We start from the raw sequence: 60,948 nt of genomic DNA on the forward strand, positions 1-60,948 counted from the left end.
TCGGTAAGCGCCTCCTTGAGGTGGTCAACACCCAGACAAGGGGGGCACAGGTCATGGCCATCCTCAGGATGCAAAGGGGCTAAACAAGTGGAACAACAAAGACGTTCCATCTCTGAGTGATGGAGCCCGTACTCAGGAGCCGCTTCACCCACTTGACCGAGCAGAAATCGCCACTAGTGAAATGGATGCTTCAATTTAGTTCACCAAAAAACACTCAGCGCGGGCAGAAAACGCCACTGGCGAGGTAATGTAAACAGAAACGACCTGTTTCGACCAGGTTCAACCAAAGAAAACTCAGCGCGGGCAGAAAACGCCACTGGCGAGGTAGTGTAAACAGTAACGACCTGTTTCGATCAGGTTCAACCAAAGAGACTCAGCGCGGGCAGAAAACGCCACTGGCGAGATAGTGTAAACAGTAACGACCTGTTTCGATCAGGTTCAACCAAAGAAAACTCAGCGCGGGCGGAAAACGCCACTGGCGAGGTAGTGTAAACAGTAACGACCTGTTTCGATCAGGTTCAACCAAAGAGACTCAGCGCGGGCAGAAAACGCCACTGGCGAGGTAATGTAAACAGTAACGACCTGTTTCGACCAGGTTCAACCAAAGGAACTCAACATGGGCAGAAAACGCCGCTGATGAGATAACTGTAAACAGTAACAAACTGTTTCAATCAGATTCGACCAAGAAACTCGGCGCGGACAGAAAACGCCACCGGCGAGGTAAAAACGAACGATAACCGACTTGTTTAAATCAGGTTAAACAAAAGGACTCAACGCGGGCGGAGGACGCCACCGGTGAGTAAACAAAATGAGCAGCTACTACCAGCTGCTAACTCAAGCAACACCGGCGGGTCAAGACGCTACCCGCGGGGTTCAGAAAAATGAAAGGAAACAGACTCACCCAATGAGGTCTGTAGGCACAATCGTCGCTCGCGCAGCCCCTGGAGGGCGAGCACGCCCGCAGCTCCGACCGCAAACGATCACGGGGCTACTGGCAGCGAGCTGACGGAGAAAGCGGTTATACAGAGAAAACTCACGTGTCTGTAGAAGGAACCGCTCACAACAAACCTGCGTGCGAGAAGATGAGAAGGGACTGAACTACCGGTGTCACGTGCCTATATAGGCTTCCGCTGATCACCGGTAGGTCACAGGTGACTTTGTTGATACTAATTCTCGACCTGCGCAAGCGCAAGAGTGATCATTCAGTGCTTGAAGCACCGCCTCTGGCGGTCAGTAGGGATGAAATAGAACCCGGAAGAGATCAACGCGGCTGCGCTGTTGAGGAAAAGGCGCATAAAACACGGCCGCCATCTTGGTGCGGTCATCCTACAAACAGCACCAGGATGCCAGAGGCGGATTCTCAGGATTTCTCATCAACTTGTTTGTAAAACGAAAGATAATTATGTCAAGGTTGCCTATTTGCTTTAATTTAAATGTTGTACTTAAAAATCTAATAAAATAAATAATTAAGCTTGGTTTTGTAGTGTTTTTGAGTCATTATATTAAAATGGGTGATATTATACACTGATATTTTCACGTTTTGCACCCAAAAGTATTGTTTTTGTGTATATCTTATTACATTAGGGATATATTTAACTTTCAGAAAAAAAACTTTCTTTCATATCAGGCATTAGTTTCCTTTTAGTTTTGATCATTATTTCCAGATGTTGTCTCTTTAATTCCCCAACCCCGTTATGGAAACTTGGAAGGCTCTCTGAATATTATCATAAAATAAATTGGGATAGAAATCAACATTTTCACATAGATAAAATGTCCCCCATACTAATTCAATCATTTTAAAATGAAAGATGACATAAAATCATAAATTTGTGTCCTCTTATTTCCTGAAATGTGATTAATCAGGGAAAGCACTCTTGTAATTTTTCATGAAGAATTTATTTTAACCTAAGAATTGTAATCAAACTTAATTTCACATAATAGCTCTCAATATTTTAGATAAAAGTAAACAGACATTAAATTATTTTTTCAACACTTTTTTTAATGAAATTGTAGGTGTGACGGGGTTGAGACCAGCATAACAGGGTTGAAGATGGTAACGGGGTTAAAGGGACAAATACAATTTTACATATTTACTTCAATGTACAGCACTTTCCGTTGGCATTATACTGTATTTAATTTGGAACCATAAAAAGGACACCAGATATAAACTGCTGTTGAATTGAGCTTTATTACTCTAAAGTTAAAAAAACAGCATATTACCAACAGTAAAACATTAAGTGAAATGATTAAATGCAACATAATGTGAACTGTGTGTGTGTAGGTATAACAAAGCCTCATGGGAGATGTGCTAAAAGTAACCTCTTCCTAATTCCTAACATACAGTTACACTTGTAATTTGATATATTAATATTAATAACAACAATGATCAGACAGTGAAGGATTTTAATGTGTCTGTATCAGTGTTTGTGTTTGTGTCCATGTTAAAGTGATTTTGCATGTGTTCCTGTATCAGTGTGTGTGTCTGTATATGTGCATGAATGTGCCTTTTGTTTCAATAAGTTCATATTGTGAGTCGGTTCCACACCTCTTTAAAGACTTCCACATGGCGCTTTGTAATGTTTGTGGGGGTGGAATAAGTTCAAGGACTTCATCAAACAGGTACCAGTGAAGATCATCCTGATATGGCCAGAAGAACCGCTTTGACCCAATACCATGCATACATTTGACCTGGACACGTGTCTCTTGTATGTTTAGAATGATACCTGGATACAAATCATCATCATATCTGAGAATACAGCATTTACCAATCAGCTGTGAACTTTGCCACTGCTTTGTTTTCCTGTATTTCCCTCAGCAGCTGGCTGTGATGCAGCCATTTCCATCTTCTGTCTGAAACTGAAACACTGGCTGTTGAAGCACTTGCAGATAAACTGCTGACGTGTTGAACTCATGCAACTTGCATCCAGAAGCATCAGTTCTCCTGGAGCCAGAGTAATGAGCTGCTGGATTCTCATGGTTCCAGGAACAGCCGCTATCTTTGGCATTTCTCCATTGCTTCTTCAACATCTTTTCACAAAGAAGAGTTTAACTCTTGTGTTTGCTTCAGACAAGGTCCTGAATAACTCTTCTGCATCTGGGATGTCACGGCCTTTTGCCACCATCTTGTCAGCTGCTCTTTTTAAGGCTCCCCCAGCACCATCTGCTCCTTTTCCATTGACATTGTTAGGAAGATGTTCTGTTGTTAATACAAACAGGATTCAAACTTGGCATCAGTAAAAGGTCAGGCTGTCTTTTTCATAGCCTTAGTAAATCTGGAACTGTCCAATCTACCATAGCAGGTCTGAGATGGTACCATGTAGGGAGTGTTTGCTACCCTGTAGTCCTGCAGCTCGGTCCATTAGTGGCCTGGCTGGCCAGAACCACGCTGACCTCCACTTAAGGTAAAAAATTAACTGCTTTATTTTGTGCACAGGCTGCAGACACCATCATCCCAGCTCTGCTTCAGGAGAAGCTCTCCCAGCTGAATGTACCTGACTCCACCTGCAGGTGGATCACAGACTTCCTGTCTGACAGGAAGCAGCAGGTGAAGCTGGGAGAGACACTCATCTGCACTTTTGCCTCTTTTGGCAGAAAATGCCAATTGTCCATGTGGTCAGCTGTCTTTAGTCTGAAATGTAGAATCCTAAAACGCTGTAAACTGAATAGTGGAATGAAGTGAAAAAAGCCGAGGTAAAAAAGGAGGCAGTGGAACGAAGCACATCTAGCATAAAAATCGGAGTCACATCTAAATGACTGAGAGATTTAACAAGGACTCATCCAGGAGGTCCCAGAGGAAGCAGAACAACATGTGAAGCTCCGCAGGACTCACTGCCTCAGTTAAGGTCAGAGGTCAGCATTCAACAATTAGAGAGAAAGTGGAAAAATGGCCTCCATGGGAGAGGTCCAAGACCAGAACCACTGCTGAGCCACAAGCAGCCAAAGAGCCAAAAACATCTTGATGATCATCAAGACTTTTGGGGAAATATTCTGGGACTGATGAGACAAACTGGACCTTTCTGGAAGGTGTGGCTCCGTTCCATCTGCTGAAGAACTAGAACAGCGTTTCAGAAGCACAACATCAGGCCTACAGTCAAACACGGTGGTGGCAGTGTGATGGTCTGGGTGCTTCTGCTTCTTCTGGACCTGGAGGACTTGCTAGAACTGAAGGAAGCATGAATTCTGCTCTGTGACAGAAAATCCTGGAGAAGAAAGTCCTGCAAGCAGTTCTGGACCTTAGACTCAAGCTGACTGAGGTTCTGCAGCAGGACAATGATCCAAAGCTCAGCAGCAAAGCCAGGGATGAAGGTTGTGGAATGGCCTAGTCAAAGTCTGGAGCTAAAGCTGACTGAGATGCTGTGGCCTGACCTTAAACAGGCTGTTCATGCTAGAAAAGCCTCCAATGTGTCTGAATGAAAAAGTTCTGCAAAGCAGAACGGGTCCAAACTGGTCCAGCTGATGGAAAAGACTGATTAGCAGTTATCAGAACCACTTGATGGCAGCTGCTGCCGCCAAGGCTAGAAGCAGAAGAAATACAAGAATGACTTTAAAACGACTTTCTGGATCTACTCAGGATCTGTTTGTCTGACATTAAAATTCATTTAATGATCTGAAAAGTTTCCATGTGACAAAAACTAGAAGAAATCCATCAAATTCTTTAGATTTCTGTTGAAAACGTCTGAAGACTGAGAGCAAAGTGGAAGCAAAGTCAGATTGCTGGTTTGTTGCTCAAAGGTTGGCAGTAAAGCAGATGATTCTGATTAGTGCTGATGAAGCCTCCAGCCGTCTGCCCTTCATCCTGCTCCATGCTGCCATCACACAGGAACAAGACACCAAAGATCATGTGAATTCCTTGGCTGGAGGCAGAGACTCATCCCTAACCTGGAGGCAACAAAATACAGCAAGTCCTTTCTGTCAACTTTGAATTGACAGCTTGATGGATTCAAAATCTGGCCCAGATCAAATCCATCATTTCTGAGCCTAATTTATGACCTTCTGAGCCTTTTCTCCCTGATGCTCCCCCACATCTAACTGCCTTAGTGGCTTTTCTGGCCATTTTTGGAGACACATGGAGACAAAGTAGCTCATCATGGTGAAGTGGAGCAAAAGGAAACTAGTTGTTTGTTTCTACGTGGGAAAGTTTTGGAGAATCTCTTTCTGCAGCCGTTCTAAAGGCTTTACAGGAGGAATCTGATCTGATGGCTTTCAGTCCACAAACACATCAACTAACTTCTTGGTGATCTATTTAGTTTTCAGCTTTAAAGTTGATTCTAAGCTGTTAAAGCTGAAGAACATTTGCTCTGATGCAGCAATGGAGAAAATCCAAGCTTTTCTTTTTGGACTGTTTCAAACTAATGAGTCTTCAAAGAAATCTGCAGCACATTTCATCTTCACTTTTATTAGATGGAGTCATTGAGGGAGAAAAGTTTCCACTAATGAGCCTGGATGTGCTGCTTTGTGTTGATCTGCCAAATCAAATGGCAGTAAAATCAGCAGAGTTTGTGGTGGTCAGCTGCTAAAAGGACTTTAATGGGGTGTGAATACTTTAGCCTGTAGGGGCCTGTAGTGGAAGTCAGTTTGCTAGCAGGACTCTGCAGCAGCTGATGGATGTTGAGCAGCTGATGTGTGGATGAAAAGCCAGAGAAAATGAAGGTGCTCAGCTTTGAGGCTGTGAAAACTTTGCTAGCAGCAGAAGCTGCTGCTGTATTTTAGGAAGAGAAGAGCTGCAGCTCTAGCAGTCCTAATGTCAGAGAAAAGTCCATCTTTAATGCAGCAACTAGAAATCTCTGCTGGTGGGAGTCAGAGGAAGCTGCAAGCTGGCAGCTTGTAGAATGGCCAGCAAAGCAACATGGAGGGAGGCTCGGAGAAATGTTTCCATCCTTCAGCTTTTCTAGCCCACTTCCAGCAGCTCAACATGAAGCCAGATGGAGATTTGGCCAAAGAGCCGAGCGCTTGTCATTGTTGATCATTTAGAGATCAGACTGTGAGGACATGACAGAGCTGCAGTCATCAGAGCCCAGCAGAAAGCAGCAGAAGCCAGAGAAGAAGCAGCAGCCATGCTTGTGTTGTGGATCAAGGTAGCGTGCTCCATGTTTGGCTCATTAAAGCAGAAGCTTCACAAGCAGACAATGGACCACTACTGCACTTTACAAGTTTACAGTCCTAGCAGAGTTTCCTTTAAAGACCTTTGGCTTCCAGGCGCTTCTTTCTGGAGGAGTGGCACCCTGGAGCGGGTGGGCTCAGGAAGCCCACTGCAGCTTGGTGACTAGAAGCCACTTTCTAGCAGTGACTTCTGTGCTGCTGCTGGCTTGGCCTTTAACTTTTTCATCTGCAAAGCTGAACAAGGATCAGATGTGCGCTGAGTCTGGACTCACATCTTGACTGAGAACGCTGCAAATGCTGCGCTGAAAGCACAACTTTGGCTGATAAGGTGGATAATGCGCCACCATGAGAGACGAGGGGAAGCTTCTGCTTCTGCTGCTCACACGCTGCACTCTGGACTCCCCAGCAGAAGAGAAAACAGACTCTGCAATAGTTAGAAAAGCACTTCTCACTAACTTTGCAGCTGCACACCTTGCAGAGGGAAAAAGGTCTGAAAAAAGAGGCAAAGCAGCCAATTGTTCCATCCTCTGATGATTAGAAATGAAAGGAGGAAAAGCTGCAAAGTGCTTCTTTAGGATCCTGTTCTACGGCTGCAGCTTCTAGCTGCTAAATATCTGCAGACATTTTGGCTTCAGCAGCTCTAAAGGAAACTTTCTCACTATGGGGGCTTTATTTTCTGCTGGAACTTTGCTGCTTTTAGCAGCTTTCTGTCCTCCAACACTTGATGCTCAGACCAGAAGCTTAGCTCTGCTTGCTCCCAGCTCAGAGGATGAAGGACGTTTGAAGGTGAAGACATGACTTTATGGACATGTTGATGGAAATCAAGGACTATTGTGAATGAAGGAGGAGGAGATGGCTGGTCTTGATGACTCAGCATTTCTTGGATCCTTGCAGGGAGAACAGCAGCAGTCTGTGGAAGATGTTCAATGTGCTCTATGCAGACAGAGAAATGTTCTCTTCTAGATGTGGCTGACTAGAGGCAGCCTTCAAGAGCCACTCCCCGACTGAAGCCTGCAGCTTTCCTTTCTGCCTAGCGCTCTCTGTGCTACTCAGCCTTGGCTCTCTCTCTCAGACTAAACACAATCAGGAGGGATTGAAGACTTTTGGCAGGCTGGCAGCACAGAAACTTTTTGAACTTTTCTATCTGAGCAACACATGATTGATTTGCTCCTTTAAATAGTCATGTTGGGCTCTGGGAGGTCAAAGGTCATCTAGGTCCCAGCAGGGAAATCCTGATGGCCAAGTTGCTGAATCTTTGCAGCTTTTCCATCTTTTTCTTTTCTGCCTGCGTTCAGTTCAGATGATCTTTTAGTTGCTTCCTGCAGAGATGTGAACGTTCCTCCATGATTCCTGTCTGATTCCAGCAGAGCAGCAACACACATGATGCTTTAAAGCCAAACTGAAGAGGCAGATGCAGACAGGAAGGATTGCTGGCTGCAGTTAGTTGGTGTGGACAGCAGGTGGCGCTGCTGCATGGCCCACAGAGGGAGAGCAGCAGCGCCACCTGCAGGGACACATGAAGAGCAGCCTGAAGCTGAGCTGGGAGACATGAAGCTTTAACATCTGCTGAACTCTTCAGCTCCTCTTTCCCTCACATCTGGCCTGAAGCAGCTTTAAGGTGGAAAACTGCTGCAGCTGGAGGAGATTCAGCAAAACCAACATGTTGCTTTGCTTTCTGGGCCACAAGCTCCACAGGAGGCTTGGCAGCATCAAGGTGGATGCAAGAAGAAGAAGAAGAAGTGAGAGCAGCAGCAGCAGCAGTCACCTCCACACAGGCTCTGCTTCCTTGCTGAACATCTCCAAGCAACACGTTTCCTCAGCTGTGCTGTTAGGATGCTGCTCTGAAACATCTCAGGAGGACAGGACACTTGGAGACACTTTGGAGAGGAGATCTCCTGGAATCAGACTCACCTAAAGCTGCTGAGAGCCTCAACATCTCCAGATCCTCAGCAGACTGAGCTGAGCTGCTGACCAGTCTGCTGAGCAGAACTTTACTGGACCTGCAGCTCTGACTGGGATCTTCTTCCACTTTGGCTTTCAGCAGAAACATCAGCAGAAGATTGCCAGAAATCACACATGAAATCAATCTTTTCTGGGACTCCAAGCTGGGAGAAAGTGAAGCTGACTGTGGCAACATTTGCTGAACACTTGCAGATGATTTCAGGGAGAAAATGATCCCCGTAGAAGCAGGACTGAATGTTTTACAGCATACAAAGAAAGAAAGATTAGAGTCCAGCTAAACATGGATGGAGCCTTTTCATTAGCAATCTTTCACCTAGCATAAGCGCAGCTAAACAACTGCTAACACACTTCTATCACTGTTTAACAACCTTTAAATGCTCCACAGCAGATTAGTTTACAACAACAATCATCAAACTGTCACTTATTATGCTTCAAATCCACTTATTGAAGACAGAAAACCAAACTTCATAGCTTCTCCCACGGAATGCGAACAGAAAGAGCGATGGAGAGCGTGGGAAACCCTTCACAGACTATATGGTATGATCCGTTAATTTGTCTTTTTAAACTCCCAACTAACACTCACAACAACAATTCATCAACTCAATAGGTTCACCAGGAAAGATAATTATTTACATTTTCATTCGCAACACCTTAAATTTGAATAGAAATAATAATTTAGAAACAGGAAGTTACCCGCTGTTTTTCTATGGATCTGTCGTCTTTTCAAAATAAAAGCTGCCGGTGCTCATATAGTTTCCTACCGGAATAGCTTCTTACTGGACAATCTAGTGTAATATCATCACACTGCTACATTATTGATGTGGAGAACTGTTCAATAACGTTTAAGTAGTATAATAATATAGTTATTTCCTGGTGGTTTGAGTAAAAGCATTTTGGAGCTAGTAGAGTCACGTGTGACATAAACACAGAGACTCAGGTTCATGCCAGCTGACCAAATCTACCTTGTTATAGTGTTACTGTGAAGTTTAATTAATATTCACCGGTTGTGTCTTTCCTCGTGTGTGTAGGTGTCGGAACGTCTCTCTCAGAGACGCAAACCAATTTTTTCCCCCAAAGTAAAATCACAAAAAAAGTAACGTAACGTGAATTGCATAAGTAATTTTAATCTGATTACTAGTTTGTAAAAAGTAACGTGTTTGTTTGATCTTCATTAAAAAAGTAGACACAATAGAGTAAGCCCTACTAAGTAACGCGTTGCTGGCATCATTCTCCATCGCTTCTCCTGAATCAACCCGATCTTTCCCAAACACAATTAAATCAAACACAATTACAATAAACAATTTTCCAACAATTTTAAAACATATAAACGACCCCACCCCCCTTTTGTCATTAGCAAGAATCATTCACACCAGCAAGAAATCATCATAAACATTCCTAAGCACCTCACCATTCACCTCTGTCATGAGGTGAATTCTAAAATTCTTGAGAAAGTAGTTGCTAATCAACTATGTGAACATTTACAAAGTAATGACCTACTTGAGGAGTTTCAGTCAGGCTTCAGAGCTCATCATAGCACTGAAACAGCTCTGGTGAAGGTCACTAATGATATTCTCATGGCCTCAGATAATGGACTTGTGTCTATACTTGTCCTGTTAGATCTCAGTGCTGCATTTGATACAGTTGATCACAATATTCTCCTACAAAGACTTGAGCATACTGTAGGGATTAAGGGAAAAGCATTAGGCTGGTTTAAATCTTATCTGTCGGACAGATTCCAGTTTGTTCATGTTAATAATAAATCTTCCTCAAACTCTAGGGTCACTTGTGGAGTACCACAGGGTTCAGTCCTTGGACCAATTCTATTTACTATATATATGCTTCCGATTGGCAAAATTATCAGACAGCATGGGATTAATTTCCACTGTTATGCTGATGACACTCAGCTATATTTATCCATAAATCCTGATGAATCCAATCAGTTACTTCGACTGCAGTCATGTCTTGATGACATCAAAAGCTGGATGACTTTAAATTTCCTGCATTTAAATTCTGACAAGACAGAAGTTGTAATCTTTGGGCCAGAGTCTTCAAAAAATAAAGTTCTTAATCAATCCCTTAATCTGGATGGCATTAACTTGGCCTCTGGTAATAAAGTTAAAAATCTTGGTGTTGTTTTCGACCAAGACATGTCATTTAAATCCCATATTAAACAGGTTTCCAGAGTTTCCTTTTTTCACCTCCGGAATATCGCCAAAATTAGAAACATTCTGTCCAGGAGTGATGCTGAAAAACTAGTCCATGCATTTGTTACTTCAAGGCTGGACTATTGTAATTCTTTACTATCAGGAAGTCCACAAAATGCAGTTCGAAGTCTTCAGCTGATTCAAAATGCTGCGGCAAGAGTTCTGATGAAAATCAACAAGAGGGATCATATTTCTCCAATTTTAGCTTCCCTTCATTGGCTTCCTGTTAAATCAAGAATAGAATTTAAAATTCTCCTTCTAACGTATAAAGTCCTTAATAATCAAGCTCCACCATATATCAGAGCTCTGATTACCCCGTATGTTCCTAAAAGAGCACTTCGCTCTCAGACTGCAAGTCTGCTGCTGGTTCCTAGAGTCTCTAAAAGTAGAATGGGAGGCAGATCCTTTAGCTATCAGGCTCCTCTCCTGTGGAACCAACTCCCAGTTTTGGTCCGTGAGGCAGACACCCTATCTATTTTTAAGACTAATGTTAAAACTTTCCTTTTTGACAAAGCTTATAGTTAGAGTGGCTCATACCCTGAGCTATCTCTATAGTTGTGCTGTGATAGGCCTAGGCTGCTGGAGGACATCAGGGTCTAATTTTCTCACTCTACTGATTTCTACTGTTCTTCAGTCTACTGTTCTCCAGTTTTGCATTGTATTACATTGAAATGACTGTCGTCATTTCAGCTTTTAACTTTTTGCTCTCTCTCTTTTTCTTCATAGTAGGTACACCTGGTCTGGCGTTCTGTTAACTGTGACATCATCCAGAGAAGACGGCTCACCCGCTACTACCATCTAATGTAGAACAGATTACTAGATCAATGTGTGCTTCTGTGCTTGTTTGTCTGTCTTGTTGTGTCTCTGTTCTGTCTTCTGTAACCCCAGTCGGTCGAGGCAGATGACCGTTCATACTGAGCCCGGTTCTGCCGGAGGTTTTTCCTTCCCGTTAATGGGTGGTTTTTCTTCCCACTGTCGCTTCATGCTTGCTCAGTATGAGGGATTGCAGCAAAGCCATGTACAATGCAGACGACTCTCCCTGTGGCTCTACGGTTCCCCAGGAGTGAATGCTGCTTGTCGGGACTTTGATGCAATCAACTGGTTTCCTTATATAGGACATTTGACCAATCTGTATAATCTGACCCAATCTGTATAATATGATTGAACTTGACTTTGTAAAGTGCCTTGAGATGACATGTTTCATGATTTGGCGCTATATAAATAAAATTGAATTGAATTGAATTGAATTTGTCTTGGATGAACCCGGACACAGCAAACACACACACAGAGCTGGTTTCCAAAGTTTATTGAGACAGCAGGTAGTGGATGATGAAGCCAAAGTCATTTACCAGACGGAGGTTGCAGGGGTACAGGAAACTGGCAGGCGAGAACAGACCGGAGCAGACAGGAACAGAACCAGGAGACGAGCATGAACGAGACAGGCATGGTGTTCAGGAGACTGAGACGAACCGGCAACAAGGACAAACTGAAGGTGAGTGGTGAGAGCAGGTGGAGCGAGTCCGTGGCTGATTGCAGTCCTGTCAGGTGTTCCCAACCAGGGCTGCACCGAGGAAGGAACGAGGAAGTGTTCAGAATGCAGCCTTCAGGCTGCATCATGACAACCTCATCCTCATCATCTTCCCATTCATCTCACAGAACTTTGGTAAGCCTTCACTGCACTTCTCTTCTATTGCTTATCTTGCTGTTCTCTGTTCTTAGTTATCAATTCAGGTTTCTCTGCTTTCTGGGCATACAGATGCACTGGCCTCCACCTCGGCTAATTTTGGGGGAAAACATCCCTATTCTCATACGCCTGCTTATGCATATTGAAGTATAATTCAGCGTGAATGTTTCCTGCCGAGGTCTGAGCGCCAAAGTCTTAAAATATTGTATCAATAAATTCTTCTAATTATCTATTCTTTCCGTGTGAGTTTTTCAGATTGAAATAACTGCGCTCATTCTTAGTCTGTCATCATGGTCCAAAAGGCAGCTGCAATGTGCTGCAGCGCTGCACATCGATGGCAGGACGCTATGTGGAGAAATGCAGGCAGATGGAAAGAATAGCAATGAGCTTCTCTGTTCATGTGAACATATTTAAAATAATAGAAGAAAAATGGAAGCAGGACCTGTGGCAGCCTGGACAGGTTATCGTTTCATTTTCTGAACACAGTCTCAGTCAGAAACGGCTCCACATGATCTCTGCAGAGACCCAGGAAACTGTTTTAATGGAGAACTTCTGCTGTTTGACCCTTTCCTTTATTAAAGACATTATTTGGTATTATACAAATAAAAGAAACAACTATTTTGTCAACAGAAGTTTAACACAAACTGTTCAACAACATTTCAACAAAGCAGAAGAAAAACTCTTCATTTTATTTTTAATTTTCTGAGTTTAATAAGAAAATATTCCAGCTGCCAAATCCAATGAACAAAGGCAGTGAAAAGCCATTTTTCTCCTTATTCTAGCGGTTGGTGGATCAGTGACGGTCCTCATGTCAGACCAACAGCCTCCGTGGACTAAAGAGCTCCTCTGGTCTCCAAAGTCAAACCAGCGTCTTCATCAGCTCTTCATCCACAAACTGCTGCCTGACAGCCTGGAGCTGAACAAAGATCACCGCAGCTGCTGCTTTGCCTCAGAAGGAAAGAAGGGGAAGATTCTGAGCAGATGTGGACTTGGTAATAGTTCACAGCTTCATAGTCACTTCCCACATCAGTTCATAGGCCACATAGTTGCACACTTGAAGAAGTGGGACAGAGGCCTTGATGGTAGCAGCATGTTTGTGAGGATGATGAAGATGGAGAAGAAGATCTGCTGTCACATGCTGATGGCTCCAAACCAACTGAAGGGAGAAAATATTGTCATATTTCTGCTGTCATTGCTGTCATTAGTCCTCATTGCCTCTAAATGATGTTTCTGATAGAGAACAAACTGATTTCTGCATTCAAAGATGTTCAGTGTTGGGATCCTGAGTTTCTTTGACATAATCTGGATTTTGTTCCAGTTCTAATAGCTTGACTGACGACCTCTGTTTTCTCCATTGATCAGGACTGTAGCAACTTCAAAGCTGCAAATTTACTCTGATCCAGAACCAGCAAAGCAAACTTGACGTAACTGGTGGATCTGGAGCTGCTGCCATGAAATACCATTAATGTTGTTGAACTGGTGGAGAAAGGTGCGTTCATTAATCTGAGCAGAAGTCATTACCTGTGGTTAAAGATGGAAACCCTCAGATGTTGTCCAGAAATGCTGAATTCTCTGTTGTTTTCATATTTTCTCATGTATTTATCAGTTTTTTCTTCTTGAAACAGGCTTGCAGAGCCAGAATGTGTCATCAGTGAGCTGCTGAGAAGATGTCAGGACAAAAACATTCATCTGCATTTCATAGACGACGCTGCGTGGGAACTTTTCTCACAGATGCATGTGAGCATCTTCCTGAATGTTTGACTCAATATTTCTGTTCATATTAATAACTCACTGTATTGTGTTGATTAGAAAACCAGAGAAGCTCTTCCTAAAGGTTTCTCCATGGCTGTAGCGGCATTTCATGTTTACGGACATAAACTGGTGGCTCAGCTTATGTTTTATTTGCTGGGACTAAAACTATTTAGCCAAATTGTAGCAGATGTTTCATCCTAGGTACATAGCTGCACATGAAGAAATGACTCACTCCATTCTTTGTGCCACAGTTTCCAACAATGTGCTCCGAGCTTTTCTCTTCATCCCAGATCATGTAGAGAACACGAAGGCTGCCTGGATCTGGCCTAACAGTTTGGATCCATTTAAGGTTCTGCTAATGTGGCTCCATAGAAAGCTGAAGCTGCTCAGCAGCGCCACCTGCTGGTCTCCTATCCTGATGGAGACAGAATGAAGGCTGGAAACCAGAGGAAACCTCCAGAGAACAAATGTTTCAGAAAAATGAACAGAGAAATGTTCCTCTAAGGTTCCCACATTTCCATCAGATGAATGGTCTCTAAAGCTGCTCTGACTGAACCACACTGACAGTCCAGCTTTTCATTTCCACTCAGGGATTTTTAGTCAGAATCAAGTGAGACACCACCTGCTGATCTTTGGTTCTAACAGATGTTTTAAAGCTAGAAACTGAACCAAAGGATCCAGATAACTTGTTAAACTTCTGCCTTTAAACTCAGTTCTGACTAAATCTAGTAATCCATGTTTGATGCATGAATCATTTTAATAATTCCTCATTTTAACCCAACTTTAACTTTAAAATTCATCACATCTAAAAATGATTTTCTATCTTTCTGCCTGTCTGCCTGGATGCCAGATGTCGTCTTTCTCAGGTTCTAAAGTTATTTATGTAACAGGGAGACGATCTGAGGATCCAGGTTCTGTAGAGCAGATTCTGGTTCTGGTCCGTCTGAAATGTCCGGGAAACGAGAAAAAAGGAAATGATTCATGTTTGAATTTCTGATGAAAAGAGAAAATCTCTTTTCCTTCTCCAACGTCCACAGTGGACTTCATGAGGAGCTGCAGGTGAAGGTTTTACCCCCACAGTCCCTAAACAGGATTAAAATCTATGTTCTGACCTCAGCAGAGCAGAGCTGCATGATGAGCCTCAGATCCAACAGAACCAGAACCGTTCTGCAGGAAGAACAGAGAAAATCCTCCAAAAAAGATCTGAAAGTCTCTGAGCTGCTGCAGAAAGTGTTTCCATGCTCACCAAAGGAGAAGCTGGAGCAGATCAAACTTTATATTTACTCACTTTTAGATTTTACCTTCAGAAAGAAGGAAATAAAAAGATTTGATGTAAAATCCTGAAGAAAAGCTTCATCCTCTGATTGAAGAAACCATCATTTACTCACTGAGCTGTTTGCAGCAACAGATAAAAGGAGCAGAGCTGCCCAAACATTTGCAGAAAACATCTAAAATATGCTGAAAAACCTGCAGAAACTGCATCACAATGAAGAAAACATGCAGCCTGAAAACTTTAGAGTTGAGCTTTATTTCAGATTTCTGGGTTACAGGCTGAAAATGAAGTAGAGAGAAAAAAGATCAACTTTGCAGTTTCATCAGCATCAGATCAAAACTCCATGGAGCCACTAAATGCAGCTTAGTTTTCATTTCATCCTCATTGGTCCACAGAGACAAACAATATCAGACACTAAATGACAGACATGAGCAGATAAACAGGAATCAACATATCTAAGGTCAGAGTTCATCATCAGGATCCAGTCAGAGTCTCTTTAAACTCAAACTGCTGCAGCTTCAACCTCTGGATCATCAGGACAGCTCAGCCTCTCTCCTCCACTAAGATCATCACCTCCACCTCCTGCAGAGAGAAGAAGGAGCAACAGAGGAGATCAGTGAGTGTTTCAGCCTCTGGAAGCTGAACATGAACATCTCATCTGTTCCTGAAACATCAGCTGACTAAGAAACATGGAGGCTGTCCCTGAACACATCTGGATGAAACTAGTGAGAGAAGGACACATGTCCAGATGTGCTGAGTGGACTTCAGCAGAGCTTCTGCTCTGTAGAAAGACCACATGGTGACTAAATGTAATGATGGGCTGTGAAATCAGTGATTTGCAGGCTGCAGTCAGACTGATCTCAGAGCTGTGACTAAGATGAAACTGATCAGCTGTTTGCTGTTGAAATGAGAGAACAAAGAGTCTGAGATCAGATCTGATGCTCCACAGCTTGATGAATGAGGACCACTGTCTCTAGACATGGTGGAAGGCTGTCAGCTGGAATCCAGCTGCATTTCCTGGAGACATGAACACAACAACAACAGTCATCTTCACATGGACACAAAGACAGGAACACAACAAGCTGCTGGCTCCTCTGATTGGCTCATTGTTGTCTTTGTGTCCAATCAGGAAGCCTGTCACCATTCTCCTCCCACTGAGAAGCTGCAGCTTTACTGGAAACACTGGATCTTTGCTTTGGTACCAACTGGGTTCAGGTTCTGCTGACAGCAGCTGGACTCACTCCAACCATCTACTTACAGAGTTCCCAGTTTGTAGTCTGAACTCTTTACAAGATCCTGCAGCTGCTGAACATCTGAATCCTTCAGCTTGTTGTACCTCAGGTCCAGTTCTGTCAGATGGGACGGGTTGGACTTCAGCGCCGATACCAGATATTTACAGCTGATCTCTGACAAACTGCAGCTCCACAATCTGAATAAAGAATAAAATATGTGAGCTGAAGCCACCAGGATGCAGGTTCTAACAGTCCAACAGAACCAGTTAAAGAACTCTCATTAATATTAATGACAACAAGCTGCTGCTTCAATAAAGACCTGCTGACTTCAGCTCTTCAACAATCAACAATGTCAGAACCCCCCCCCCCCCCCAAAAAAAAAGGTGAGCACTGCCTGGGTGTGAGCAGAAAGCCTCCTTCTCTGCTCTCTGGGGGTTGGAGAGCTGCCTTTCAGCTCCTCACAGGGAGGTGGAGCCACTTTCCCCTGTCGGGAACAGCACAATGCATGCTGGGAGTCAGAAGCAGGATATTGGCCAGTCCTCATTATTGGCCAGGAAATATTTAATCCCTGAAAGCATGTTTCCTCAATTCTCCATCTGCACGGTCTTCCAGCAGTGCCAATGAATCCAGCCAGCAGCATTACGCACGAGTGTGTTTGACTGTTTGCAGCAATTAAAGTGATTGCTGCTCATCTCGTCACAATAATCTGTGGAACACGTCACCCTGGTGATGATTGGAGAGAGGAATGTGAAGGTAGAAAACCCAGAGAAGATATTAGCAGACTTTGATTTAAGATTTAAGATGACTTATGGACATTTAGATTTATCTGAAATGTCCCAGATGGATTTAAGAGTCACCAACAGCAGAATGAATAATACTGAGGTTTTAATGTCTCTGATCAAGATGATCTCTGATTAAAGTCTGATATGGAGTGAAAGTGAACATTTGAGAGGAATCCTCATGCAGGTTGGCTGTAATTCACCACTTCACCATCTGCGTCTCCAGTTTCCCCGTCTCCAAAATGAGCGTACGCCTGGGTCAGAGCTGGCATGAGGACCACACATTTTCCCCTAAGTTCATTTTTAGAGATCCTAACTTCTGGTGGAAAGTGGCGTACGCACATTTCAGCTCCATTTAGTGTCAGCAAGCTTTCTAAATGACAGCCCTGCTGACTTCAGCTCTTCGCCTCTGTCAGCTCCACCAGCAGCTCCATCAATACAAACTCAGCTTCTGCAGCCAAATTATTCAAGTTTCACAGAAAACAAACAAGTCAGCAGCAACTGTGGATCAAATATGAACAAATGGAGATTAATGCAGATAAATGAACTATTTTAATGATTCCACAGCCATAAAAACATGATGTCATGGAGGATATTTCATGTAAACTGACTTTAGGAGCTGAAGCTACCAGAAGCAGAACCTGGTACTGTGACATGTTGTGTCTGAGTGTTTTAGTCAGTAAAATCCTTGCAGAGCTTCTAAAAGTGCTGAAGCATCAATCAGGGATTATAGATTTGTTCCTGTCAGACAGATTCCAGGAGCTGAAATTGACTTTTCTAAACTGGCTTGAATCCCCTCTGAGCCGCTTCACATGAGGGGCATTTCTACACACTGGGGGTCCCAATGCTGTCCGCTTCTGACCTGAGATCAGGGCTCAGACTCAGCAAAGATTTATTACAATAGAAGATCTAAACTTTGTTCTTCAGCTGAATTACATCCTGTAGAAAATGGGGAAAAACTGACCCGATGAAGGTTTAAAGAGATTAAAAACCTTCAAATAAATGAAACATCAGTATTTTATTTCTTCTCTCTTCCTCAGTTCTGGATAAAAGCTGCAACTCTAAACTGAAATTCAGCTCATTGTTTCATGTTTTCTGCTGATTATTGAATAAATCCTGACAGGAAGTTAGAAAAAGAAAGAAACTTTAACTGGAGCAAAGCAGTGAAGAAGAAAGCAGACTTTACTATGAAGATCCTCAGTGTGGATCAGTAGAATATCAGGCAGATGTCTGCAGTTCAGTGTCAACACAACTTTCACATCACAAATATCAGAACTAAAACATGGAGTCTGACCTCAGTGTCTGTAGTTTGCAGAGGGGAGTCTGGAGGAAACCACAGAGCTCCTTCACTCCACAATCTTTCAGGTCGTTTCCATTCAGGTCCAGTTCTGTCAGATGGGACGGGTTGGACTTCAGCGCCGATACCAGATGATCACAGCTGATCTCTGACAACCTGCAGCTCATCAATCTGAATAAAGAATCAAAGATGTGAGCTGAAGCCGCCAGGATGCAGGTAAAAACTGAAACATGAACAAATAAATGATAAAATGTAGAAAATGAATGTCCCTGAATGTAAAAGTGCCAGAAACATGATGAACTGATGTCTCATATGTGATCCAGTAGAACTGATTTAAAGAGTTAAAGCCAACAGAACCAGAACATGTTATCATGATGTGTGAAGGTCCAGATCAAGGTGTGGTTCTCAGCAGTGGCGGCTGGTGATGAAGATGTTCTGGGCTTAGGGTTGGGGGGGGGCACTAGAGCTTGGAGATTAGCAGCCAACAATAAACTCTCCTTGAACATAAATCCATCCATGATCACTTGCTGCTGCTGGATATTTAAGTCTGATGGCTCTGGCGTCTGTTTAAAATGCTGCTGTCTTCTAGTCTGGCTCAGGGTTCTGCTAGAACAGTGGTTCTCAGAGCCACAATGTTCCAAACATGGATCATTTAACAGAGTTTTAACTCACATTGTTCTGTATTCATCTTCAAGCTAAAGCAGCAGCCTGCATGGAGGCTTTTCTCTAAGGAAACATGGCGTCTGTTTAAAGTTCTGCTCCTTCAGTCCCTGATCACTGAACATTGGTCCCATGTTCTGCTGCTGGGCTCACATGTTCTCCATCATACTGGCTCAGTTGTTCTCAGTGGGTCTCTGTTTGTCTGGAGGCTCATTGTGAGAACTAAAACCTAGTATGAGGAGACTTTCTCCACCTGCGGCCCTCAGCTGTGGCTCAGCCTTCCTGAAGACCCGAGGGCAGCTCAGAGCTTTGGACTAAATAAGAATCATCTGCATTTTTCAGCACATCTTTGCAAACCAATGAAATGTGTCCTCTGCATTTAACCCGTCCCTCAGGGAGTAGTGGGCTGCCACTGGGTGGCGCCCCGGAGCATTCTTGCTCTAAGGGTCTTGCTCAGGGACCAAGGGCAGGAGCCTGTGGGATTTGATCCAGCAAACTTGCAGTGCAAACATGGACTACTGATATATGCATGGTATTAGGTTTTAGCACTAAACACTGAACACTGGAATAATGAGGCACAGACTAAATCACCATTTGACACAAGTTATAAAGTGTTAACAATACCCCCCCTTTATTTAGGAAGACAAAAAGGTGAATAAAATAAATGTACTTTAGGACCTTTAAATAAAGACAAGTAACAAGCACTTCTCTGCATACAACACCAAAATAAAAACCTCATGGTGTCAATCTGAGATCCCAGTTCTATAATATTTGCTTAAATGTTTATTAATTAAAGCTAAAGACGGTAAAACCCAAGCTAACCCTACGTTGCGGGCCTGTTTCTATGCTTGTGAACATGGAGACCAAACTCAGTGGTGGCTTCTCTTAAAGGAGAAGTCCGGTCAAAATCAAAATTCAAACTGCTGAAAGTACTTTAAATATAAAACTACTACATACTGTGCAAAAAACTATAGGTTTTTTTAATTATGAATAATTTTCATTTAATCATGTTTATGTGGAGGAATCCATCTTGGTCAAGAATAGTACTGTCACCTCCCATTTTTTGACGTCACTCGGCGGACCCGCAGTTGAGCAAGTTTCAACGCTCTGTTTGTCATGGCGCACTATTTTCCAACATGGTGACGACATGTGCTCTGTACGAAGCAGAGAGTGATGAAGTACTTAGTGACAGTGATGGGAGCTCCGTGGAGCTATCATCATCTGATAGCGATATGGATTTTTTTAGAAGAGTTTCTTGACAGAAACCGGACTTTTGACGGAATCCAGCGTACCTATTTCCAGTGCAAACTCAGTCGGGTCCTACAGTATATATGTATACACGCGTGTGTGTGTGTGTGTGTGTGTGTGTGCGCTCCGCCGCAGCACGGCTTTGCCGGCGCTGCAGCGGAGCGTGCACACACACACACAGCGGAGGAGAGATCGAAGTGACTTAAGTTATATATTTGCCCTCTAGTAAATAGGTCAGGTGATTATTATTGTATACATATTAAAATATAAGAGCGTTCCAGCACATGCTGGGGCGGAGGGATACCACATCACATGTGGTATCCCTCCGCCCCTCTGCTCGGTGACCATCCCCGCAAATTCTAAATAAAACATTCTAAAATAAAAATAACTTACTGAGAATCGTCAATCCTCGTATGGGCGGACTTCCTGTTTGCGGTAAGGCGTATTGCGTCACTTCCTGTTGTTGCTGTGTGAACGACGGAGCTTTGCTCCAGGCTCTCTCGCTTTTTATCTTTAAACCTCTTTGCTGTAACATCTGTTTCCAAACATAAGCACTTTTAAAACATTGTCTGTGGCTGCTCATCACGTTTGGGAACTCCTCGTGTTTCACACGGTTTGTTCTTTGGCGTGATAATAGGGCGTTAGCCTAGCTTTAGCCTAGCTTTAGCCTAGCGCTAGCCAAGCCTTAGCCTCATAATGGCTTCTCCGGCTCTGACTAAGTCTCCTATCTGCTGCTCTCTGTGTCAGATGTTCAGTTATTCCTCTGCCTCCTTTAGTGATGATGGTACATGTAATAAATGTAGTGTTTTTGTAGCTTTGGAGGCGAGGGTGTCAGAATTGGAGACCCGGCTCCGTGCTGTTGAAAAACCAGCTGATAGCCGCTCTTTTGCTAGCGCGGAGCCGCATAGAGTAACTTCACGTAGCGAACCTAAAGCAGTAGCACCCGAGCAGCCTGGTAACCAGGCTGGCTGGGTGACAGTTCGTAGGAAGCATAGCTCTAGATTACAGACCCCAGATCACCACCAACCCATCTGCGTTTCTAATAAATTTTCCCCTCTGAGCGACAATCTCGCCGAGGAGCCGACCTTAATTATTGGCAGCTCCATAATAAGAAATATGGCACTAAAGAAACCAGGGACCATAGTTAAATGCCTACCAGGGGCCAGAACAGGCGACATAGAATCCTACCTAAAACTACTGGCTAAGGATAAGCGTAAATACCGCAAAATTGTTATTCACGCTGGCGGTAATGACACCCGGTCACGCCGATCAGAGGTCACCAAAGTTGGTGTTGCTTCGGTTTGTGAGTTTGCCAAAACTATGTCGGACTCTGTAATTTTCTCTGGTCCCCTGCCTGATCTGACCAGTGATGACATGTTTAGCCGCATGTCATCATTCAACCGCTGGTTGTCTAGGTGGTGTCCAGAAAACGACGTGGGCTACATTGATAACTGGAGAACTTTCTGGGGAAAACCTGGTCTGATCCGGAGAGACGGCATCCATCCTACTTTGGATGGTGCAGCTCTTCTTTCTAGGAATCTGGCCGGATTTATTAGTCCTCCTAAATGCTGACAACCCAGGGTCCAGACCAGGAAGCAGAGCCGTAGTTTAACACACCTCTCTGCAGCTTCTGTACTGTTACCCACCCATTACCCTATTGAGACGGTGTCTTTCCCACAGCCAAAACTTAACAGATCAAAAACTGATCTAAAAGGAACAAATCATAAAAACCTAATAAAAATCAATATGGTTCACCTTGAACCTAAAAATAAAATAATAAAATGTGGTCTATTAAATATAAGGTCTCTCCCTCCAAAGACTTTGTTAGTTAATGAATTGATTTCTGATAATCAGATTGATTTGTTTTGTCTCACAGAAACCTGGCTACAAGAGGACTACGTTAGTATAAATGAGTCAACCCCCTCCAGTTATTCAAATTTCCACATTCCCAGATCTGTGGGAAGAGGAGGAGGAGTGGCAACTATCTTTCAGTCTGATTTATTAATTAGTCCCAGGCCAACTAATAATTACAGTTCTTTTGAACATTTAACCCTCAGTTTCCCTCATCCAAACTGCAAAGCAATAAAACCTCTTCTGTTTGTTGTTTTGTATCGTCCACCAGGCCCTTACACTCAGTTTTTGGATGAGTTGTCAGATTTCTTATCTGATTCAGATTTCTTATCTGATTTGGTGTTAAATACTGATAAGGCTATTATAGTGGGTGATTTTAACATCCATGTTGACACTGAATGTGATAACCTTAGTGTAGCCTTTAAAACTATCCTAGATTCAATTGGTTTTGCTCAAAATGTGCATGAACCGACGCACTCTCGGCTCCATACTTTAGACCTTGTGCTGACATATGGCATTGATTGTGAAGAATTAACAGTATTTCCTCACAACCCTGTCCTGTCTGATCATTTTTTAATAACATTTGAGTTTAATCTAACTGAATTCTCCACCCCCAAAAGAGGGTTTCATTATAGTAGATTTTTATCGGATAATGCTGTATCAAAACTTAAAGAGTCTGTCCCCTTCCAAATATCCTCAGTATTGCAGAAATGCCCTGTAGATGGCAGCATTGCTGTTTCTTCCCATTCACAAATCGATACCTTTGCTAACAATGTGACTTCGTCATTGCGTTCTGCATTAGACAATGTAGCTCCCTTGAAAAAGAAGGTGATTATTCACAGGAAGCTGGCTCCTTGGTTTAATTCAGAGCTGCGTTCCTTGAAGCACAATGTTAGGAAATTGGAGAGAAAATGGCGCTCTACACACCAAGAGGAATCCTACTTAATCTGGAGGGACAGACTATTGTTGTATAACAAGACCCTCCGCAGAGTTAGAGCAGCATATTTTTCATCATTAATTGAAGAGAATAAAAATAATCCTAGATTTCTCTTTAGTACAGTTGCCAAACTTACCCAGAGCCACAGCTCTGTTGATCCATCCATTCCCTTAGCTCTCAGTAGTAATGATTTTATGGGATTCTTCATAAATAAAATTGATGCCATTAAAAATAAAATAATTGGCATCCTCCCAAACATGATTACCTCGTCCTCAGTAAGTGAGGCAGCATTGGAGGAATCTTTAGAATCTGCGCAGTGTTTGAACTGTTTAGAAGCAGTAGAGCTTTCTGAGCTATCTAAAATTTTAGCTTCATCTAAACCTTCTACCTGTATGTTAGACCCAATCCCAACCAAGTTGTTTAAGGAGGTATTCCCTCTGATCAGTGGTCCTATTTTAGACATGATTAATCTATCCTTAGTAAATGGATATGTACCACAGGTTTTGAAAGTAACTGTTATTAAACCTTTACTTAAGAAACCTTCTCTTGATCAAGATGAGTTAGTAAATTACAGACCTATATCTAATCTTCTTTTCTTATCTAAAATTCTTGAGAAAGTAGTTGCTAATCAACTTTGTGAACATTTACAAAGTAATGACCTACTTGAGGAGTTTCAGTCAGGCTTCAGAGCTCATCATAGCACTGAAACAGCTCTGGTGAAGGTCACTAATGATATTCTCATGGCCTCAGATAATGGACTTGTGTCTATACTTGTCCTGTTAGATCTCAGTGCTGCGTTTGATACAGTTGATCACAATATTCTCCTACAAAGACTTGAACATACTGTAGGGATTAAGGGGAAAGCATTAGGCTGGTTTAAATCTTATCTGTCAGACAGATTCCAATTTGTTCATGTTAATAATAAATCTTCCTCAAACTCTAGGGTCACCTGTGGAGTACCACAGGGTTCAGTCCTTGGACCAATTCTCTTTACTATATATATGCTTCCGATAGGCAAAATTATCAGACAGCATGGGATTAATTTCCACTGTTATGCTGATGATACTCAGCTATATTTATCCATAAATCCTGATGAATCCAATCAATTACTTCGACTGCAGTCTTGTCTTGATGACATCAAAAGCTGGATGTCTTTAAATTTCCTGCATCTAAATTCTGACAAGACCGAAGTTTTAATCTTTGGGCCAGAGTCCTCAAAAAATAAACTTCTTAACCAATCACTTAATCTGGGTGGCATTAACCTGGCCTCTGGTAATAAAGTAAAAAATCTTGGTGTTATTTTTGACCAAGACATGTCATTTAAATCCCATATTAAACAGGTTTCCAGAGTTTCCTTTTTTCACCTCCGGAATATCGCCAGAATTAGAAACATTCTGTCCAGGAGTGATGCTGAAAAACTGGTCCATGCATTTGTTACTTCAAGGCTGGACTATTGTAATTCTTTACTATCAGGAATTCCACAAAATGCAGTTCAAAGCCTTCAGCTGATCCAAAATGCTGCAGCAAGAGTTCTGATGAAAATCAACAAGAGGGATCATATTTCTCCTATTTTAGCTTCCCTTCATTGGCTTCCTGTTAAATCAAGAATAGAATTTAAAATTCTTCTTCTAACATATAAAGCCCTTCATAATCAAGCTCCATCATATATCAGAGCTCTGATTACCCCGTATGTTCCTAACAGAGCACTTCGCTCTCAGACTGCAGGTCTGCTGGTGGTTCCTAGAGTCTCTAAAAGTAGAATGGGAGGCAGATCCTTTAGCTATCAGGCTCCTCTCCTGTGGAACCAACTCCCAGTTTTGGTCCGTGAGGCAGACACCCTGTCTACTTTTAAGACTAGGCTTAAAACTTTTCTTTTTGACAAAAATTATAACTAGTGACTCATGTTACTCTCAGCTACCTTTATAGTTTTACTGCTATAGGCTTAGGTTACTGGAGTATATCAGGATCTAATTTTCTCACTACATTGAGTTCTACTGTTCTTCAATTATGCATTATGTGTTGTCATTTCTGCTTTAACTTTCTGTTCTCTCTCTTTTCTCTTCATAGTAGGTACACCTGGTCTGGCGTTCTGTTAACTGTGACATCATCCAGAGAAGACGGCTCACCCGCTACTACCATCTAATGTAGAACAGATTACTAGATCAATGTGTGCTTCTGTGCTTTTTTGTTTCTCTTGTTGTGTCTCTGTTCTGTCTTCTGTAACCCCAGTCGGTCGAGGCAGATGACCGTTCATACTGAGCCCGGTTCTGCCGGAGGTTTTTTTTCCCGTTAATGGGTGGTTTTTCTTCCCACTGTCGCTTCATGCTTGCTCAGTATGAGGGATTGCAGCAAAGCCATGTACAATGCAGATGACTCTTCCTGTGGCTCTACGCTTCTCCAGGAGTGAATGCTGCTTGTCGGGACTTTGATGCAATCAACTGGTTTCCTTATATAGGACATTTTTGACCAATCTGTATAATCTGACCCAATCTGTATAATATGATTGAACTTGACTTTGTAAAGTGCCTTGAGATGACATGTTTCATGATTTGGCGCTATATAAATAAAATTGAATTGAAAAAATTGAATTGAATCCTGGCTCTCATGTCATGTTCAAAACATTCTTCTTCAAAATGGTCGCTGCATATGACGTGTTTTCTCTCTGGCCAGAAGTTAAATGGCAAATCCGCTCTGTTTAAGTTGGCAATCCAGCAACAAGCCCGGTGGCTCATGAATCGGGAAGTTGAAATAAGCAATGTTTTTTCCACTTTTACCAGTTGTGTTGGAACATCCGATGGCCATGCACGTGGGCATTGTTGCTTCAGCAATAGCTCTTGGGAATGTCAGTGGTGAAGTCCTCTGGAAATCTGAAAAAATTATTGATGATCGCAGCTATGTAGAACGGCTCCTATTGACTTTGCATGGAAATTAGAGAGAAATGCTGTCGCCGCTTCCGCTTTTCCACACCCCAGGATGTGATGTCAAACGCCCCTTACTGCCCAACTATGGGCAGTAATGTCAGCCCCCATACACAGTGATTCAGACGACAATTTATGTTTTTATTTTCTTATTGATTAAAGATAAGTTCATTAAATAACCACAAACGTATTAGTTTTAGTTATAGCTAATGATACCCTGATTTTTCCTTGTTGACCGGACTTCCCCTTTAAAGAGCAAATAATAAACTAAAAAGGAACCTTGGTCTAGATGAATAATAATGCTAACAGAAACGCTCTGCTCTGTGACTACTGTGAGGGACAGAGCAAACCAGACCCCATAGACTCATTTCCTGGCCTGATCCTGGATCCTGGTTTCCTGGAGCAAAGTGGACCTCTGCTCTCCAGCCTGGACCCACACAAGATGGTTTTATTCACTATGGACCAGAAAACTGTTTATGGAGTCTGCTCTAAAGTAATGACTCAAAGACACCTCCAGAACCGTGCAGTCTGTCTATGGACTGATAAACTTGCTGGTAGAGCACCCCAGTGGAGGACTTTATACAAGCCTCCAATTAAAAAGAGAACTGCTGATCTCCAATGGAGGATCTTACATGGTGCCATCGCCACAAACCCGTTTTTATCTGTTATTAAATCGGGCTGTTTTAAACGAGTGTCCTTTCTGCAGTCTGTCTGAAAACTTTTCTCATGTTTTTATGGACTGCATCAGACCAAAGACCGTTTTTAGCCTTTTAACAAATGTTTTTAGTCTTTTTGGCACAGTTTTTACAATTTCTTTATTTATTGGAGGAGTGTGTCAAAATAAAAGTAATAAGCCAAAGGCCAGACTTTTAAACTTTTTAATCAGTGAGGCAAAGATGGCCTTTTATTTGTCCCGTAGAGACAGACTGCAGGGAGGACCTCATCTTGATGCTGTGGCTCTGTGGAAGTGCAACGTTAAAGCCAGGATTAGGCTGGAGTTTCACTTACAGAGCCACGCAGAACATGGAGGATTTTATGCAGTTGTGGGGTTTTAACAAGATTTTATGTGAAGTGTTTGAGGGAGGAGAACTTCAATTTAACAAGCTCCTGATTTAAGTATTTTATGTAAATGACACTTGTTTTTAACTAAATTATTTAATTGTTTGAACTTTTTGTTAAAAGTCAAAAGTCTTCTTTTGTTTTTGTTTTTTATTGGCAGATGGCAACCAGCTTAAGGTGTATTGGGGACATAAAAGCTTCAAAGCCAAATGTGGAGCTTTTATGTCCCCAATCTATCCAAAGCTGTTACAATCAGATTCATGATGATCCCAACAGTCCTGCAGCACAGCCATAGTTGGATGACCATAATTATGTCCCTGTAGATTGACCCAGTACACATACATTAGCTTCAATCTTCTTAAGCTTAAAGGAAGCTCACCAGTTTAACCTGCAAAGCAGCTAAAGGAGATGAAAGCTCCACAACATATTGGTAACCCTTGTGTTTGTTCACTATCAAGTTTCCTCCAATGACTGTCAGCAGCTGCCATATATGCTATACACCCATAATCCAAGGAAGATCTCATGAGAGCCTGATAAACTGCCAACAGCACTTCTTGAAGCTCCCCATTCCTGTCCAGAAAGACATCTCAGCAAATTATTCACTTTTTACATTTATTTTTAACTAATTCTATCTGCTGTTTCTAAGTTAACTTTTCATCAAAGATGACCCCTAAAAACCTCAATTTATTCACCTGTTCTAGCTTCTGATCATAAAGATTTAAATTAACTTCCTTATGTCTTCCATAAAAACTAATAACTTGGGACTTTGCAGCTGACATTCTAAATCCACATTTATTTACCAACCTTCCCCTTTCAAAATGGCCTCCTGCATCTTTTTCTGCAAATATATCAGATTCTGACCCTCACCCACAGAGCCCATCATCTGCAAATAAAGATTTCCCTATACTACCAATTATCTCATCAGAAATGTCATTTATCATAATATTAAAAGGTATACTATGCAACCGGGGTTGATTTTCCAGCGAGGCTCCCCCCAGAGGGCGAAAATAAAAGTGCACTGTCGTAAATATGCTCAGCTGTTCTCCTGGTTTCTCCGTCAAGCCAGGCGCGGTTGTTTTGAGCTTAGCAGACAGGCGAACGCAACGAATACAAAAGTCGAACATGCACACACAGAGAGAGAAACCATTCCAATGCAGTGTTTCCCCTAGGGATTTGCTTATCGAACGACCGGCGGGGCGGAGGGGGGGGGGGGAAGAGACAAGCTTTACGCCGATAACCGCCGGAGCGGAGCGGGGGGGAGCGAGAGACAAGCTTTACGCCGATGTCCGCCGGAGCGGAGGAAGACAAGCTTTGCGCGACCGGCGGAGCGGGGGGAGACAAGCTTTGCACGCATATGGAGTTAGTTTTTTTCTCTTCTTCTTTTCGGAATGTTGGGAGGCGGTGGCGTGAGGGAAACCCTACAATGTTACTTACAATCACATCAGCAGAAACGCGAGGTCTGCGTCAGCCTTGCAGCCTTCTCTTTCTTTTAGCTCTCGCCATTTGGGAAAAAGCTTGCCCGATGTTCACCCGTGTACGACTCCTCTTTCTGTCCAGAGCCCTTTTCCTCTTTCTTGCCTGCTCCGACATGGGCTTTCGCTGTTTTGTCGCTGGTTCCGCCATGATAACTGCACAGATACCGCCACTGCGCTAGCAACAAACATGCGTTTCACTGGGGGCGTGTAGCAGTTCTCGCCGTAAAGCAAGACCGACTCTCGCGATCTTGCACGAGATTCTGAGTCTGTGGGTGCGGGCCAAGGGCTCCTGCAAATGCAAGTGCGGTATTTCCCCCACAGACCACAAGGGCGGCCAAGAAAACCTTTGTTCAACCTGAAATGACTCATGTAATCATCCAACACGATACGGAACACATTAATTAACTGAAAAATGTTGCATAGTATGCCTTTAAAAAGAATTGGGCTACACACACTGCCTTGTGGGCTACCATTCTCAACAATATATCTAGTAGAGAAATCAGCCCCAACGCTAACTTCTATTTCTCTACGAAACAGAAAATCTAAAACCCAGTTAGAAATCTGACCACTTATGCCAAGTTTTTCTAATTTTATCAATAATCCCTCTTTCCATAACATCTCATAAACCTTTTCTATGTCAAAGAACACAGCTATCACTATTTCGTTATTTCTTTGAGCTTTCCTTACTTCTGACTCCAGGCACAGAACCGCATCCATCGTATTTCTCCCTTTACCAAAACCAGAACAGAATAAATGTTTACTTTCTAGAAAAGATGATATTCTGTTACAATTCTCTCCATAGTTTTCCCCAATTGAGATGTAAGAGCTATAGGCCTATAGTTTGAAGGCTCTGCTGCATTTTTACCCGCTTCAACACCGGAATTATAACTGACTGTTTCTATCCTGCAGGAATAATCCCCATCTCCCACATCAGATTAAACACTTTTAAAAGAACAGTCAGAGATCTATCATTGAAATATTTAAGCATTATACAACAAACTCCATCTTTTCCTGGTGTCTTCTTAACTAGAGCTTGTGTGTCTTTGCCCTGGATGAGCAAAGGCGTCCACTCCTAGAGGAGGATCCTCCTTCAGGCTCAGGGAGAACCACAGCGGACACTGAGCGTTCTCTGGTGTGGAGAACAGGTCCACTGCTGGCCTGCAGAACCTGCTCCAGATCTGAGAGATCAGGTGGTGATGGAAGGTCCAGTTTCCCTCTGGACATGATGTGCGCTCCTCTGTTCAGGACAGCGGGGATGTAAACTGCTCTGATGGAGAGCAGATTGGTGCGTTTCCAGCACAGCAGCCGTCTGGCCACCTTCAGCAGCTGAGCTGAGCCACGCCCCCTTTATGCCGCTGCTGTGAGCCTATTGTCGGTATGGATCAGAAGCTGCTGGTCCCGCAGCAGAGGAGCAAAATGCTGAGTCAGCTGCAGCACCTTTATGTGGAGAGACATGTGGTCTGGCCACTTCTCTGCCACTACCTGGGACAGACACGTTCCTTCCAGCCTGACAGCGTCTGTGAACACAGGGACGTGTGACGTAGGTCTGCTGAGGGGAACGCCCTCTGACACAGTGGGGGGGGGGGGGGGTTCCCCAGTGGGCCAGGTGGGCTCCCACTGACGGAGGGACTGCAGTCATCCTCTGCCTCTTCTGGCCACAGGGTCTTTGCGCAGGCGGGTGAAGCATCTCTGCAGGCAGGCGCCTCATATGAAGCAGAGCCAGCGGAAGCAGCAGGTGGGCTGCTGACGTCATCCCCAGCAGCCGCATGACGGACAGAGCTGTCACTGTGTGGAGGTGTGACCCGGCGGAGCAGCGCTGACAGCGTCTGCTCTGGGCTCTCATGGTGGCCCAGTTTAGCTCCAGCCCAGAGAAACTAGCAGCTGGGACGGAGAACAGAACCTTTTAGCACTTTATGGAGAACCCAGTTCTGTCAGCTGTGGAGCCAGAGCTCTGGTCTGCACCGCCGCTTCCTCTCTGGACCGAGCCAGCAAGAGCAGGTGGTCCACATAAAAGAGGGTTCTCATCCCTGCAGAGCGCAGCGGCATCTGGAGAACGTGCGTGGAACCAGAGAGGAACCCAACAGCAGGTTGTAGTGACAGGGAATCCCCTGGAAGGAGAAGCGCAGATACTTCCTGTGTTTGGGGATGATGGAACATGGAAGTAGTCCTTCAGATCTATGGAGGAGAACCAGTGGTTCTGGAGAACGTTCTCCAGCAGCTGTCTGACTATCAGCATGTGGAACCGTCTCTCTGTGATCAGAACCAGTAAATAAAGGGAATAGAACCCCGTGGAGAACCCTGGAAATGACGTCATTATCCAGGAGTTCCTGCAGTTCTGACAGGAGAGCAGCGCTCTGCTCTGGAGACGCTGGAACCGTCTCCATGACTCCTCTAAACTGTGGAGGAGAGAGGAGGTGCAGCGTGGAGCCTCTGCTGATCACTCTGTGAGGAGGAGGAGGAGAGAGGGAGGAAAGGAGGAAGAGAGAGGGAGGAGAGGAGGAGAAGGGGGAGAGAGAAGGAGGAGAGAGGAGGTGCAGCGTGGAGCCTCTGCTGATCAGTCTGTGAGGAGGAGAGGAGGAGGAGAGAGGGAGGAGAAGAGAAGGAGGGGAGAGGGAAGGAGGAGAGAGGGAGGAGAGAATAGGTGCAGCGTGGAGCCTCTGCTGATCAGTCTGTGAGGAGGAGAGGAGGAGGAGGAGAGAAGGAGGAGATGAGAAGAGAGGAAAGGAGGAGGAGAGGAGAAGAGAGGAGGACGAGAGGAGGACGAGAGAGGGAGGAGAGAAGGATGAGAGGGAATGAAGAGGAGAGAAGGAGAAGAGAAGGAGGAGAGGAGGAGAAGAGAAGGAGGAGGACAGAAGGAGAAGAGAAGGAGGAGAGGAGGAGAGGAGGAGGACAGAAGGACAGAAGGAGAAGAGAGGGAGGAGAGGAGGAAGAGGAGAGGAGGAGGAGAGATGAGAGAGAAGGATGAGAGGAGGAGGCTGATGGAGGAGGAGGCTGATGGAGGAGGAGGCTGATGGAGGAGTATGGAGGAATTCATCTTTTAATATTGTCAAGGTGGAACCCTGTTTGTCTTAATAACTGCAATCACTGCCCAAAGAATGATTAGTTCTAGAATGTTTCACTGAATCTGAAATGAAATGAAGTAAGGCCAAAGGAACTTTAGTTAAACTACTCTTGGCTCTTACTCTGTTTCTGTCTTTTTCCAAAGTTCTGTTTATAAGACTTCCTAGAAATGGAAGAGCACACACACACCCCTCCAACTAGGGAGGGAGGGCTTTTGGTCCAGAGCAGCGCCTGTACACAGTAAGATATCATGTTCCTATTTACGTCATACTGTATCCCTATAAAGGCTGAAAGTTACCCCATATTGTTGGGATTGTTGGGACTGCTGTGAAATGAAGATGATTGTGAGTCCAGAATAAACGAATCCCCCTGCTGGTCACTGAAGAGAAGCTGTGGTGTCTGGTCTCGTCTGTCTGTTTTTTAAAGTTAAATCCTCTCCCACAGGAGGAGAGGGAGGGTCCAGGAGGCGTGGAGCGCCTGAACTCCTGACGCTGGCCACGGTGGTCCAAGCAGCCGGCAGACCAGCGAGGGACGTCGGCCCGGAGCGAGGCCTCACCAGGTCCTGAAGCGTCTCTGACTCCTCGGCGTTCTTCTGGATCTTCTCCAGCGCCGATTTAAAGGGAGGAGCCAACAGAGCATCTGGGCTGATGGGGCTTCCAGCACCTCCTTTTTCACATCCTGGGAGGAGGAGCATGGAGGAGAACAGCTGGAGCCAGATGTTCCTCTGGATCATGGTCTGCCAGGCAGAAATGGTCTGCAGACTAATAGAAATGATGATTCTTCAGTTTTTCTTTGGTTTCCTTCTTGGTGCTCAAACTTGTTGGCTTGTTGCTGAACGGTACCGCTGAGTCCAGAGAGCGTCTGCTGCAGTAGAGCTTTTTACTTTTCAATATTGTGCTGTAGTTTTAATAGCCACACTGCTGGGTCCTGGTTCTGGTTCTGTCTGATTGAGCTGTCAGACTGAAGAGGACGGTTCCTCTCTGAGCCGCACCAACAGAACAGCAGCTTCAGGACAAAGCTGAGCTGCTGGAACTGGCTGGTGCCGTCCATCCAACCATTTTCCACCAGGCTTATCCCTGCTGGGGTCCTGAGGGCTGCTGGTGTCTATCTGCAGCTGTCAGTGGCTGAGAGGCGGGCTTCACCTGGACAGGTAAGCAGCCTATCACAGGACAACACAGAGACAGACAGGACAACCAACCATTCACACACACACCTAAGGAGGATTTAGAGAGGCCAGTTAAGCTAACAGTCATGTTTTAGGACTGTGGGAGGAAGCCGGAGTACCCAGAGAGAACCCACGCATGCACATGGAGAACATGCAACCTGCTGGTGCCGTCGCTTTGATTTAGTTTACATTTTCTCTTTGTTCTTCTCAGACATTCATTTTTTAGATATTGCTATTTTATTATTTTTGTTTGACTTGTTTATGTGTATGAATGTGATCCTGGCACTACTCTGGAGGAACAAAAATTAATGTTTCGTGTAAAGATGTGACAAAGAAATGGAAAATAAAGCTAAATGATCTGATCTTGTTATCTAAATATTTCCCAAATCAAATTAAAACATCTCCATCAATAATTCACATCATTTGACTTATTTTCCTATTTTTTGTTTTTCAGTCCAAAACATTTTATGTGTTAAATGTTCAATATTGAAAATATCAAAGAAGAAAATAAATAATTGACAAGGCAAAACATTTGGACAGCAGGTTGTCTGTAAAGATAAAATGTCAGAACAAAATTATTAATTAAAATAAGTTTTAAAGTAGCAGTGAAGATACAACCAACCTCAGCTTCTTTACTTTACAGAATGGATTCTCCAGGATCTCGCAGAGACGCTTCATCTCAGAGTCTCCAAAGGTTCTTAGTCCATCATTGATCTGATCTATTTCCAGTTCAGTCAGGGAGGGGTTGGACTTCAGAGCTGAGGCCACAACTTCACAGTCAGTCGGTGAGAGACTACAGCCCACTAGTCTGTGATGAGAGAAAGAATCAGATCAGTTGTAGTTAAATCAGACTAATAAACAGTGATAAACAGACTAAAAGATGATGACTAAACAGTGATGTCATCATCAGATGAACATCTGCTCTTCACATCAATGTCCTGTTTGAGCCACACTGACAATCTCTTCAGTCTCTTCAGGTCTTGGTTCTACTGCAGAGCTGCTGTGTCTCTGCTTTGGTTAAAAGCTTCATTTAACCACAAAGATGAAGAAAGATCATCTAGAGTAAAACAACAGAACTGACTAAATCTATCTGGATGTCCATGGTAGCATTTGGCCGTCTCCTCTATGTAAATTATCACCAGATTATCTCTAGACATATGTGAGTCTAGTGATAATACACTATGGTTGTTTTGGCTTCATCTCACTTCCAAATCATCTCTAACTATACGTACAAGTGATGCCTCTTCCTTTTACTGGAAGTGACCAAACTGGGTAAAATTACTGGTAATGTATCAAAAAGAAAACAGGAGGCTCCAGTTTTCATTTAGTAAAGAGAGTCATGACTTAATGTAACAGATAACGGCGTTACGTTACTTCCACTATAACACAGTGTGTTACTACAACTGCATCAATAAAGCAGCTTTTCTTCAGAGCATGCTCTCCGCTGCAGGAGTTTACCAGTGGCTGACTTAGTTTAGCACTTTACTTCTTCAGTGGTATAATAGCTGAAGTACATTCTACCTGCTGCTGTCTGCAGTGGAGGGACCCCTATTTAATTTACTACAAAGTCTGTTTTAGCTTGATATATTGCTGCAAGAGAAGATTCTGTTACAACCGTTTATAGCTGGTTGCAGCTTGTTAATGTGCAATAATTATCAAGTTCAAAAACATTTGGTTTATTTATTGTTCTTCTATTATGAACATTGAGTATAATAATAATCATCATATCTACATAGTTATATTAAAATTTATATATGTCTTGACTCTTGACTCACTTGTGCCACCACACACTAAAACGGTAGATTAGTGGACAATGTTTTCAGATTTATGCTCCATTCATTATTATGTATTTTATATGTAAAACTTGAACTCTGAATTCTTTTTAAAGTTCCACTAACAGGAAAGTGGTCCTAATGCTTTGACATGTTAGATCCCATAAAGTAAGTGAATAGCTCCTTTATCTAGTCAGTAGTGCTGGATGAGAACATTGTGGAGCAAAGGCCTCTTGTGTTTTAAAGCCAGACCTATCAGCTCTGAGCCACTCTGAGCATTAAAGCCACTCACACCTGCAGATGGAGGCAAAGGAGAAGGCCGGCTGAGCTTCAGGTAAGGTCCACCTGCTACCAGGCTCCACTTTGCCCTCTTTCACAAGGCAGATTTTAACTGAGCATCAAAGTTAAGATTATTCTCTAGTCTTACACTCATGTCTGTAGCAGTCATTGTCACATACTGACTTTAAGGTCAACACTGACATTAGAGACATCAATGCACCCAAACAACAGAAGTTTATATATAGAGCATCTATTTTTCTTTTTAGTGTCATAAAGTCTGTCTTCTGCCTAAAAAAGCTAAACACTGGTTTCTCATAACTGACCCCAAAGGGACGGGGTAAAGAAAGAAGAGGAAGAGGCCAAGAATGGAGCCTTGAGGCACTCTGCATTAGTGGGACTCTTTAATAATATAAAAAGCAGTTCTCCATTCTTAAATAATTTCCCTCTGGGATTATTAAGGTATTTCTGATTCTGATTAAAAAAGGAGGGTAATAATGCCGGCAGAAACTTACAACTACTTTAGAACTTTATTCAGTGATTATTTGTACATGTGGGGTCTGTTTCATTTGATCCATTCATGCGGGTCTATCTAGTAACAAAATCTATTTTACAATAATAAAGCAGCAGCTGAATGGACTCAGGAAGGTGGAGTTTTGGTTGCAGCAGACAGAATTTCTGGAAATGAGCCAAAATCAGAGCAAACGGGATTTTCCTCAGAAATCTGGCATGGACAACAGAGCCGTTTACTTGTTGAGAAGGTACAATATTGAGCGTAAATGTTGTGAATAGAGATTAAACAGACGTGATTCTGCTCATATCAGGCAGTCTAGGTATGTTGGAACAATCCCAGGAGAACAGTTTGGTGTTTTTCTGTTTAACCCACTAACTGGACAGTAAGGTGTTGACACTCCTTTTTCACTTTTTAACCAAAGGAAAACATCTCCACTTCCATGTCTAGTCAGTTAAAAATGAGACACAGTTGACTGGATCCATTCTCCACCGCTCCCCCAGCCCAAAAAATGAACATAATCTCACTCTTAACTTTCCCTAAAAGTTGAGAGGTGTAATGATAGCGGATCTAGTTAGCCGAAATCTCTCTCTTCTATCTCTGTTCCAGCTCCATAACATAGTGGAACAAGCCAAAGGGCTCCTGAGAGACACTGTGGTGTTGTTAGGCTTGGCTTGTCATGGACTGTTGCTGCTGTCCTCACAACAGGAGACTATGTGAAGCTAGACAGCCAACAAGATGAAGAAAGTTCTCCACACAAGGCTTGATGTCCTTCACTTCTCTGAAGAACCTTTATTCAGAGATCTGACCAAGATGGGAGGTCTCACTCTGATTAAATATCAGACCCAAAACTTTTTAACTATTGTTAGCATGGATTTACTTGGACTTATTTTAAACTATGAACTAGTTTATTATCTTATTTATGGAATTTATTCTCACCATGAATTTACTGCTGTCTTAACAAAAGGCAGGACACTGTTCATTTGTTCTCTATTGTTCTTGATCTCAATGGTCTTTTTCCTGGTTAAATAAAACTAAAAATGAAGCTGTTGTTCATTTCCTGTTTCTTTGTGTAGGGGTGCTGGAGAGGTGGATATAGACAGAGACAGTTCTGCACCATGAGTTCTGTGTCTGTTCTGTTTAGTGACATCCTCTGTTCTGCAGTCAGCTTTAGAAACCTGCCTGCCTTCAGACAACTGTTTGTTAATCAATGGTTGAAGTGCAAATAAAGCCAAATGTCTCTTATTGTGGGCTCACCTATGTGGCTTTACACAGTGGGGGGGGGGGCTTACTCCAAGGGTTGAAGATGTCAGTCCACAACTATGTGTGTCTCCCAGTGTCTACGATGTCACTGTTTCAGAGAACAATGAAAGCTAACCTATTACTTAGAGGTTAGGAACTGAACAGCAGACAAACCAAGGCTGTTCAACCATGCCGCTCATCTGGGCTGTTTTTCACACAATGTTTCTGATCTTCTCTGATTTATTTCGTTTTTACAAAGAAGTCATTTACGGGCCAGATTACCATCACCAGCGGACCAGAAGTGGCCCACAGACCATCAGTTCAATAGCCCTGACCTAAAGAGTGATTTTCTAAAGAGGTGAATTATGGGTAACAGCCCAATGAGTGAAGAGCTGTTTGAAGTTTAAAATGTGTCTCTGGATGATTGAATCTTTTAGAAAGATCAAAATCTCTAAATACCAAAAGCTGCAGCAGAGCTGACCTGGATGAGCTGAAGATTTAGAAATCTGAATGGTTGAAATAGTCCAAAGTATGAAGGAAGTAGTTAAAGGTCCAAAAACGTCCAGAACGGACTGAATAATGAAGAATAAACCGGACGGCAATAATGCTGAATCAGCATCAGTCAGTGAAGACATCTGGACTCACCGAGCCTTTCTGCAGTTCCTCACAGCTGGAACCAGTCTCAGTCGTCCTGCTGCTGATGTGTTGTACTTCTCCAGGTCCAACTCATCCAGAACCTCCTCTGACATCTGCAGCATATAGGCCAGAACTGAGCACTGATACTCTGAGAGCTCCTCTGATCTGTTCTCTGATTTCAGGAACTGTTGGATCTCCTGATAAACTGAGAGGTCCTTTATCTCCATCAGACAGTGGAAGATGTTGATGCTTCTGTCAGGAGAGATTCCACCATAGTTCATCTCCTTCAGGTTGGTGATGACTCTCTGGATGGTTCCTGGACTGTTCTCTGTCTGACCCAGCAGGCCTCCTAAGAGTCTCTGGTTGGACTCCACAGAGAGGCCATGAAGGAAGCGAGCAAACAGGTCCAGGTGGCCATTTTCACTTCTGAGGGATTTATCCATGATTCTCTTCAGGAAGTCATCCAGAGATGTTTCACTGTATTTATCTCCCAGGAAGTTCTCCACCACCTGTGTGTTCCTGCTGGTGAAGCAGTGGAACATGTAGACTGCAGCCAGAAACTCCTGAATACTCAGATGAACAAAGCAGTAGACTGCTTTCTGGAAGATCACGCTCCCTCTCTTGAAGATCTCTGTACAAACTCCTGAGTACACCGAGGCCTCTGTGACATCCAGACCACACTGCTCCAGGTCTTCTTGGTAGAACATGATGTTTCCTTTCTCCAGATGTTTCAAGGCCAGCCTCCCCAGCTTCAGGAGAACATCCCTGTCAGCCTCCATCAGCTCCTGTGGACTCCTCCCATGTCCTCCATGGTACTTGTTCTTCTTCCACCCTTCCCAGAAGCGTGTCGTCAGCTTCTTGTGACTCCTCCCATGTCCTCCATGGTACTTGTTCTTCTTCCTCCTGGTCTGGACCAGCAGGAAGTGAGAGTACATGTCAGTCATGGTCTTGGGCAGCTCTCCTCTCTGCTCTGTGGTCAACATGTTCTCCAGAACCGTAGCAGTGATCCAGCAGAAGACTGGGATTCCACATATGATGTGGAGGCTCCTGGAGGTCTTGATGTGGGAGATGATTCTGCTGGACAGCTCTTCATCACTGAACCTCCTCCTGAAGTACTCCTCTTTCTGGGCGTCGGTGAAGCCTCGTACCTCTGTTACCCTGGCAACACATGAAGGAGGGATCTGATTGGCCGCTGCAGGTCTGGAGGTGATCCAGATCAGAGCCGAGGGAAGCAGGTTCCCCTTGATGAGGTTTGTCAGCAGAACGTCGACTGATGACTTCTGTGAGACGTCAGAAACCAGCTGACTATGGCTGAAGTCCAGAGAAAGTCTGCTTTCATCCAGGCCGTCAAAGATGAAGAGAAGTTTGTGGCAAGCCAGCTGCTCTGCTGGGAGCTTCTGGAGGATTGGATGGAAAACATGGAGCAGCGTGAGAAGACTGTGCTGCTCACCTCTGATCAGGTTCAGCTCCCTGAACGACAGCAGAACCACCACACGGACATCTTGGTTCTCCAAGCCCTCGGCCCAGTCCAGAGTGAACTTCTGCACTGAGAAGGTTTTTCCAACACCAGCGACGCCGTTGGTCAGAACCACTCTGATGGCTCCATGTTGGTCAGGTGAGGCTTTAAAGATGTCGTGGCACCTGATTGGAGAGTCATGGAGGTTCTGGATCCTGGAAGCTCTCTCCAGCTGCTTCACCTCATGTTGGGTATTAACCTCTTCACTCTGTCCCTCTGTGATGTAGAGATCAGTGTAGATCCTGTTAAGGAGGGTTCTACTTCCTGGTTCATCACTTCCTTCAGTCACACGTTCACATCTCCTCCTCAGACTGATCTTATGTTCCTTTAGAACCTCCTGCAGACCAACATCTGCTGGAACAGAGAAGAAGAGACAACTGAAGGAAAAACCTGATTTAGTGATGAAGTTGGAGCAGAAACATCTGGAACATCAGGAGGTGTCATCATTAGAAGGTTTCTTAGTTCACATGATGAGATGCTAACCAATGGGATCCATCCTTAGAAGCAGAACCTTGTTAGATGGTCAGACAGCAGAGTTCTGCCTCTGCTTTGTGGCCAGTATCTGTTCACTGTCAGGATCTGATTCACAAAGCAGATCAGATGAAGAAATGCTGACAGAAACATGCAGCAGCTTTCAGCAACATGAACTCTTTAGCATCAGGTCACCATTGTCCTCATTTCTCTGCTTCTATCTGACTTTCTCCCACAAACACAGCACCTACAGAAGAGGCAGAGAGAAAGAAAATGGTTCCTGGCAGCATTTTCAGTCTTAATGAAGGAAATCTGGAGGAAATGCTCTAGTCTGCCAGAGAAACAGCTCCTTGGATCAGGTAGTGTTCACATTTCAGATGCTTTTCTCCCTCAGAGACTGGATTGGATGTTTTTAGAGAATAATTACAGATTAAAAATGACATGGGACTGATTTGGTCCTTTAGAATTAAACAGGAGATATAAAGATTCCATGTTTCTACAAATCTATCTGCTGTAATCTGGGATCTATTGTCAGAGGAAATAAAGGTTTCTGTCTCTCAGACTTTCCTCCCCTCTTTCTGTAAAGCAGCAGTGCAGCAGGTTGTTTTCTCCACCTTTTTGTTTCCATCAAAATTGTCATGGTTTAGTTTTGGTTTGGCTTTGTTTTTCTGTTATTTTCATTTTTTCATCTCTTTTGGGTTAGGTTTGACTTTATTTATTGTTAGTTTTCAGTCATCAGTTATTTTCTGTCATTTTTCACTTCACCTCCTCAGCAGTCAGTCACACCTGTTATCATTTACCAGTCAATTAGCCAGACCCTGTTTCCACCTGTGAAGTGTTTTATTTAAACCTGCCTCTGCCTTCAGTTCAGCACTGGGCCGTCATCATTCCACACCTCTCCATGCCAGTCCCCGTTTTGCCTTGGAAGCTTTGTTTTGCTCCTGTTGTTAAGGTTAGTCCTGTCAGTCACTCTAAAGACTGTTCGTTCACTGTTTGTTCCTGGAGAGGTTCTGCTCTGTGTCCTGGTGTCTCCAGAGAACTGCTAACTGGACTAGCCATCCTGGAAAGGCTCTGCTCTGTGCCCTGGTGTCTCTCAAGTTCTGCTAACCTGACTAGCCGCCCTGGTGAAGCTCAGCTCTGAGCCCTGGTGTCTCTCAAGTTCTGCTAACCTGACTAGCCGCCCTGGTGAAGCTCAGCTCTGTGCCCTGGTGTCTCCAATGAACTGCTAACCTGAGTGCTATGAGGCCTGCTAGCCGAGCAGCACCTAGCAAGTGTGGACTCTCTGTCTCCGGGCCATCAGCTCCTGCCATCACATTCATCCCTGACCTTCTGCAGTCCTGAACCTCCGGTCTTCATCACTCACCACTCAGCATACTTCCTTCAATAAAAACTCTAACTTTTAGTCCCGTGTGTGCGTCCTTAGTTCATCGGTAAACAAAACCCTGACAAAAATGAGCTGCAGCTTTAAGGAGATGTTCAGTTTTAATGCATTTAGCACAAATGTCTGAAAACAGAACCACTTCAAAGCAAACTCAATAGGTTGTTGGGTTGAACACAGACGTTACATTTACAGCAGCTGGAAATCCAGAGATTCAGGGGAAATAATCGATCCCAGAAAGACTTTAAACACTTAGATTCCCAAATGCCAACTAAAGATGAGGAATTAGTCCAACAGAGACGATAGAAGGAAGTTTTGATTGGAGATGTTCAGTCTCACCTAGAGCACAGCTGCTCTGACTGGCTGCCAGCAGTCCAGGTCCTCTTCTGGGTCTTTTCCCACACTGGGGGCAGGAGGAGGGTCCTGATGGAGCAGACTGGTCCCAGTATGACGTGATGCACTGTCTGCAGAACCAGTGTCCACAGCTGGTAGAGACCGGGTCCATCAGGACCTTCTGACACAAAGCACAGCAGGACCTCTGCTCCTCCACACCAACGCTGCTCCTCTTCCTCCCTCTGTGGAGACATTTCTTCATCACTTAAACAGTTCACTACCAACAGGGTGGAGCTCCTCCTGAAGCTGGAGATGTTCATGGAGGTCCACCACAAAGAGCGGACCAGAAGCTGGGTCAGAACATAACCTCAGCTTTGCTCTCTCTTCATGGAAGCATGATGAGTTCACTCAGATGTTTTCTGTGTTCCTCATCACTCAATTGTTTCTTGAAGAAGCACAATCTGTACTTTTTCTCTCTTTAAACAGTTTAGTATGGCTTTCCTCTTTATCACATTATTAATGTTCCAAGTAAAGAACCTAAAGGTGCCAGAAATCACTGTATAAACCATTTCATCTAGTTGATATTGCTGCATATGTAGCTTTTCCAAAGAATTTCATTTTAATAAATAACATAATTTTGTAGTTTTGTCAGGCCAAACATTCCTCCTCAGTGAAAGGGTTGTTATGGTAACGATATGCAGATCTACCAGGTTGAATTCACTCTGATTGGCTACAACCATATTTTAAAAACTGCCCCCCCCCCGACCCCCCCCAACATAAGCACCACTTCCCCCTCCATCCACACCTCCCTTCTCTGAGCATCACTCCGTTACAAATCCATTATGGTTTCTTGGCTGGTTGAAGTGTTTGTGTTGCAGGTTTTCAGACACTTTAAAACCTTAAAGTCTAACTCTTGGACTGAAAAAAAAAAATCCTGAAAACTGTTGAATAACTTCCAGAACAAGGTAAACTTTGAATATTCATGTATCAAAACTGTTCAAATTAAGTTTAAATATGAAATATTGCAAATTTTTTACACCGATTATGGCATTCCGCGTTTGAGTGCCGTCTTCGTTTACGATCGGCCATTTCCGACGTGTGACGTCAGTTCAAGAACACCGAGAATGCACGAAGCAAACTTGCATAGAAACACACATTGTTTACGTTGTACAACCGGTACGGCGAACAAGGATATATGGAGGTTTTCCAGTATCTTCTTTCACACACCAAATCTGCTGATCCACATCTACTTTGAGCAAGCGCTTTTAAAAAAAAAAAAAAAAAAAAAAAAAAAGCCGAACTAAGTCCACAATAAAATGTCTTCTAGGTGCGTAGTTGGTGGCTGAAGTGCAGACTGCGGTGAAGTAGGTTTGACATTGGACATTCAAGCTCCGGAGTCAGCGGGATCTAGCTCACGGTTGAAGGACTCCGATTTCGGCCAGCGTCTCTCAGCTGCTCCCTTCTCCCATACGCGGTGGGACCGTCAACAAATCTGATTTGATTTTTGTTTCTCAAGAGTGCTCCGCTGAGTCCGCGGAGCTTGAATGTCCATGTCAAACCAACTTCAACGCGGTCTAGTGCGGGCCAGAAAGTAACGCTACATACTTGGCCGGTGGATCAAAAGGTCCGAAAGAAATGGGATAAATTCGTAAAAGAAACGCAAAGGACTGGATTGCCGGCAGTGACAAAAGTGTTTTATGCAATTCACACTTCACGAGCGAGGATTCTGAGGGGTACTTACAATGAAGCATGGGCTCTATGTCTTGGGCAGCGTTAGATATAGTCTCCTCAGGTTCACCTTGTTCAAACTCCGTTTCTTCGTATATGTATATTCGGTATCGGAGTCGCCGATGCTTGAGGGGGAGTTTGTAGATGTATCAGACATTTTTTTATTCATTTTTTGTACGTAGAGTAAGAGTTATTAATAAAATCGGTAGCGAAAGTCGTAGTGTTAGCAGCCAGATGCACGGTACTAGTTCTGTTTGTGACGTCACATTCCGGAGCAGCCGATTGAGGAATGTTCGGGCACTTTCGCTTATACAGCAAGTTTTATCAAAATTACTTCCAAACAGCGCACATAATTCACATATAATATTCACCTCAGTACTGAAGCAGAGAAGGAGAACTCACTGCCAGCATTCCTGAGACACAGTTAGGTTATGTAGCTGTCTGCTGGCTCTCCACCACGGTTACACCGACAGTGGTGGTCGTCAGTCAGCAGATTTTATACCTACAAACACGCCTTTCTTACCTTTACCACCATTTAGAAATTAAATAAACCGGTCACCACCTTCTGTGTTGGTACAGACGTTTGTTAATCAGTTTATTTGAAAACCACGACTTGAATTCCCCTCACAGTAAACTATCTTCAGTAAAGTCCCCATAAACTCTGGTGTGTTTGCTTGATGGTTCGCTCTGATTGGAGAACATGAATTACATAGAAAGATAAACTATTTATGATCTGAGTATTTTTTAGCAAAGCTGACCAGCCCTGGCAGTGTGCTTTGGTATCCACTGTGACTTTAACACGGCCTCATCAGTGCCCAGCAGACCATATTATACCCTAAAACCTCAGAAAAATAATATTTACTGTCATGGCCCCTCTAACACTCATCTCTCACTTGGCAGAGCTGCTGCTGGATCTCACAACTGTCTGGGTCGGTTATTCATCACAGAACCTGGCTGGACAGATCTGGTTCCAGTACTCCACTCTGACACCTCAAAGCTATGTTAGCCATATCTTTAATGCTGCTATGTCAAAGCGCCGACTTCTTGAATGTGATGCCAATCAGTCTTAACAACTGTGAATTGATTGCTATTACTCATTTAATCAATTTTTGACTTGTTTTATTTTCATTTACTTCCTTTGTATGTTCTTTTGAGTAGCGAGTAGTGTTTCCTAGTGTTTTATTAAGTAGAATAATTTCTGTAACAGGGAATTATTAGAATAATAACTTGTGAAATTGTGGTTATTTTGGTCCAGAAGTTGAATGGTTTCTAAGACCAAAAAGAAGTACCTCCTTTTTGAGTTAATAACTGAATAAACAGACATTTTTATTGGTTTGTGGTAAAAAAGTACGGATTAAAACTCCAATTGCAATTACAATTTGAGTTATCAATGTTTGCTGGATAAGTCTAACCATTTAAACTGGTCAGATCACACTTTTCCAGCATGTATAAGTTCATAACTGCTAATTAATAAACAAATTCTTAGTGTTAATCACTACAGGCTCATAGCCCTTGGATCACAAGCATTCAAATTAAATTTGTTATAGCTACCATTTGAGTTTGAATGATCTATTATTAAATTCTAATAGCAAATTATGATTAGTAATAATATTCATATTCAAACATGTTTGTGGGCATAACAACCATTATTGATTCTCAGTTCTTTATTTAAACACTACTGGTTGCCTGACTGACATCCTTCAGAATTATTTAGTTAAAAGAAAAATAAAGTTACTTTGGAATCGAGACCCTGAAGATCAACCAGTTAATGTTCTAGATATATCTCTGTGGAATCACAAGGATCAGTTAGAAACTGGGTTCTTACTCTGAGTCTGAGGGTCCAGGTTCTTCACTGAAGTCTGGAGGTCTATGTTTGGACCCGTCACTCCTGATAGACGGACAGCTGGATCCTGGAGGTTCTGCTCTCTGTCTGTGGTTCTGACCTCTGAAACACCAACATGTTGTTATTCAGATCACATCAATCAGTGAGAAACTCTGAATGTTTCTGGATCTTTAAAGCTTCTGCTTCTCTGCACCAGTTTGTGTTCAGAGATTCTTCTCTGGTTTTTATCAGACGGTTCTGTTGGACCAAACTGAACATTATCTTAATAACCGGGTTCTACTGGTCTGGATCACATGGGTCCTACCAACACCTGCAGGACAACAGGCTCATGTCACAGTTTAATAGAGCTGATGAGATCAGATTTAGATGAATTATTCTACAAAGTACTTCTATAGTATACACTACTAGTACTACAAAGCCCAGAAAGTTCTGGACACGGTCCGATTGATCACATCTAGTCTGAGAAGGTGGAGAGCAGAGGATCTGGTCCCTGATAGCAGAACTAAAGCTGTAGATCTGGTCTGAGGAGCTGATGTCGCCGTCATTAAAGAAAAGAACCCATGAACGGACCATGGAGCAGAACCTTAGAACCAGAACAAAGCTGAAACCAGAGAGACGCTGAAGATCAACCAGTTAATGTTCTAGATATTATATCTCTGTGGAGTCACATGGATCAGTTAGAAACTGGGTTCTTACTCTGAGGGTCCAGGTTCTTCACTGAAGTCTGGATTCTTTCCTTTGGACCGGTCACTCCTCATAGACGGACAGCTGGATCCTGGAGGTTCTGCTCTGTTCTCCATCTCCTGGACTTCAGTCAGCCTGAGAGAGAAACCAGAACCAGTCAGTTCCCAGTGGTTCAGGTCCAGTCAGTGTTCTGTAGAGCAGAAAGCTGGTTCCCATCATGTGTGTAGAGGACCAGAGGAACCTGAGTTCAGCAGGTACCATCTGGGTCTGGATTGTCCTCTCCTTCACTACTTCATGCACCTCCTGATGTCTGCTGGCTGATCTCCTCAGAACCATCTGGAGAAGTTCTGGTTTCTTCAGAAAATGAAGCTAAAACTGAGGGTGAAACCTTTTCAGGTCTGAACTGGAATCCTGTTCTAGGTCTGTAGAAACATCCAGAGTGAATGAAGGAGGGAACATTTCCTCTGAAGTTCTGATGTGTTGGTTCTGAACACAGCGGCCCGCAAATATGGACAAAGATGCTGCAGCTTCACTGCTAAAAGGAACTAAAAGGAAGTAAAACTTTCTGGAAACGAGTGTTTTTACCCTTGATTTGAGCAGCTAAATAGGATTATCTGCCAACTGAATACGATTTAGCTCTTAATATAGGATCAACTCATCTCCATCATCTTATTTCAAGTGCAGTATACGTAATAACACAGCAGCAGCATCAACAGGGGTTTCTCCCTGCAGCCTCCCTGGAGACACCAGCCTGTTGGTGGGTCTCTGCCGCCCCGACAAGTCCCAGCAGAATTAGCATCGGCTCATCATCCTCAAGAACTGACTGCACACATGAAGCTTGGAGGTGTACTTTCTGCCTAGAATCATTTTAAAACTACATTTTTCACAAATTAAGGCTATAAAATCCATAGGTTTGTAAACTAGTCCACTCCTGACTGCTCCTTACTCCACCCTTGTGGTGGACAGTTTTTCTGGCTCCAGCCAACCCCGTTTCCTCAACAAGCCCCGAGTTCTGGGTCAGCTGAGGCACCAAAGCCCCAGAAAGTGAAATTAGTCGGTAAATGTGAATGAAGGTGTAACCCAGGTTTACTTAGTTATCAAAATCAATAAATTAGTTAAAAAAAAAATCAATCAATAAATATGTTAATGTGGTTAACAATTCATTAAAAACATCTGTAATATTTTATTTTATTCAGTATGTTATTTCATGAGTTATTTTGTGTTTAAAATGCATTTGGATCTTTATTTTGAAGGGCACGTTGCTGCGTGACCCAGGTGACCAACAACCACCAATCGGATTGTTCAAAGGTTTTTTTCTTGTCTGGAAGCTTGTGGTTTTTGCGGAGCGGGCTAAAAGAAAATCTTTGAGAGAGGAAGGTAAAGAAAAAAACGTTGAGAGAGGAAGGTGAAGAACCTTAAGTGGTTAGAAGCCAATTTTGGTGGATTTTGTGGAGAAGATATTTTCCGTACTCGATCTGTACCTGTGTGGAGACGATTAGTACGTTGGAAAACGGGACTTGGTGAGTGGGAAAAAAAAAAAAAAAAAAAAGAGGAAAAAAAAAAAACGTTTTTCTTTCTTTCTTTAAAAAGGAAAAAAAAAAGATATGTGTAATGTATTTATGATTTTGTGAATATGTAAAGCCGAGGTAGTGATTTTAAGTTAATTTATGGTAAAACTTGAAGCACATGCTGCCAATATAAGCTAAAACTGAACATCACAGTGCATCACTACACTATGATGTTCGGCAGCCATTTTAAGAACCGCAATTGAGACGGGAGTTGGACAATGTTTATTTAAAGCTACCTGGTTATTTATGTTGGTATTTATGCACATTTTATGTTGTTACAATAGGCCATTTAGAGTGGGTTGGAGAATTATTCAACTGACACGACTTGGAAACCACGAGGTTAAAGCAAGATGGCGAGCCACCCTGTGATCTTCTGAACTGTGCTGTGCAACTACCAGAGTAATAGCGTCTCTATTGGACGGTGCGGATTGCTTCCGAACTGGTAGGATTCATCCACTTTCTGCAAAGCTGCAGCGGACTCTTGGTGAACCCTGAGTTGCTTATTGAAAAAAAGAAAAGCAGATAGAGAAGAGGACCCTCTTTTCTTTTGGTTTTGTACCAATTCATTCAGTCTTTTGCTGAATCAATTTAGTTTGATAACCTTTGTATTTTTTTTTTGTGAAACAAATTGTAAATGGTAATTGTTGTTATGCTATTTACTTTTTGCATAAATGTAAATGGGTACATTTACTACATGAATCCTCAAACTCGAAAGGCAAACTTCACTGATGTGAATTAGATCAGCCTGAGTTAATTAACAGATCAAAATCTTAACTGAACAGAATTAAGAACTAATTTGAACTAAACCAGACTAAAAAGGTTGCAACCTGATACTAGAGCCTGATAACAAAATCTGATATGAAGTCAAAAGTCAGAGGTTAATTCGAAAGGTTAAAACCTAATTACTTAACAAAAGGGGTTAAGGTAATTTGAAATTGTGTTAAGTGTTGTCCAGTGTCTTGTTTGTAAGTTGTTTCAATAATAAGCCGGCAGTTTAAACTTATTCCCTGGTCTGTGGTCTTTTTACCTTTCTAACATACTGTAATGCATCTTTTGCTCCAGTAGACGAACTTGGTTGAATAATTCTGGTCCATGGGATATATTTAAGTACAGTTTTCGTTATTATTCTGTAATTACCACACAAAAGTGTTACAAAAAGCTAGCAGGGATCTGAAAGCTCCAGGCTTTTCAGTGGCAATAGAAAAGACGCTATACATACAAACATACACATGAATACATACACAGCTAAACAAACATCGCTCTCATTTATTATATACAACAGACTGAAACACATGAGCCATAAATTAGTCAGGGCACCCTTAATTAAACACAGTTTTAGCTAAATATAGAAATGCTAGACATTTCTACACAGAGTCTCATCCACAGTTTCACTCCACAGATGGAAACAAAAAGTTTCCAGAGTTCTTCTAACACTAAGAATCTTTAGATTTCCATATGAGATCATAGCCTCCATTTCTATCTAAAAACCTCTTTTTATCAGTTCCTCCACATTTTCTGCTGACAACCCTTTGCTTCAGATTTTATTTAGCAGAGCAGGTCCAACTCTGACAGAAACAGAAATGATTACAGGCCTGTATTGAACACAGGGACTGGAAAGTGTCCACAGAGGACGCTGATCTGGAAGATTTCCCATCATCTGTGTTGTCCTATAGTCACTTCTGCACTGATGCAGTCCTACCCACAGAGACAGTCAGAGTTTTTCTTAGACAGAAAGCATGTGTGGACGATGCAGGCTGAAGGCAGGAAGCGCGCTTCCTGTAACCACAGAGCATGACCTGCAGTGTGGATGCAGATCAGGAGACAGACTGGCCTACAGCAGGGCTAGAAGTGAACTGAAGAAATGCACCTTAAGAGTCAAAGAAGGGAGAAATGTTCTTTTTCTTTTGGTAAAGACATAAACCATATTAGTATAATAGCTCAGAGCTCAGGAACCATCACTAAAAAGTCTGTTCCTGTTCTCAGGAACTCTGATAAACAGTTTTATGGTTGGCTGCTGGAACCAGAGGCAGGACAGAAATCAGCACAACAACCTTTGTTTCTGCAGAGATCTGAGTGTCCTTGTTCCTCCACAGCCAGAAAGCATCATTCTAAACACATTTATAGTTGCTGACACCAAACACTGAACACAGCTGCTGGCCACTGTTGTACAGTAATGAAGTAAAAATACTTCACTACTGTACTTAAGTATATTTTGGAGTACTTTATACTTTCCTTCAGTGCAATTATTTTTGATAGATTTATCTTTTACTTCACTATATTTCCAAACTTAATTGCATACTTTTACTCCTATATATTTTCAATGTTTGGTTTAGTTACTCGAGAGAAAGAGAGCGAGAGCGAGACATTGACCCCACCTACTGATAACGTTACAGGTCTATCTATTAGCAGTTTTACCACTTCCTGTAGGTTAACTAAGCCTGGTTTATCACTTAACCATGTTCTTAGTATACACCCCCTTTGCCTGCACTTTGTTGTGTGCAGTTTTAAAGTGCATAGCACTGACCTTACTTGAAGAAGGAAAACTGAAAGCTTACAAAAAGGTTGTATTTTCTGTCTAAACCTGGTCTAAATTTCTCCTTCACTTGGTTGTTTATATTATTTTAAGTGAATTTGACCTTCAAAATTTACCAAAATCTAAAAAAAAATAATTATATATATATATATATATTTCAAACTGCATCTACCTTCTTTTACTTATACTTTTCATTACATCACTTGAGTACATCTATTTTTACAGTAATTTTTATAACTAAGACATTTCAGATACTTTAAGTATTTAACTCAAGTAACATTTCAGTCAGTGACTTGGATATAAGTCATATTTTGGAGAGGTACCTATACTTTTACTTGACTCTGAGATTTCAGTACTTTATACAACAGAGCTGCTGACACGGGTAGAAAGTGCTCTCTGTAACAAAGACCTGGGTGTCAACAGAGGAGCAAACTGAACTCTGACTTCCCAAAGAAAAACTCAGTGAGCAGAAGAAAAGTTAGAATAAAATGATTTTACCTTTAATTCTGACACCGACGTGTTTGTTCTTCAGAGACAAAATGGAGCCTGAGCTTCTGACCTTTGATCTCTACCTGCTGCAGGTAAACAGGAGATGCAGGAAGGGCTCAGTCTGCCCTCCTGGACCCATTGACAGGAAATCAGGTGTCTGCAGTCTGTTATCAGATATGATGTGTTTAAAGACATCCAGTAATATTCATGACATTTAAAAGTCAAGTTTAGCTTCAGGGAGACATGAAGCCTTTTAAGGAGACAAGGGGATAATATCCTAGTTAGTTTAATTAATATCCGTTTTATTTGACACAAAGGCATAGCTGCACTAAGATCACCGTCTGTACCTGGTTTTAGAACTAGTGAGGTGAATCATTTTATTTTGTCCTTTAATTAAAGTTTTCTCCATTCTTCTACTATGAGTCTTGATATTTCTAGTTAAAGTATTTTTTTAACAGAGAAAACCTCTGCCTTTGACATTATTGTAAATATGAACAATTCAGTCTTAAATTATGGCTGTAATTAAGACCCGGTTTGTTACCAGATAAGTAGACACATGCACCTGAAACACTGGAACATGCACACAGCACTTTGACATAATTACTAATTAGCTCATCATCGGGGCTCCGGCCTGTGGAAATAAGAATTATACATGTGATTTTAGTTTTATCTTTTAAGTGTTAGTGGGTAGTGTATGTGGGATGTTTCAGAGGGTTTTAGCGTGGTGTGATGTGTTGATTGTTTCTACTAACCTTCTTGAGTCCAGGGGTCCGTTCTTCGTATGTTGCTTAAAACATCCAAGATCAAATGACACATCCAAGATGATTTCATCCGGCTAATCATGATCCGGCTAATTGGGTTCTTCGAACACACCTGTTGTTTAGGATTAGTATCGCTAAAACGAGAGGAACTAAGCATTATTTGTTTCGTCTTTTATTAAAGATTAAAAATGGTGTTCCACAATTCTGTCCTGTCCTCTGCCACTAGGTGGTCCAAGTGCACTGGCTGGACAGATTTCCCATGTCCTCTGCTTATAAAGCTGCGATCTAATCCTGTTTGCATGAAATAAGCCTGCTCGCGAGCAACCCATTGACAGCTGCATGGGTAAATGTGTTGAGTTTGCTAAATGCTACCTGGGACTTCAACTGGAATCATTCGCTTTGGTCAGAGACAAAAAGATTTTTGCTTCCCAGCTGCGAAATCTTCAGGTGTGGCTGGCAGGAAACAAAGCATAAACAAGTGGAAAAGAACTTCAGGCCCACTATTTGGTGAAGTATCTGTGTAGCTGTGGGCCTTTTTATTATCTATAAAAATCCCTGTAAGCCTGTTAAGGTGCATGAGATTTGCTTTTACAGCAGATTCCTCTTAGTCACAGACCTTTAACAAAAATCTAATTTGTCGTTTTTTATTTTTTCCATCTGCAGCCATTTCAGGGTATTAAAATATTACAGTTTTTTACAATTGCTATGACAGATTTTTCAATACTTTTAACAATTTTCCAAAACTCTTAACACAGCACTACATCCACATGTGTAAGCTATACGATTAACACATTTCTTCTTGCTTTAACACATAATGCATACAATTAACGCAAATTAAAAATGCTTAAACTCCTTTTACACACCGGCTCAAACAAGACCAAAACAATAGAATTTTACAGCCAAATTTACCAATGCTTTAACACTGTATATCAGAACAGATAACACTACGTTCTAAACCTAACCTTACAGGCTAAAGTCAAGGTGAACAACTCTTCATATTGAATTGAAACACAAATATATTCCCTGTATTTTATTCCATTGCTAATGAGAAACATCTGATTGAAGTTATGCAGTTGTTGAAATCACAGATAATTCCCATCTAGGAAGCACACTCAAGTGTTGATGTTCTTTCAATCACATGATCATATTGTTACGAACGTGAATCAGGCAAACCCAGTATTCAAACCAAACAAGTGAGGTGAAGGCAAAAAACAGGATTTAATAATAAAACAGGGACAGGCAAGGCTCAATCACTGCATGAAAAGTGAGATTTTCGTCCCCGTAAACTACCGCAGATCTCCCTAATTTTCGGCAGTTAACGACAATTTGCAACCCGTGCTTGTTGCCGTTTTCAGTGCCACAAATTGTCGGAACCGGACTCTGACGTATGTGGAGAGCGATCAGCTGCACTAATGGCCCTAATTAGCATATGAATGCAGCGAACCCGCGCGGCTGGCCAGGTCTGGCTTGAATAACCTACTCAGTATTGGCTGAAACCACTATTTTTAAATAAGTAAAATCGCTCCTGATTGGCAGCAAAACCACACGTGGCCAGGGCAGGCCAGACTGTTCTTACTCAGTATTGGCTGAAACCATTATTTTCAAACTAGTAAAATCACTCGTGATTGGTTGTTTGGTATATATATATATATATATATATATATATATATATATATATATATATATATATATATATATATATATATATATATATATATATATATATATATATATATATATATATATATATATATATATATATATATTGCTGTATATTCATGTTATCTTATGTAGGCTACTACACTATCATTAGGCTACCTTCAAGGACATGAATGAATTTATACAGGAAATTAACATTTGCCAGGAAGATGTTTATGCAAAGAAAGAGCTTTATTAAAAAAAAAAAAACACACACACACACACACACAACTATATACAACGCAAGGATCTTCCCACACATGCGTATCCAAAAAACTACAACTCCGTGAACTGTCCGTTTGCCTCCTCGGGGTTGTAGGTAACTGCTGGCGGCGTTCTTTCTGAGGCAGGTCCGATGTGCAGACGCCTGCTGTGCGTGGCTTTGTACTTCGGCGTCGCCTCTAACCGGGACTGCAGCTTCACACAGAGTTCAGAGAGATCCGGCCTACGAAATGACGGCGGTACAATCCATCCAGAGACCCCGCCAACGACGCCATCTTCCTCGTCAGACATGAGGTCGACGGTGGCGGACATCCAGAGTTCCACTTCCTCATCAGCTAGCACGCTCTGCCTCGATTCCTGCAGCTGTAAAAAACAAAACAATGAATCAGTATTATGCGATGGGATGCACTGCGTATGGACACAACACATCTATCAATGCACCTGAAAAATAGTCACCAAATAAAGTCTTACCCTCTTTCTTCTCGCTCGACTCCGAGCTGAATTCTTGGCAGCTTCCGCCCGCATTGAGTTCTCTGGCTGCGTATATCTGAAGCTCCTGCGTACCGTCTCGTAATACGTCTTACAGGCGGCTGGAAAACAAATAAATGAGAGTGGTATGAATAAAAACCAAACGCAAGTCACAGTAACATTAAAAACAAGGGAGAAACAGTAAAACAAGTCCCTTACACACAATGTCGTCTTTATCAATATAGTGTAAATCGAGGCTTGCAGTTATTGCTCCGAGCAGATAGGAGGTAACTGCCTCATTATGAGGCATGCTTAGTCTGTGAAAACAAAATGTACAGTTATGATCGGTATCTATCCGTATCTATTTCCTTTTATCGCAGAATGAAAGCATATTCTTTAAATCTTACCCTTGCGCCGGTTCATAGCGCCTGCAATTTGTTTCCGAGTTGTGAAGACGGCGTCCTGTAAATCACAAAAAATACACCCTTAGCTTTGGGTTATGGCTAGGCTACTTTTAGCTTAGCTAGCAGTCAAATATATTCTTACCGCAAGCTTTTGTGCATCCGTCTTCTCTTGATGGAGTTAGTCTCTCCAGCACAGTTCTTCGACTGCAGAGCCGCCATCTTGTCCTCTATGGACAGCAACCTGGAGTTTACAGTTGAGTGAACCTCTCATTCATGTCGGCAGTATGTTGAGTAAGCTGACGAGACAGTCCACTGATAGCAATCAGCAGTTTCTTCTCGTCAGTCTGCGGACTGGCTGAAAGTTGTGGATCGCGTCCTAGAGGAGTTGAACGCGAGACGTTGTCCGGCATACCAGTAAAATCCAAACACAGTAAAGTCGTCGTCTTCTTCTTCTTCTTCTTCTTCTTCTTTAGGATTTAACGACAGCTTGCATCCATAGTTGTTGCATTACTGCCATCTATTGGATCCTAATATATATCCTTCAAATCCTTATGATCCCAGAATAAAAAAAAAAACGAAAAATCTTTGTACATCCCTTTTCTATACTTAATAATGCAGATAATGAATCACTACAAATTATTATTTTATTTATATTGTATCCTCCACCCATTCTAAAGCTAATAATATAGCACATAATTCTACCGCATATATACTAAAATAATTAGATGTTCTTTTTGAAATATTAATTTTTAATTCAGGAATCACTACAGCTACACTAGTTGCTTCATTTTTTGGATTTTTCGAACCATCAGTATACATTTGCAAATTATCATTATATTTAATCTGTATTGATTGTAAAATTCTTGGCAGATATCTATTATATTTCTTGTCTTAATATTTAATAATGATCTATCTATATTAATATATTTCCATATCCATGTAGGTCTCAAAGCCCACAATACTGTTGGACTGAATTCTTTGTTATATACATTAAATGTTTTTGCTCTATCATCCCCAATCCATCCAAAACTATTAAATTGACCCTTTCGTCTTTCCCAACAACTTTCTAATACTTTCATAACTGGATGATCTTCATTATGTCCTTTAAATTTATCCAGTAATTAACCATTATCTGTTGCCTTCTGATACATAATGGCATTTCTCCTGATTCTATTTGTAAAGCTCATACTGGAGTTGATTTAACTGCCCCTAAACAAATTCTCAATGCTCTAGCTTGAATAACGTAAAAAATTTTTAACCTACTTAGCCGCTGAACCATATACCACACTCCCATAATCTATTCTTGACCTAATTAGTGACACATACACATTTTTATGCGATTCAAAACTTGCACCCCATGTTAACCATGCTTTCATTTGAGCGTTTTAATGGAATACTGGGAAAGTTTAATCACAACAATAGGACAATTGAAGTCCAGATTATGAGGCAATTTCAGCAGAGCCAACAGCTTCATATGCCATGGACATGTGAATATGGTGCAGAATTTGCCAGTATTTTAGGAAGACAAATGGTTGGGACTTTGTCATGCAATGACACAGCTGATATGCTTTATGTGAAGCACAGTGTTTTGGTGTCAGCAGAACGAAAGCCAATAGAAGTTTGGGGCTTGCAGGGAACAAACACGTCATACCCAGCATAATTTCTGCCAGTTGAGCGCATTGCTGGGAGATGTGTAGTTAATACATCCTCTGTGCATTTAAGTAAGACCAAAAAAAAGGTCACTGTAGTCATGCCACTATGCACAGTAGTTGAGCTCTAGGAGACTGTGATCTCTGCAGACCTCTCATTCTGATTCTAATGTTTGCATGGAATGCACATTTTACCTTGCTGATTCTGATTCACATTTTACCAACTGATTCTGATTAAAACAAATTTTTGAAATAAATTATTTTGTGTATTTTTTTTTTACATAACATTTGCCATTGCTAATGGCATACACAGTAATCTAGCATACTTTAATTAAATAAATCAATTCAAGGTAAAATGTAAGAGTCTATATTTAGGTTATATAGAGCCTGATCTATTTGTACCAGAGATTTTCTTACCTTTTAGAGAAATGTCACTTGGGGTAAAACTCCCCTTGCAACCCTGATTTACATTTGTTTAGCTCACAGCATTTTCATTTACATGTTAAAGCCTCCCCTAGAATTAGGAGGAGGGGGGTCATGGGGGGACAACTCCCAAGGTAGGCCCACGTCAATTTATGACAATTCACAGCAGTTTTCGGTGTTGCCTGCAAATTGCCGTGAACAGCCGTTAACCTGAACTTCCACGACAATCTACAGTGCCGCATAGTGACGAAAATCTCACTTTTCATGCAGTGAATGGTCAAAATGGCAGTCCAAAATCCGGTACACAAAAGGCAGTCCAAAATAGGCAGAGGTACAAACAGGGCAAAGCAAGCTCGGATAACCATGGGACAGAATCAGGTCGGTAAACCGGTAAATCAGTCAGACAGGGCAGGAAAAACAGATCAGGGAACAGGCTGGCTCAGAATCAAAAAGGCTCTCAGGTTAGCATCAACAGGTCAATCAAGAAAGGAACGCTGGAAACAAAACTCACCGTGGGCTCGTTAATGATCTGGCAGTTTGCAGATGTTTGTAGCAGGACTATTTAGGGGAGTGAGCAGGTGAACGGGAGTGAAGACTAATTACAAGTGACAGGTGGAAACTGAACTGAACTGATTGGCTAGTGACTGGAGGTTGACAGGTGAGCAGATCTGATTGGCTGGTAACTGGTGTTTGGGGAGTGACAGATAAACAGATTGAGTGAGCTGGCAGATTGCTGGGAAGAGACAGAACTGAACTGGAAACATAAATAAAATCAAACTACAATAAAATCTAACCTATTCCATAAACCAAAACTAATACAGAACCTAAACCTAAGACTAAACACAACACACACAAGCTATAATAGAAACCAAACAAGAAAGAGCCCAAAACCAAAACTGATTTTAAAGACCGGAGAGTTAACTAATAAATCAAAATTAACAAACAGCTGAAACAAAACCCAAATCCTGACACATATGCTATAAAAGAGGACTCTTTGGGCTGGTCTTGGCTGGAAAAGGAACAATTTGGAGCAACACAATGTAAGAAAGAAAGAAAGAAAGAAAGAAAGAAAGAAAGAAAGAAATGCCTGCACGAGGGCGAGGAAGACGAGTACCAGGACAAGGGAGAGGAGTGGGGCAAGGTAGAGGGTTAGGAGTAAGATTGCGTGGTGGCACTCAAAGAAGGACCAGAGCAAAGATAAGATAAGATAGTCTTTATTGATCTCACATTGGAGAAATTCACTTGTCACATCGGCTCAATAGTCAGTCAATAGTCAGGAGTAGGAAAGGGAGCATCGATTATATACAGTGGATCAAAAAGAAAATGAGAAAAACATAGGAATATAAAAAAAAAAGAATACAAAAGAAGTCGGAGTAGGCAGATGATGTCATGTGTACTTCCCGGTTAGATACACACATATATATATATATATACACATACATACATACATATATATATATATATATATATATATATATATATATATATATATAGTATATATATATATATATATATATATATATATGTATATATATACACACATACATACATAATATATATACACACATACATACATATATATATATACACATACATACATATATAATATAATATATATATAATATATATTATATATATATATATATATATTATATATATATATATATATACATACATATATATATATACCTATATATATATATATATATATATATATATATATTATATATATATATATATCTATATATATATCTATATATCTATATATATCTATATTCTATCATATATATCTCTCTATCTCCCTCTATACCTCCTATATCTATCTCTCCATACTAGCCATCCATCTATCTATATATATACTCCCTCCCTCTCTAATATACATCCATCTATATATACACATATCTATATCCATACTATATATATATATATATATTATATATATATATTATCTATATATATATATATATATATATATATATATATATATATATATATACTAGGGCTGGGCAAGTTAACGCGTTAATTTCGCGTTAATTCATTAGACTATTAACGGCGATATTTATTTTATCGCGCATTAACGCATGTTGCTCACATGCTTTCAGTCAGTGTCAGTCAGCACGCGCGCTGACTGCAGCGCGCCGTCACGGCAGCACTCTCCCGCTCCCCCTCCCCTCTCGTACATGGCTCAGCGGCGCCAGCCAATCAGCACGCAGGCTCAGCCTGGCCCGCCCACTCAGCTCTTACACAAACTTAATACACAAACAGCTGAGAGAGACCGCAGCAGCGAAAAAACATGAACAGAGGAAGTAGCACCGTTTGGCTTTATTTTAATACCGTAAATGAAATCAAGCTGTATGTTTTGTAAAAAGCCGGTTCATTTCAGTGGAAACACAACAAATTTATCTAAGCACGTGAAAAAACATGAAAACGTCGAGCCCCAGAAACGGAGAGAGGAGACGAAACTTCTCTCATTGCCCCGACAGACCCACAGACTGACGTCTCTGACTGAGGAGTTTCAGTCCTCCAGGGAACATCCAGGTAGATCAGTGGATGGATGGATGGATGGATGTTACTGGAGCCCACACATAACATGTAATTAAGACCTTGAAAGAACCCAGTACATATATTAAAAAGTGTTATTTAAGATAAGATAACATTAGCTAATCCTTTTTTTATCCCACGACGGGGAAATTTATAGGATTAAAGCAACAGGCAGGTGCACACAACACAGACAAAATGACATAAGGTTTGAAATATATAAGAGGTGGATTAGCGAAAAAACACTGAACATTATTATTATTATTATTATTATTATTATTATTTAATTGTAATAATAAAATAAAAACCACAAAACCCAAAAGGTCAACAGTTTCATGATACATCAAGCTTAGAGACTGGCTAATATACAGCAGGTGAAAACATATATATATATATCAATATACATACATATATATATATATACATACATATATATATATATATATATATATATATATATATATATATATATATATATATATATATATATATATATCAGTGTAACTGATCAAATAAGAGCCACTATCATTGACCATGTCATAAACCACGGGCTATCACACAGAGGCTGGTGAACGAGTACAGCCAAATATTAGCCAAGACACAGTGACATCTATTGTCAATATTTTCAGAGTAACCAACAGTTAGGATATTGCTTATCCTACAGCAAAGTGTAAATACTGTAAAATTACCCTTTATAGTATTAGAGTGACTTTTTGCCTCCAGTCTCTGATATGTAACTGTATTTTGTCTCTCTAAGGATTCAACGTCTACCTCCCTCAGGGGGCAGAGGAAAGCTCCTGAATGAATATATATATATATATATATATATATATATATATATATATATATATATATATATATATATATATATATATATATATGTATATATATATATATATGTATATATATGCACCTGACACATCTAAAATAATGCAGTTTCTGTAATTTCAGCTGATGATAGTGTTTTTTTTGTCATTGTGTTATGATTGACTAAATGTTTCTGTTGGAAGAGAACATGTGTTAGTGTTTTGAATAATTATTTAATTTTGAAACATGTTTACAGTGTTTTGTTAGTGTATTATTGTATTTTTAAAATTAGTTTTGGAGTTTAGTTTACGATGTGTGAATTTGAACATGAAATTAACAGTTTCGCCAATAGTGTGTTTTAGGTGTGTTGGTGCGTTAAGAGTTTAGGAAACCTGTTAAATGTATTGAAAATTGTGTCATAGCGATTTTAAAAAACTGTAAAATGACAAACAATGAAAAAGGTGGTTTGAAAAGAAGAAAATGACACTTTTTGGGCTGCATGCACATAGGTATGAACAGAAAACAGCACTGCACAGCACCCTGGGCACACCCATCAATGGCGCCACTGGATAAATATGTTGTTGTATTAAAGGGTTCAGGTTTCCTCTTTGGGATCTGTCACCCATCTGCACAACAAACAACAATTTCTTCTTCAAAGAACAACAGAAAAACAACTAAGTAAGGCAACTTATAAACTGTACCATAAATAATACTTTTATTGAGAACCAACCTAGCCTCTCTAAAAATAATATCAATCTGAGCAACAAAAGCACGTGTTACCAGTCGTCTTTCTAGTTATTACTCAGAAATTAGACTTGGTAAATATCAGTAGACTGTCAGATGAGTATTAAGTCATATATCGTATGTTAAAGAAAGGTCAGAAATCTAGATGCTAGTTCTCAAAAAGAAAAAGCCCTGATTATTATGCAGTCTTTAAAAGAGCCTGAAATAGGCCCAAGCGGCTGTTGTTCTTCCTGACACGGTTGATAAATTGGATTATCATAAAGTGAATAAATGAAAACACTGAACTGATGCAGATTCAACACACACAGAGCGATATACCTCGCATGTTTGATGAACACGGCTTGCTGCTAATAAAAAGCCAAAATATGAAACAGGCCAAAAGAATCAAATGAGACGTATGTAAAGAAAGTTTGATATAGAAGAAGTTCTGGTCATGTTATTGCCTACACTATCAGTGAGAGCCGTCCAGCTGACACTCATTGATGCCCCCAACAAAGCAAACAAGACAGATAAAGTCACTGCTAAAGAAGCACGCTGCTTCCATTGCTATCCAATCATAATAATAGAAAGTTTGGTGTAAGGAAAAACTGGCAGAAAAAGTGTCCAGACTCTGTCTATGGGGAAACGGTAAAGCCCTTCAGCCTTCTCTCTGCTGACAAGCTTTATCGGGATGCTCATTTCATTTTGCAGCAAGGCGTGGCCCGTTGTCCACACACCCAGAACCACCAACATCTGGTTGAAGGACCATGTCAACGCTGTGCTGGACTGACCTGGCCAGAAGCCCATAGATGATCTATAGAATGCTGTCTAGAAGAAGATGAGACACCAGACTCTACCAAGCAGACGAGCTGAAGGTAACTGGGCTTCCTTAACATCTCAGCCACAGGTTGATCGCCTCTATTTCACGCAACATTGATTTGGTCATTTGTACAAAAGAAAGCATGACCAAGTATTGAATACATTAACTGTACAGTACATCAATATGCTTTTCAGTGTTTGTTGTTTTTTTTTTAAATAGGTGTAATATTCACATTTTCTGAGAAACTGATTTTTATTAGCTGGAAATCCTAATCATCAAAATTAATCTGTGTGTAAATAATCTATTTCTAATTTTGGAGTGAATTATTGAACTAAATTTACCTTCTGATTGTATTCTAGTTGGCTGAGATGAACCTGCAATCACGTACACTTAAAAAACAGCCTTTTAAAGCCCAGAAAAGAAAATAATATCTCATCTGTAGGTTGCTTCTGCTACCCATTAAAGTTTGAGAAAAAAAAACACGTTGGCACATAACTGCATGGGTTATTCACTGAGTTAAGCCTCAGAAAAAGGTGAGTTGCAGTCCTGTGTAGCAGTTTATGTGCGCCTGGCTTAAATGGGTATTTTCAGTCCAAATGTAAACACTAATACATTCCAGCCACAATATTATTAGCTCTATGCAGTATTTTCATGCTAGCAATAAAGTGCAGAGTCAGCATGAAGTGAAATGAGTCTATGCAGGTTGAACAGAAGCAAATTAACGCTTGAAGCAAATGAGCGCTCACTCTTTGGTGCTCTGTAGAGTCTTTCTTTGTTACCATTTCTAAATAGCTGCTGCT

At 41.8% G+C, this 60,948-nt stretch overlaps 2 protein-coding genes and 1 long non-coding RNA gene across 8 annotated transcripts; 1 reads left to right on the forward strand and 2 right to left on the reverse strand.

The window, feature by feature from the left end:
• Positions 1-33,141: 33,141 nt before the first annotated feature.
• Positions 33,142-49,712, reverse strand: LOC105925068 (NLR family CARD domain-containing protein 3). 6 transcript variants are annotated; one of them, XM_036129526.1, is made up of 7 exons: positions 49,645-49,712; positions 45,058-45,180; positions 44,344-44,463; positions 40,797-41,032; positions 37,967-38,959; positions 37,102-37,894; positions 33,142-33,463 (listed from the first exon to the last, which is right to left on the reverse strand). In XM_036129526.1, the coding sequence occupies exons 2-7, from the start codon at positions 45,159-45,161 to the stop codon at positions 33,250-33,252; spliced, it is 2,460 nt and encodes an 819-aa protein (XP_035985419.1). In that variant the 5' UTR covers positions 45,162-45,180; positions 49,645-49,712; the 3' UTR covers positions 33,142-33,249. The 6 variants fall into 6 exon arrangements, with proteins under 6 accessions (XP_035985419.1, XP_035985418.1, XP_035985420.1 ...); XM_036129525.1 differs by having other exon boundaries at positions 45,058-45,235; positions 49,645-49,702; XM_036129527.1 differs by lacking the exon at positions 49,645-49,712 and adding an exon at positions 45,304-45,442.
• Positions 46,169-47,616, forward strand: LOC118558936. The gene is made up of 2 exons (XR_004928551.1): positions 46,169-46,565; positions 46,898-47,616. It is a non-coding gene; the product is annotated as an uncharacterized LOC118558936 (long non-coding RNA).
• Positions 49,713-50,839: 1,127 nt separating the features above from the next.
• LOC118556278 (uncharacterized protein C14orf93-like) lies at positions 50,840-53,094 on the reverse strand. Its single transcript, XM_036129530.1, has 4 exons — positions 53,004-53,094; positions 52,788-52,906; positions 52,471-52,679; positions 50,840-50,849 (listed from the first exon to the last, which is right to left on the reverse strand). Exons 1-4 carry the CDS (start codon positions 53,092-53,094, stop codon positions 50,840-50,842), a joined length of 429 nt encoding a protein of 142 aa, XP_035985423.1.
• Between the last annotated feature and the right edge of the window lie 7,854 nt (positions 53,095-60,948).

The sequence above is a fragment of the Fundulus heteroclitus genome, unplaced genomic scaffold, assembly GCF_011125445.2.
Source record: "Fundulus heteroclitus isolate FHET01 unplaced genomic scaffold, MU-UCD_Fhet_4.1 scaffold_180, whole genome shotgun sequence".
NCBI lineage: Eukaryota > Metazoa > Chordata > Actinopteri > Cyprinodontiformes > Fundulidae > Fundulus > Fundulus heteroclitus.

What these genes read in the sequence shown, in the direction of transcription:
- LOC105925068 (XM_036129523.1), bottom strand. Translation starts at nt 45,381, where the DNA reads ATGGTTCTGAGGAGATCAGCCAGCAGACATCAGGAGGTGCATGAAGTA. An exon ending in GAAGAACCTGGACCCTCAGA is followed by an intron (nt 44,464 to 45,057) that starts GTAAGAACCCAG and finishes TTGGTGTTTCAG; the next exon opens with AGGTCAGAACCACAGACAGA. An exon ending in GAACAAGTACCATGGAGGAC is followed by an intron (nt 37,895 to 37,966) that starts ATGGGAGGAGTC and finishes ACCATGGAGGAC; the next exon opens with ATGGGAGGAGTCCACAGGAG.
- LOC118556278 (XM_036129530.1), bottom strand. Translation starts at nt 53,094, where the DNA reads ATGCCTCATAATGAGGCAGTTACCTCCTATCTGCTCGGAGCAATAACT. An exon ending in TGATAAAGACGACATTGTGT is followed by an intron (nt 52,907 to 53,003) that starts GTAAGGGACTTG and finishes TTTGTTTTCCAG; the next exon opens with CCGCCTGTAAGACGTATTAC. An exon ending in GTCGAGCGAGAAGAAAGAGG is followed by an intron (nt 52,680 to 52,787) that starts GTAAGACTTTAT and finishes TGTTTTTTACAG; the next exon opens with CTGCAGGAATCGAGGCAGAG.